The sequence below is a fragment of the Lontra canadensis genome, unplaced genomic scaffold (assembly GCF_010015895.1).
Source record: "Lontra canadensis isolate GAN:19392208 unplaced genomic scaffold, GSC_riverotter_1.0 scaffold110, whole genome shotgun sequence".
NCBI lineage: Eukaryota > Metazoa > Chordata > Mammalia > Carnivora > Mustelidae > Lontra > Lontra canadensis.
In genome coordinates this window covers 3293562-3354509 of record NW_022631104.1, presented here as the reverse complement: position 1 = coordinate 3354509, position 60948 = coordinate 3293562, and the positions used below count along the sequence as shown (strand labels likewise).

Sequence of the window (60948 nt, the reverse complement as noted above, 5' to 3'; positions counted from 1 at the left end):
ACTGATAAGGAGAGGGGGTTGCCCACTATGGCCACACTGACTGGGGCTGCTGCTGAGTGTCGGTCATGCGGGGGTGGAGTCCCTGGTCTTTATCCTGTCCTGGACTTACTGCCCTCATTCACTCCCCCATCCATCCATTTGTTGTATTTAATGAGCCAAACAGTCTCTTAAGAGTCTCTTGTCCTGGGACTGATAGGATAATGAGTAACACCTGAGTAAGATCTAGCCTCTGCCTCCCTGGGACTTACAGGGGAGGGTGGAGAGATGAGGCAGAACTCAAAGACGTAGAATATAATTCCAGTCATGTGAGGGGGTGCAGAAAATTACATATGGCAGGGAGACTGACCCGTGGAGCAAATGATTTAAAATTCTGGACTTTTTTTTTTTTTTTTTTTTTTTTTTTTTTTAATGCACTCTTCTGCAGAACCCATCCAAATCTTGGCGGAAAAAAGACCAGTCACTTCTTTTTTGCAAAGGAGAAACCCAAGTGACAGAAATCCGACTCAAACCGTTACTGAAAAAAGGCAAGAGAATGCAATGAATCACGTAGTCAAACAATTAGGAGTATATCCAGGCATTAGGGTTTTGGGCATGGCTGAATCCAGGCATTCAAACGGCACTGTCAACAGTCAGTCTCTCTCCAGAACCATTTACCATTAGGCCAGATCAGTTGAGAGCATAGTGTCTGTGAGCTTTCCAAAGGTCTAGAAGGGTGCTGAAGATTTCCCAAAATATTGCTTGGCTTCAAAGTGTGAGGGAAAAAAAAAAAAAAAAAAAAGAACGTGAGGAGCTAGCCAATGGGTCTATACCTTGGAGGTGGTCTGTTCCCTGGAACTGCTCTCTCCTAATTGCCAAGGTCAGCAGATGCTTTCATCGGCCTCCTTACCCGTGTCCTCTCTGCAGTCTTTGATGCCACTGACCGCCATGTCCTTGGCACCCTCCCCTCCCCCAGCTTGCACGGCACTCTGCTGTTCTCCAGGCTGACTTGTGTTTTTGTTCTTTTCTGCTGGAGCTGGGAAGACTGAAAGGGACCCCACAGCACATGCTCCAGCCTGGAGCTCAGGGGCCACCTGGACCACTATGGAGCTGCAGGTGTCCAAGATTCCTGGGACAGGTCACAGTGATGGGACCTGGGTTTGGGTTCAGGGAACAACCAGGTCGAGACAGGCCTTGGGAGTCTGGCCATTCTCCTAAAGGTAACAGGGAGCCATTGAAGGCTGTACTGGGGACGTAATGTGATCAGATTTGTATTTCAGCACCAGAGAAGGGCCTTTGGCTGGAAGGTGGAGGCAGGATCAGGCTTCTCTGGTCATTCAGGAGGAGGACAATGGTGGCCCAATGAAGGGGTGAGAGCCATGGGGTGGAAAAAGGGGACAATTTATGACACAGGACTTGGTTCCACTTAAATGGAACAGGTGAGGGAGAAGGAGGTGTTGAGGCTGACACCCAAGTTTCTGATTCTGAGATGAGGAGCAGAGAGGTGGGTTTGCAGGGGGTCTGGGAAGAGAGCCTGGTTTGTCCAGGTTGAGCTGGATATGCTGGATGACCCTCTGGCTGGCAGTGTCCGGGCAGGGACAGTGGGGTTGTGGTATCTGGAGCTTGGGAGAGAGGTCAGGGCTTCTCCTGGCATCACAGCCAGGTCAGCACTGGGGGGGGGGGGGGGGGGTGCTCTGTGGAGGTGCCCCCTTCTGCCTCTTCCAAAGAAAGAACCCCCAGGGCTCCGGGGTGACCACAGAGCTTCTGCAGAAATCAGCTTCAGTGCAGGATGTGTTCTGGGAGGAGCTTTGAAGGCCACGGGGAAGGGGAAGGAAGAGGAGGGGACAGAACCGGGCCTGGGTCACACGGGGCCTTTCTCTGCAGAGCGGAGGCTGCCGTGGAGACTAAAGTCATTGGGGTCTCCGGTGAGGGCAGCCTCCCTGAGCCGGACAGTGGGGAGCCCGTCAGCAGAAAGACTTAGGGGAACCGAGTTCCTCCCGAAACAAGGTAGGTGCTCGCGGGGGTGTAAGGTGTTCTGGGAGGAAGCCGGGGAGACGCAGATCGGAGAAGAGCGGATGGAGGGGCTGGGAGGAGGGATGTCGGCCGGGAGCCTCGAGGGGCTAAGACGCCCCTGGCTCTTCCGTAGCAAGCCTTCCAGAGAAGGGTTACCGAGATACGGAGGCCGCTAGCGGCACTGGGCCAAGTGACAATCATCTAATCCTTTTCACAAGAAGCAGGGACCCAGGACCCATGAGAGGACCTCTTTCTTTCCTCCCCGAATGCTGTAAGTGCCCATAATAGTGTAACATTTGACACACGCGGGGCGCGGCCGTGCATATTCACCGGCCAAGGCTTCTCCTGAGCACCCGCAGGTGGGCCGGGTGCGCGTTTGATGCCCGATTCGTAGCTCGGAGATGTGAGGCAAGGTGGCAAGGGCTGCAAAGCAGGCGAGCCAGGCGCCGGGTCAGGGTCAGCCTTCTGGTCCCGCCCGCACCCCTTCTGGGACATCCTCTGTCCGTCCTGCCCCCGGGGACGCAGGTGACCATCACGCTGGCCCGGCCGCTTCTCTCCGCGCGCACGATCGAGCATCTTCTCCCCGGGCCGCGCAAGGCCAGTCTCCGTGCTCCAGCCGCTGTGGCGTTGAGTGTGGCATGAATGACCCACAGAAAGTAAAGGGCGTGGGGGGCCTCGGTGAGGTGAGGCGGGTTCGCGCAGGCAACCTTGGGGTGGGGGGGTTCTGCGGAAGGCGACACGTGAGCTTGGAAGGGCAGGGAGCGTCTGTGTGCACAGGTGAGACGGCAGGTGTGCGAACTCACAGAGTCGGGGAGGGCGTGTGGTGGAGGGGATGGTGGGAATGCGGCGGAGGGAATTGTGGGAATGCGGCGAGGGGATTGTGGGAATGGGGCGAGGGGATTGTGGGAATGCGGCGGAGGGGGATTGTGGGAATGCGGCGGAGGGGGATTGTGGGAATGCGGCAGTAGGGATTGTGGGAATGCGGCGTGGGGATTGTGGGAATGCGGCGGAGGGGATTGTGGGAATGTGCAGCTCGCGACTCTGGCTGTGGAAGCTGGAACTCCTAGAGGGCTTGCAGGCGGGAGATGCTCTGCGCCTTTCCTCCGAGAGGTTGGTGAGCATCCTTTCATTTAGTCCTGGCAATACTCCTACGAGGTTGGTGCTATTATTAGCTATCCTTTAAAGATCGGGAAACTGAGGCACAGAGGTTCTAAGCAGTAGCCCAAGATGTCACTCACAGCAACAGAGAGCGTTGGAACCCAGGCAGCCCAGCCACTTGGCCACACAGCGCCTCCCCGGGCCCCTCCTGGGCCGGCTATGGTGGCTGTGAACCTGGTCCCGGGGAGATTCCTCCCAGGCTCCCTGCCCTCCCCACCCCCCGCCCCCGCAGAACAATGCTCTCCTTCCCTTACCCCCCACCGCCCAGACTGGCTCTCCCTCACATCCAGGTGTTTCCTCCCCGGCCAGAGGCAGACACGGCAGGGGAAACAGGCCTGCCCCATCCCCAGGGGACAGCTGGGAGCAGGGCCCCCATGTCCCCAGCGCCTCGGGAATCTAGAAAGTCCAAGTGGGCTTCACGGGCTGAGCTCTGCATTTCTGCTGTGGGTCCACTAATCACACGCTCTGAACCAAAGAACGGGGTGTGCTGTCGGCAAGAATGACTCTTCATGGAGCACAAAGGTCAGAACGCTGGAAATAGCATCTGTCCCCCAAACTCAGGGGGGTTGAGGCTGCACTGGTGGGAGGAGAAGGAAGTGGGTCAGTGGTGGGGAGGTCTCTTCTCCCTGTGCCAGAGTGAGGACAGGTGGGCAGCAGAGCTGCCATCTTGGGAAACTCGGTGTTTTCCTTCCCTGGTTGTAGACCTGGGGGGTTGGCTGCAGGGAGGGTGCGTGGGAGGTTCCATGTAAATAACAACCTGGCCCAGGGGCCAGCAATGGGGGGAGGTTGGGGTACTGGGGGTGGGCAGGGGATCATCAGAAGCTGGGGTCTTCATTGCTGGAACACGGGCCCTAAGCCAGGCCTCCCCAGATCCTCCTCTGGGATCCCAGAGCCTGCTTCCTTGAGCCCTTCCTGTAGCTAGAAGTCTTCCCCACCTTGTCCTGCACCAGCAGCGGGGAACCGGCTCTGGTTGGCTTCTTCCTGCCACCTTCCTCCAGCCACCTCTGTGGTTCTGTGGTGGGTCCCAGGTGTGTTTCACTCCAAGGCCATGACCAGCTGGCTTTGCACCTGCTCTGAGGACTGTTTATTGCGAATATTCTGTATTTAAGGAATGGTACCCTCTGAATCCCAGCCCAGTCATTCATCCTTTGTCTCTGATCTTGTCCCTACATAAAGAATTGTGAAGCGCCTCAAATCTCCCCCTCCTCCTAACTATTCAGTTAGCCAGCCACAATTTCGCCAGCGGAAAACATAAGACTCGAGAGTCCAAGATGGACGACTTGATGACTCATGGCGTGACAAGCACATGAGAATGCAGTCGGAACATCTCAGGCTGATACGGCCCCACTCATTCCCATGCCTCTCGCAGGTTTCCACCCAGAGCTCACCTCCTCCATGAGATCTCCCTGAGCAACCTTCTAGAAACCTCACCCCGAGCCCCGGAGCCCCACATTCCCCTCCCCGGCCTTGTCCTTACAGCACTGACTGTCAGCTAATATATGACTTAATTATCGAGTCTATCGTCCGTCCCCTGGATGCTCGCAACATAGCCAGTAAAGTCAAGTCTTTATGAGAGCAGCTGTTTTTGTCTCTTTTTTATTTAATGATTTAAATATTTATTTATAAATATTTAATATATAAATAATATAAATATTAATGATTTAAATATTTTAAATATTTAATGATTTAAATCATTTAAATGATTGCCCTATCCCCAGGACCTGGAACGGTGTCTCCCTGTATAGAAGGGGCTGAACAAAGTAATGAGTGAGTGAATCTATCTGTTTACTGGGTCCCCTGTGGAAGACCTGACTTTCCTACCTTTGTCTGCAGGATGGGATCGGGCACACACCAAGGCTCAGTAAAGGCAACATTGAAGGAACACCGGGGGGCGGGGCAGGGTTAGAGGCACCCTGCAACGACAGGGGTGCTTCTCCTGTGTGGTGGGGACCCACTCCGGGCTGCTTTCCCTGCTGCCGACACCAGCTGCTGGGAACCTCCCCGACTGGTAGCAGAGGCTGGTGTATTCCTTTCCTGTGCTGTCACGTTCTTGCGGTGACTTGGGGCAGTGGGGGAGGCACGTGAGCTGATCTCTGATGTGCCCTTTGCTCGGGCAGTGGCACAAAAGCCACAGTGGGACATTACAACCTGAGTTTGTCCAAGGTGGGACCTGAGCTGGACCCCCACACACAGGTGGCAGAGGGTGATGTCCTTCTCACCACCATGCCTGGGTTCCCTTCCCCGACACGGTCCTCTCCTTCGCCAGCATTCTGAGCACTAACACAGTCTTTGTTTCATGTGCCATTTGACCAACCAGCCGTACCCCCACAGACTTCTTTCTGCTCCCTGGCCTGAGAACGGTCAGGGACGGTGACCCTGTCCTGTCTCCCTGTGAGCGCCCAATACTCATTCATTCAAAGATATTTATCGGGGGCCTTCTACTGGTATAAGCAGCATCAGGTAATGGGGACCCAGCAGTGCATAAACAGAGTCCTGCCCTCAAGGAACATTCTAGCAGAGGCAACAAGTCCATTCACAAATGGGACTCCATGCATGGTGCCCGGGGAAGTGGAGAGGCACTCCGTAGGTGTTTGTTGACTGACTTACATGGGCACCATTGGCAACCCCAGTGCCCAGCTCACAAATACTATGCCTTTTTTTTTTTTTTTAAGATTTATTTATTTATTGGAGAGAGAGCACAAGGGCAGGAGAGGGACAGAGAGAGAGAAAAGAGCATCTTAAGCAGCCTCCCTGCTGATCGCAGAGCTGAACACGGGGCTGGGTCCCACGACCCATAAGATCAGATCATGACCCAGCGGAAACCAAGAGTCAAATGCTTAACGGACTGAGCCACCCAGGCACCCCTGAAAAGCCATTAGCTGCTCTTGGAACATTAGGACTGGAGACGCAGTGTAGCTCACAGATGGCTCACTGTCTGCCTTCAGGGGCCCCGCAGTGTCATGAATGATGCCCCAGCCAAGCTCCTGAGCACCAGGGAACACAGGTGTCTCTGCCTCTGCCCACAGGGTGGGCATGCCTGTGGGCTGTTGCCATGCAGGGAAGTGGACCCTGTCTTGCCAGATCTCCCTGTTAATTCCTTGTATGTAAAAGTTGGATTTTTATGTAAAATACGACTTCTTAAGAGTTGGCCGCAGATTCAGATCTTCTGAATCTCTGGCTTCTTCTGGGTAGGGGAGCCAGTGGCCCAGACAAGGGGTAAGGATGCTGGCTTTTCACTATAGAGTGGTTTGAATCTTCTCAATTTGCCATTGGCATGGTGGTTCATCAAAAAGTGAGTTTTATCGATCTATACTAGGCAGAGCGTGTCACTGGGGCCCCGGGCGAATCTGGGAAATGGGTTCGTTGTCTGGAACGTGTGGACACAGGTCCCTGAGAGTGTCAGTGTGCTGATCATGGGGCAGGCATGTGGCCGCTAGGGCCACAATGCTGTCCTTAGAAAATACTTAAAAAGTCAGGGCCCCAGTTCAAAGGGCGAGGACCGTGTCTCCCTCATTCATGTCTGAACGCCCACACCCTTGCCCAATTTCTGCTGCCTGGACTGGACCGTGTTCCATAGATCCTCTGATTTGCTTAGTATCATCAGTCATTCTGAACACTCCCAGGAACTAGGAAGAGAGCCATGGGGCCTCTGAGCCGCCCAACTGGAGGTTCCCTGTCTGGAACTTCCTGATCTTTTCCTGGATCTGTTTTCTCAGGCTTTGTTTCTGTATTTTACTTACAAGACAATCCCATGTGCTTATCTGGTTTCCCAGCCTTCTGGAAGAGCAGAGATGGCTGAGACACGGTTGCTGCCAACAGGGGGGAGCCCTTGTTGGAATTAGAACCGTCCCCTCTGAGCAGACACATTATAGCGAGTGCCTCTTCGCATGGATGAATTACAAAACCTCACCCTCCCCGGCAGGCTGGATTACCAAAAGGCCAAAAAAACGGTCCACCCGAAGGTAGCCCCCATTCACCCACTAAGTGCAAAGTGCACCCCCACTGCTGAGACGGGACTCATACCAAGGAGTCAGAAAGTACGAGCCATTCAGGGCAGGATGGAGGCTGCCGTCACCTGCAGGCAGCCCCTGAAGTTGTTGGCATGCAACAATGATGTGCCATGAGCCCCCATGAGATTCATCGAGAAGACCTTCAGAGACCTGTTCCGGTGCCAAAATGGGCAGGCTTCATTTCCTAAGAAATGCATGCCATCGTGAAGTGAAGAGAGGTAATGTTGATGCATTCTGAGAATGACTGGGTTCTGCTCCTTTCCATTTCCTGTCTGGGTGCAAGCTTGTCCCCTGGGGGCTCCCCCACCATCATATGGTCAACAGCCCCAAAGGACAGGAAATAGATCACAGAGGTCTGTGGAGGAGCAGGGGGGCCACAAAGCATCTCCAGCACCTGTGCCAATATTCATAAGCACCGAAGAAGCGTTTGCTGAATGAATGAGCGAGCAAATGAATGAAGAGAAAAACGGCTAAGGAGGCTTTCCGACATTGGTTGTTTACGCTTCTTACAATTTTTAATTTCCGTTAAAAATCAGCCCAGAATAGCCCCAGCTTTGCACTGTGAGTCCTGAGACACGCACATGTCTTTTAACCTATCTCTCTGTGATTTCTTTTCCTTCGAGGATGCTCAGTATTCCTTATCCATAGATTCCTGGACAGAAGCTTACCTGAGTGTTCATTTCTTTCTTTTTCACTAGCGGCAGAGGGTGCCCTGTGAGATTTGGTGGTGGGAGAAGTAGGGGTGCAGAGGGCAAGGGAGGTGGCCGTGACCTCATCCCCCCAGCTGAGATGGAGGTCTAGCCTGGTTTCGTCATTCATTAGCCATGTGATTTTGGGCAAGACACTTCACCTTTCTTCTACAGAATGTTAATTCATCATCTACTGGGTACCAGCACTGCCCAAGGAGTGGACATGCTGTGGTGAATAGACCCAGGAGGGCCCAGTGTTGGTGCAGCTCGTGTTCTAATGAATAGCCAAGATAATTAATCATGAAACAGGACAACTTCTGATACTGATAAATGCTATGAATAAAATACAAGTGTGGGCTAGAGGATCACCTGGGGTGGGTGGTGGGGTTTGTTTTAGGTAGATTGACCAGGAAAGGCCTCTCTGAGGAGGCAAAATTTTAAGTGAGTATTTAGAAGGAGCTTAGTGTGGAGAAAGGTGTTCCAGGCAGAGCCGTGTGAAGGTCCTGAGGCAGGTCTGGGAAGTGTGAGTAACACAGTGAGCCAAGAGGTGAGAGCCTCGTGAGCCAGGAGCGGGGGAGAGATGAACCTGGAGAGGTGCACTGGGGCCAAATGAGGCAAGATTTAGGCAGGGTGAGGAGTGGGGAGTTATTCTAAGATCCAAGAGAAGCCATTGGAGGGCTTTAATCAAGGACTGGGGTGTAGAGAAAAAGTGGATGCCGGGGGACGTATTGGGGGATGACCATGATCTGAGCAAGAAGTGATGATAGTTTGGTCCCCGTGCATTGGGCAGAGATTATCTTTTCATTCTTAATCACAGCTAATAGAGGGGGACCTGGAAATCCCACATCCTGGGTTGCACTTGGGAAGCTTCTCTTGGCCTCTCTGCATCACTGGGTCTGGAGTCAGGGTCTGCCCTGTCCCCACCGTGTGGTGGCTCAGATCACCCCATGTTGCCATTTCCAGCTCCTCCCCCCAGACTGGGGACATCCTGGGGTCAGCCACATGCTCTCATCCACAGTTGGATTTTCAGGTTTGCGTGTTCACAATTCCTTCAGTTTTGATGTCTACTCTCACCCACAAAAACACGCCACGAAGCCTTTTCAGAAAGAATGAGCAGCAATGAATGCTCAACACGTTCCTGTCTTTGGTGGACTTTTGGGTCCCTCATCTCCACACCAAGCCCCTTTTCAAAATTTTGTCATGAAACACCTTGACATTCTACCTGGCACTTTGGGACACCCATGTCACCCAGGGGGAGGCTGCAGCTCGAAGAGGCCAGGGATGAGCCCCACAGGTGCCCAGGAAGAGAGAGAAGGGCAATTATTTTAATAGTTTTATCATTTAAGTTACCCTGCTTTTAAGTTAACATATGCAGAGCAACGTGACAGCAGTCTTCCTAAGCTGGGTGGTGGGCTCACAGGTGTCCATTTTATTGGTAGGTTTCACGACGCTCTTGGGCACACTCTGTTCCACAATAAAAAATAAAGTCACATCATCTTGGTTGATAAAAATCTCAATTCCGAGGTACCTGGGTGGCTCAGTGGGTTAAGCCTCTGCTTTTGGCTTGGCTCATGATCTCAGGGTCCTGGGATCAAGCCCCACATCGGGCTCTCTGCTTAGTGGGGACCCTGATTCCCCCTCTCTCTGCCTACTTGTGATATCCCTCTGTGTTGAATAAATAAAGTCTTTTTTTTTTAAATCTCAATTTCTGTGAATTCCTAGCCACCCACCCCCCAGCACCATTCATTTTCACATATGTTCTCACCACCACCGCGTCTTCCTCTCAATTAATTTGTTAAAAGAGAACAGAGTATGTGTCCTTTAGAGGTTCTCAGAATCTGTATTTTCCATCCTGGTCGTATGTGTCCATGTACTCTATTTTCTGTAAATCAGCCATCCATGTAGAGGCTTGTTTGCTTTTAGAATATATAAAACATGCACAAGTTTTAAAAATTAAAATGGTCCTAAAAGGTGTCTATTGAAAGATCAGAGGCCTTCCCGGTCCCTTTCCTCAAGTGTGTTCCCAGAGGCAGTTAGTGTCACATGTGTAAATGACCTGGATCTGGTTTTATAAACCTGTGAAAACACCATCAAATGAGGAGTGCTTTTTGTTTCTTTGTTTAGTAAATTCTAGAGTTTGGTGTTAAGTATTTAAGCATATAACCACATGGTGCCAGTTACAAATTAGGGTGTGGGCTCCTCTCTTTAAAAAAAAAATAATGTACTTAAGTTTTATATACAGAGAAATCGACAGTTTTTACTATATCCTTCTATGAGTTTTTTTGTTTGGTTTTTTTTATTATTATTATTTTTTAAAGATTTTATTTATTTATTTGACAGAGACCAGAAGTGGGCAGAGAGACAGGCAGGGAGAGAGAGAGAGGGAAGCAGGCTCCTGCGAGCAGAGAGCCCGATGTGGGGCTCGATCCCAGGGCCCTGAGATCACGACCTGAGCCGAAGGCAGAGGCCTTAACCCACTGAGCCACCCAGGCGCCCCTATGAGTTTTTTTTTTTAAAGATTTTATTTATTCATTTGACAGACAGAGACCACAGGTAGGCAGAGGCAGGCAGACAGAGAGGAAGGGAAGCAGGCTCCCCGCTGAGCAGAGAGCCCGATGTGGGGCTCAATCCCAGGACCCTGAGATCATGACCTGAGCCAAAGGCAGACACTTTAACCCACTGAGCCACCCAGGCGCCCCTCCTTCTAGGAGTTTTAACACACTTGTAGACTGATGTTTCCCATCACCCTAATCAGGATACAGTCATCCCATCACCCCAGAGAGTTGCCTCTTGCCCCCTGATAGTCAACCCCTCTCCCTACCCTAACCCCTTACAACCACTGACCTATTTTCTGACCCTATAGTTTTTCCTTTTCTAGAATGCCCTATAAATGGAAACGTACAGCATGTAACCTTTTGAGTCTGGCTTCTTTTCCTCAGCATGAGATTCATACACTTTGTCGTATGTAACAATAGTTGATCTCTTTGTGTCACCGAGTATCCCACTGTATGAACTATCAGTTCGCTTGTCCATTCACCCTTGAAGGCATTAGGCGGTTTGCCGTTCAGGGCCCTTACAAACGGAGCTGGTACACATACCCATGAAGAGGTTTTCATGTGAAATTGTCATCCTTCTATACAGGATTATATATATATATATATATATATATATATATATTATACATATATATATATGTATAATATATCCTTCTATATAGTTAGGATTGAGATTTCAGGATCACATAGTAAGTGATGTTTAACTTTATGGGAGATTGCCAGACTCTTTTCCTAATGGCAGTGCTGTTTTGCGTTCCCGCCAGTAATGTGTGAGCATTTCTGTTTCTCCACATCCTCTCCACAAAGTTTTGTATTGTTGCCACTAAATTTTGGTCAATCCCAATGGTGTATGGTGGTATCTCCAGTTTTAATCTGCAATTCCCTGATGACTAATAACATGCATTTTTTTCTTGTGCTTATTTGCCATATATATATGTGTGTATATATATATATATATATATATATAATGAACTGTTTAAACAATTATTTTTCCTGCTTGGGGTTATTATTTGTTTTGTTATCATGGAGTTTTGTGAATTCTTTATATGTCCTGGATACAAGTTCTTTGTCAGATTTGTGATTTGAAAATATTTTCTCCAAGTCTGTACTTTGTCTTTTCATTTTCTTCTTCTTCTTTTTTTTTTTTAAGATTTCATTTATTTATTTGACAGATATCACAAGTAGGCAGAGAGGCAGGCAAAGAGAGAGGGAAGCAAGCTCCCCGCCGAGCAGAGATCCCAACGCAGGGCTCTTTCCCTGGATTGACCTGAGCCGAAGGCAGAGGCTTAACCCACTGAGCCACCCAGGCACCCCTGTCTTTTCATTGTCTTAAAGCTACTTTTGCAAAGCCAAAGTTTTTAATTTTGGTAAAGTCCAGCTCATCAGTTTTTCCCTTTATGATTCATGATTTTAGTATCATATCTAAGAATTCGCTCTAACCCAAGGTCATGAAGACTTACCTGTATTTTCTTCTAAACCTTTATAGTTTTACCTTTTACATTCAGACTGTGATGCATTTTAAGTTCACTTTGATTTGAGGTGTGGAATTTAAGTTGAGGTACTTTGTTGTCTTTGTGTGTGTGTGTGTGTGTGTGTGCGTGTTGATGGTTGATTGATTGTTCTAGACAACTTGTTGAAAAGACTTATCCTTCCCCTTTGACTTGTCTTTACAACTTTGTAAAAAATCAATTGGTTGGGGGCGCCTGCGTGGCTCAGTGGGTTAAGCCTCTGCCTTTGACTCGGGACATGGTCTTGGGGTCCTGGGATCGAGCCCCACGTTGGGCTCTCTGCTCAGCGGTGAGCCTGCTTCCCCCTCTCTCTCTGCCTGCCTCTCTGCCTACTTGTGATCTGTGTTAAATAAATAAATAAAATCTTTAAAAAAATCAATTGGTTGTTTCAATGTATGTCTATTTCTGGACCCCCTATTCTATTCCTTGGATTTGTGTCTAGTCCTTCACTAATAATTTTTTGGTTGTTTTTAAAATAGGGAGATGAGTCCTCAAATTTAAAAAAAAAATTTTTTTTTGGCTACTTCAGTTCTTAGAAATTTTAGAATCTGCTTATCTTCTATCTGCAACAGAAATCTGCTGATATTTTTATTGGAATTACATTAAATCTATAAATCAGTTGGAAAGAAGGGACATCTCAACTATATTGGGTCTTCCAGGTCATAAACAGTGTGTATCTCCATTTATTTCGGAGTTCTTTGATTTATTTCATCAGCATTTTGTGGTATTTGTTGTACAGATCCTACAAGTGTTTTGTTAGCTTTATTTCTCTTTTTAAGTATTTCTCACTTTTCCTTTTGGAGCTACTTTAAATGGCATTGCATTTTAAATTTTGGTTTCCAGTTGTTCCTTTCTTAGCATATAGAAATATGCCTGATGTTGTATGCTGACATTATATCCTGTGATCCTGGCAAACTCACTATTAGTTCTAGGAGATTTTTTTGGTAGATTCTTAGGGATTATATATGTACACTTATTACATGTGAATAGGGTTGTTTTATTTGCAAATACTTTTATTTCTTCCTTTCCAATATGTACACCTCTTTTCTTTTTCTACTTTTTTTTTTTCTGTCTTGTTACACTGGCTTCCAATAATATGTTGATTTGTTGAGTAGAAGTGGTGAGAGTGAATGTCCTTGCCTTTTCCTAATCTTTGAGGGGAACTATTCAGTTTTGTTTTGTTTTTTTTTTTTATTTTTATGTATGTTAGTTGAGAGGTTTTTTGGTGTAAGCCCTATATCAGATTAATGAAGTTCCCTTATAGTCCTAATGTATTCTAAGTTTTTATCATAAAATTAAAATTTGTCAAATGTTTTTACTGCCTCAACTAATAAGAACATATGGTTTTTCTTTTTTAGTCTTTAATATAACAGATTACCCTGGTTGACTTTCAGATATTGAACCAGTCTTGCATCCCTGGGATAAACCCCACCAAGTTGTTATGCATTATTCTTTTTATATATTCCTGGTCTTCGTTTGCTAATATTTTGCTCAGAATTTTTTTCATATATGTTTATAAAGGATATAGGAGTATTTTCTTTTCTTGTACTATTTTTGTCTGGTTTTGATATCAGGAGAGTGCTAGACTCCTAAAATGAGTTGGGAAGTGTTAACCCACTTATTTTATTTTGGGGGCATATGGATTACTTAGAAATGTGTTGTTCAATATTCTGGTATTTGGAGATATTCTAATTATTTTTATATTACTAATTTTATATTACTAATTTCAAATCATTGATTTAATTTCATTATGATCAGCAAACACTTTGTATAATTCAGTTATTTTAAAATTATTAAGGTTTGTTTTGTAACCAAGGGTATTGTCTATCTTGGTGAGTGTTTCATGTACACTTGAAAAGAATTCATATTCTGCTGTTGTTGTATGAGTGTTCCATGAATGCCAGTTAAATTCAGTTGGTTGATAATATTCAATTTTTCCATATATTCAGTTAGTTGATAGTATTCAGTTTTTCCATGTCCTTCTTGATTTTCTATCTGCTGGTTCTATCAGTCACTGAAAGAGTACTGTTAAAATTTCCAGCTATAATTGTGGATTTGCCCACTTGTAATTTAGTTTCATTAGTTTTGCCTTTGTGTATTTTGAAGCCCTGTTTTTAAGTGCATACATGTTTAGAATTGTTATAGCTTCTTCATAAATTGACTCTTTTATTATTATGAAATGTAATAAGAAGCTTATTCTGACAATTTTCCTTGCTCTGAAATTACTTTGTCTCGTAATAATACACCTACTTAGCATTCTTTTGATTAATATTCAAGTAGTATATATATTTTTTGTTCTTTTGCTTACCTATGATATTATATTTAAAGTAAATTTATTGTAAACAGCATAGAGTTGGTTCTGATTTTTTTTTAGTGCTGTCTATGTCTTTTAATTGGTGTGTTTAGACAGTTTACATTTAATATAACTATTAATATATTTTTATTCAGGTCTACCACTTTTATTATTCATCTTCTATTTGTTATTTCTTAGTTTTGTTGCTCTGTTAGAGGGAAGAAAGCATTAAGGATTCTTCCCATGCCCTTGGAACTATAGTTCCTCTAGTCAGAGGGAAGAATTTCCCTTTTTCAGAATTTTAGGCACCTGTTTGGCCGCCATGGCCAACCACTGTTGCTGCTATTGCTATTAAAAGATTGCCTGGGGGATATGGAAGGAGGAATTGCAAAAGAAAAAGTAAATCCCCCATCTCTTCAATCCTTTGGGGACCCTTTTTTTGATCCTCAGACCAGAAAGAGAGGCTTTTCTTCTAGCTCTTTCTGTCTGCCCTAAGTGTGGACTTGTGAGTTTCAGGCTATCTTTGTGGTCCAGACCAGGGGATAATGGGGAGGGGGGAAGTGAAGAAAACTCACTGCCAGATTGTTCATGAACTGGTTTTCTTCCCCATTCTGCCTGATACCACTTCTCAGCATCCTCAGATAGCCATGCCATGCATACCATCCAGAATTTTTAGTTTTTTTGAGTGGGAGAGTTACAACAGAGTGTACTTACTCCACGTTAACTAGAACCAGGGCCTTCAATATCACATTTTGATGTTTAGTGTTTTTTGTTTTGTTTTGTTTTTTAAGATTTTGTTTATTAGAGAGAGCGAGAGAGCAAGCATGAGAAGGTAGAAGGTCGAGGGAGAAGCAGACTCCCTGCAGAGCTGGGAGCCCAGTGCGGGACTTGATCCCAGGGCTCCAGAATCGTGACCTGAGCTGAAGGCAGTTGTTTAACCAACTGAGCCACCCAGGAGCCCTGATGTTTAGTTTTTACTGACTTTTTACAATACATCTGAGGAAATTTAGAAATACATTTTAAAAAATTAATGTGTTAGAAATGTGTTAACTGTTTTGTTACCTAGTGTTTGAGATGAATACTTCTGAAAATCTTTTTAATTCAGTAAATGTAAATATACGTCATCATTTTCATGTCTGCTTAATATTCCATTGCATGAGTAACTCTAATTTGCTTAATTGACACTCTGCCATTGGGCCTTTAAGTTTCTTCTGTTTTTCTCCTGTTATTAACAATGTTTTGACGGATATTGTTGTATACTTTCCTTATGCACTTATCCAATTATTTCCTTAGGATAAATTCCTAAGAGTGGAGTTGCTTGGACAAAAAGGATACACATTTTGAATTTTGATGTTTATTGCACTACCCTCCAGGAAAGCTATACCAATTTCTGCTCTCACCAACTGAGTACAGAGAAAATTTTCCCATATCTTCAGCAACGGTTGTTTTTATCTTTTCTAATAATTGCTAACGGTATATCACATTTTAACATCCTTCCAATGATTAGCAATCATCTAGAATTATTCCGAATACATTATATTTTTAATGCATTCAGTTCAATCAGTGATATTTTATACTTTTAATATTAATTTTTATTGTGGTAAAATATACATATCATAAAATTTTCCATTTTAACCATTTTAAAGTGTATGGATTTGGTGTCATTAAGTGCATTCACAACATTGTACAATCACCACAGTCCATTTCCAGAAATTTTTCATCATCTCTGTACCCACTGAATAATAATTCTCCTCTCCTCCTTCCCCACAAGCCCTGGTAACCTCTGTTACACTTTTCTGTCTCTGTGAATCTGCCTATTGTTAGTGCCTCATGTAAATAGAATCAAATATTTGTCCTTTTGGCCTGATGTATTTCACTTGCATGATGACTTCAAGGCTCATCTATGATGTAGCATGTGTCCAAAGTTAATTCCACTTTAAGGTTGAATAATTTTCCATCATATGGATATGCCACATTTTGTTTACCCATTCACCTGTTGATAGACCTTTGAAGTATTTCCAGTTTGGGGCATTTTGAATAATGCTGCCATGAATGCTGATATGCAAGTATCTGCTAGAGTCCCTATTTTCAGTTCTTTTGGGTATTTACCTAGGAGGGGAATTTCTGGGTCCTGTGGTAAATCTGTGTTTAAATTTATGAGGAATCACTATACTCTTTTTCCACCACAGCTGCACCATCTTGAATTCCAACCAGCAGCACACCAGGTCTAATGTTTCCATATCCTTGCCAACCCTTGCTGTCGCTTTCTTTTTTAAACAGCTGTCCCAGTGGGTGGGGAGTGATTCATCTATATTTTTAAACTATCTTTATTAGATTTTGCTATCAAGGCTAAGTTGGCTTTTTCAGAGAATCTCTCCTTCTTTATGCTTTTGAACAGTTGAAATAGCTTAACATTTTTCATTGCTGGTTTGAGAGAACTTATCAGAGGAACCATCTGAGACATATATCAACTGTTGTTTTTTTTTTTTAAGAGATTTATTTATTTATTTTAGAGCATGTGTACCAGTGGGGAAGAGGCAGAAGGAGAGAGAGAATCTCAAGCAGGCTCCACACCGAGCACAGAGCCTGATGCGGGACTCCATGTCTTGACCCTGAGATCATGACCTGAGCTGAAACCGGGAGTGGGACGCTTAACCAACTGAGCCTCCCAGGCGCCCTGACATATATTACTTTTTAAGAGCTAATTCTTTGATGGCTCTCTTTGTTTCTTCATTGGTCACTAAGAAAAGCAGTTTTCCTAATTCAATGGAGGCTTTTGTGTCATTTTTATTTCCCTAGAAAACCATGTGTGAGATACAGGGTTCATTTTTTTTTTTTTTTGCTACAAATAAACATATTACATATCATATATGTACATATGTGGCATGCATTGTGTTATCTTTTCTGATCATTGTCAATGGCATATCACATTTTAATGCTCAATTATATGATTTGTTTATATGATTATCAATAGGTTACAGTTACTCAGAGTACATTATATTTTATTCCATTAAGTATATATAACACTTATTATTCCTGATATTTTCTTATTTCTTTCTCTCTCTCTCTCTCTCTCTCTCCGAATTAGCTTTCTCAGGTGTATCTTTATTCACTTATTCTTGGATTTGGTCAGAGTTCCTCTGCTTTTCAGTTTTGAAGTTTGTTGCCCTGGGAGGCAGGCTTTGAGGAGGTTCCCCTGACTGGGGTCACGGTGGGTCAGCCAGGGGTCATGACATTCGAGAGCCGGATAGTCTGAGTTCGGTGCTCATTCCTTTACTTGCCATCTCTTTGACCTTGGGTCATTATTTAACCTCTCCGTGCTTCAATTTCCCCATCTGTAGAAGATAGTACCTACCTTATACAGTTAATATGAATGTTAAAAATTTGATTGTTTTAACATGTTTAGAAGAGTACCCAGCACACAGCCAGCACCATAGAAGAATTCCTCCAACGCTTTAGGAGCCTAGGTCCCCTAGGAGCCTCTCCGCTCCCCCAAATACACTTTCTGTACCTTCCCACCACTTAGCTAACTGCTTCTTATTTTGCAGAACCACCTCTCTGCGGAAAAACAACCACTTTACTTTCCATTCTGCTGCCTGAGACGACCACATCCTCCTCACTCACACCCCAGCCTCCCATGGAGAGCTCAGGTCAGTATGATTGGGGACAGCGGGGTCTCACAAGCCTGGTTTCATCGTGGGGAAGGCCTCCCTTGCAGGCGAGAAGGCCCCCAGGGCTGGCAGGACCACCTTCACCTTCACCCAGACCCCCAGCTCAGCTGCCCAAATGTGAGAACATCTTGAGGAGTGGACAGCCACACACCTGTATGAGACCCAGCTGCTTACAGGTCACTACGCTGGACACTGGGGATAATGTCAATGAGGGCCAAGATCTATCACCAAATGTTTGTATTTACTTAACAAAAACCTCTGTAGTGCTTATAATCTGTCAAGTAGTGATAAAGACACTTGACAAATAGTATCTCACTGAGTCTTCATAAAGACCCCATGAGATAGATGTTATCATCGACCCCATTTCGCAGAAGGAGAAAGTGAGACCCAGAGGGGAGAGGTACTGCTCCCAAGGCCACCCACAGACCGTATAGTCAAACCAGGGTTTGACCCCAGCAATCTGGGTCCAGCTCTGTGCCCTAAGTGATTTCACTGGGGGTGTCCTGTGCGTTCATCAGAAGGATCCGTGAGGTACAGTATCAATGTAATCTTCCTCGTTTCAATGAAGGGGAAACGGAGGCTCAAGTTAGGTAATTTGTGCAAAGCTACACAGCTGATAAGTGGCAGAACCACGATCAGAACCAAGGTCTGGCTCATTCCCAACCCCAGACTCTTCATGCCTTATCAGTCTGGGACACAAGGAGAGATGACCCTTCCCTCGAGATGTGTATCACCAACGGTCACCCGGGAAGTCCCACAGCACTCCTCGTGAGACGTAGACTCTGATGCCCTTAAAGACCCCCATCCAGGGAAGGAGAGGGCATGCCCAAGGCAGGTGCAGCTACTGGGTTGTTACCATCCCTCAGACATGTGTCCTTTACACACACACACACACACACACACACACACACACACACCACTGCATAGAGCCTCACACAGCCAGACGTTCCATCTGAATCAGACAAGTCCATGAATCCTGGCGCTGAGATATTTTGGGCTGTCCTTAACCAGCTGGGGTTTGCCCTGGGAGGATAGTGGTAGAGCCAGCCCCATAAAAATCTCAATATTTCAAAACCAACTTACTTTGTCCTGACTTTAATTATAACAGTAGACGCACTGTGTTTTAGGTGTTTTAGGAAGAGAGGTGCTGTGTTTTAGGAAGAGAGGTGCGCCAGTAAATTTTCTTTGGACACAAGCAGTAGAAACCCATAGGGCTAGTTTAACTACCAAAAATAAAGAATGGCCTAGCACTGAAGGACCAGCTGAAGACCCAGGCACCAGCGAGGGCGGGGAGCAGAGCGGACCCACCCCTAGGACGGGAAGAGGTAGACAGTGACCTCAGAGAACGCTCTGCGCCTTCTTTCCTGCTGGCCATCATCGGCACAAAGTTCGCCTAGAGGGAGAGAGAGTCCGTTGGCCAGCTCAGTCCTGTGCCCAAGTATGAGGAAGTAGAAAGGTATAAATTACCCTCCCAGCTTGGGCTCCGGGCTCAGACCTTTGGAGAACACTGTCCTGAGGAGTCCACCAGTGTTGAATAAACCTCCAGTCCTCCAAACTCTCCAAGTGCCCCTTGGTTCTTCCGTCAGGATCCAGTACAGGTTCCCTAACAGTGGGAATTCTCCCGAGTGGGGCATCCACACGAGGAAATGGTGCTGCTGATTACGTGTCTGGATTTTTCTTTCACTGAAACCACTGGCATTGGGTATTTGAGTCAGGACCCTGGGAACCTCAGCCCTATTCCCAACCCCGCCGATACTCTAGACCCGCACAGTCCTCCAGATTTAGAAAATGGGTCCTTTTCCTCTCCGGCAAAACTATGGGGTGGGGTCAGAAAAAAAAAAAAAAGAAAAAAGAAAAAAAAAGGTAATTTGGTAATTTGGCAGAGCAAGGCCAAAGGCCACAGCCTCACCAAGACCACAGTGAGCAGGGAGGATTGCTGGGCAGGGGAAACCACAGATACCCACCACCAAGGATATGACAGGTGACCCCCTCCCACATCAGATGGGCAGAAGGAAACATCCCAAAATTCCGAGGCTTGCTCTGGAAGCTCTGAAGGAGGGGGGTGGCGTTCATGATCAGAACTGCAGTTGTATGGGCTGTGTTCCCAAATTACAAATGTTTATAACCTTCCCCACTGTCCTAGAGCCCTAAAGGGTTCTGTCATTCTAGAGTCAAGAAGAGGGGCACCTGAAAAATTATTTATTTTAAGGGATACAAAAGAGCAGTGTGGCACAGGCACCAAAGCTGTGGTTATTTTGCCATCCCTGCAAATCTGAGCCTTTGTTCCACATGGGGGCAAGGAGGATCGGGTGTGGGATGGAAGAAAACTGTGAGCCCCATTACTCCGGCTGATGGTGTGTCTGGGTGCTGAGCCCAGATTTCAGTGACCAGCTGAGAGGCTGAGACCAGGGGATTCCCAGACGAGTCCTCGGCCCTGGTTGGAAGGGCAGTCCGTGAGGTCCAGATGGTCAATATGTCAAGGTCAGAGAAAGTTCACCCTCTGAAAACCAGGGAAACCAATGTACCCAGTGACATCCATCTGTACAGAGCTCGGGAGTCCCAAGTCTGAGTCAGAACACACACTCAAACCAACCGTGTTCCTCTCAGTTGTTTTATGGCTCACCTGACATGAGGAAAGGGACCCTGGGGTTAGTGATTTTATAGTGATTTTAGAAGAGAATGGTCCAGAAAGTGTTTGTTGGTATTTGCCATTTCCATCCCAGGGACGGGGAGCTGATTCCGATGGCTGCTATCTGGAAAGCAGAAAAGGACAATAACTTTCCAGTACTCCAGGTTGAGGGGAACATCCTTTGGAAATTACAAATTCAACCTCTTTGGTAGTAATTTTCTGGGTACCAAGTGACCCGAGTGTCCCTATAACCCTTGCATCTGGATGGACACATCTACCGCCTGCCCCGATTCCACTCCTTGGCTAAAGAAGGCTGAGGAAATACTTAGTTTGATTGTTCCACCAGCCCTCTCCATCCCAATGCCTTGGGCCTCTGTGGGTGTATTAGGAAGGGTGTCCTACTGTACAACCATGTGCAGAATGATTTGTCTTAAGGAATTTGCTCGCATTATTATGAAGGCTGACAAGTCCCAAGGCCTGCAGTTGGCAAGCTAGAGATCCAGGAGAGCCTATGGTATAGTTCCAGTCCAAAGGCAAGGAAAAAAACCAATGTCCTAGCTGGAAGGCAGTCAAGCAGGAAGAATTCCCTATTACTTGGAGGCGGGGCGGGTGTCAGCCTTTTGTTCTGTGCAGGCCTTCTCCTGATTAGATGAGGCCCACCCACGTTAGGGAGAACAGTCTGTCAATTCAGTCTAGTGCTTTAAAAACCTCATTCAAAAACACCCTCCCAGAGATACCCAGAAGAATGTTTGACCAAATATCTGGGTGTCCTGTGGCCCAGTCGAGGTGACACATAAAAAACCGTGACAAATAGGTATGGGGTGACTTCAAGACAACAAAGACAGGCCTGCTTAGAAAAGTCTTAGAAGATTTTATTCATGTCGTGGCTGGACCCCAAGAGAGTTAAAGCCATGGTGTCTGCTGCCCAGTTCCCAGGGTCACGTTTCTGAAGAAATGCATACATCTTGCAAAACAAGTGAAATACAGCAATAATAAAAATGAAACTTCTTCCCATTATGTTTTTTGAATCTCCTCCTGTCACCATGAAGCCAGGAAGGAGCCATTCTGACCCTGTGACCTTCATCCTTTATGCAGGGATGATCGGCCTCTGTGAGCATCTTGGCACCTGACTCCTTCCTTGACTAACAGCTCAATTGTCCAGAGCTCTCAGCTTAAGAGCTAAGACAGTAATTCCTACCCTAACTATCCATTAGAGTGTCCTGGGGAGCTATTAAAAAGGAAATTATTAGTCCCTACTCTCAGAGATCTGATTTAAGCTAGTTTGCTGGGGGCTGTATGTTAGTGTTTTTTTAAAGCTCTTGGGTGATTCTCCTGTGCAACCAAGATTGGGAAGGAGGGAAAAGGCAAACATCCTACAAGGACGTTTGGGAGAAATCTGATTCTGTCTGGGACCACAGGGCAACACAGAGCTGGAATGGCCTTGTGCTGCTATAGCTTCGAATGGCCTGAAATCGAAGACTGGACTTTGAACTACCTTGAGAGCTGCGACTCTGTCCAGGCACCTTTATCTGGGGCAATGGCTTTTGGTATTTGAAGCCCAGATACGCATAGATAGACATATGTTGTTCTCCCTTTTCCGGGTAAGCAGGTGACTATAAGGGGACATATAAGAGTGGAGCTTTAGGGGAAGAGCGTCCGCCAAAGGGACAGCTCTCTTCCAACAGCTCTGTGCCCTCACACAAATGCCAGCCTCATTTGTCCAGCTGTCAAATGGGACGAGAGCCTCCAAGGTCCTTCTGGGTCTGACCTCTGTGTTCGGAGAGACAATACGGCACAAGACTAAGAGCTCTTGACCTGGAACCTACGAAGCAGAACAGGGAGAACAGCATTGCCCTGCTGAGCTCCCAGGGCTCTGCTCAGAAGCCAGTGAGATGAGATTCCAGAAAATTATCTGCGCGTCCGAGGGTCTGTCAGAAAGGCTAGCTGGTACACCCGTGACCCCGATGTCAGTGGGTTAGCACAACCGACGCTTACGTCTCACATCACCATCCAGGCCGGGCTCCATCCTTCAGGGATGTGCCCTCTCATGGCACCGTCTCCTCCAACACGTCTTCCAAGGTCACCAAAGAATAGGAAGAGAGAGGTGGAGGATAATACAGAGTATTTTTTTAAAGGTTTTACGTATTTATTTGAGAGAGTGATCGAGAGCGAGCACAAGCAAGGGGAGCTGCAGACGGAGAGGGAGAAGCAGACTCCCCGCTGAGCGGGAAGCCCGAGGCGGGGCTCCATCCCTAGACCCTGAGGTCGTGACCCGAGCCGGAGGCAGATCCTTAACCCGTGGAGCCACCCAGGCGCCCCAGTGCAGAGGATTTTATGTCATACGTTGTGTCCACCGCATTCCACTAGACAGGCTCAATGCGTGACGTCCATCTAGCTGCAGGGGATTCTGGGAAATGTAGTCTTCCTGGCGACCCAGGACAAACATGAACTCGGTTTGATGAACACCTCACATTGTCTTACGACACCTCCGTAAGACTCTCTGTGTGTACGCCTTTTACGTGCTATTTAAATGTTAGATATTAATAGTAACATGATGCCTAATAGTAATCTCTCACATTCCTGGATGGAGGGGAAGGTAATAATTATGAATGGCCTTTATTTATTGGCTGTTCTGAGTCAAGAGTAATGTTAGACATGCATGTCATATACGAATAACCCTGAGATGCTTGAGGCACAAGAAATATCCCGTTTCTTTCGTTTGCTTAATCAGATCAAATCCAGCTTCAAGCTCTCATTTTCCAAGGTCAGTACAAATTCCAGGGTCATTTGCCTGGGCTGCCTGCCCCCTGTTTGTGATCTCATAAGCCCAGGGGTTACAAAGTCTTCACGATGGGAAGAGGCTGTGTCTTCAATCCACTGTAGCTGCCACAACCCCGTCCCCGAACAGGTTGGCCAGGTGTGCACAGTCCATAGGGAGAGAGAGGGTTCCTTCGGAGACATTCTTATGCGCTGGTAAAGGTGACCCAGGAGACCACAGCCGTGGCCCTCAAGCGCCAAGTATAGTGCTCACCTGCCTTCGTCTGAGCTCTCAGCCACCCCCCGAGGCTGTGTCCCAGCCAGCCCCAATCTTTCTCATTCTTTGGGTCCCCATAACCCTGTGCTCTCACAGCCCTGGGGCATCCAGCCTCCCACCTCAGGTTGCCACTGTCCTCAGTAGCTACAAGCAGCAGCCTTATCCCCATTCCTTTGAGACAATCCAGCTCAGTTGTCTCAGTCCCAGAGCCAGGGGTCTCAAACTCAAGGAGTCAGGTACAGGGTGTCGATGAGCCAGACAAGGAGAGGGGCCCGCTATGAAGAACCGGGGTAGCTGTGCCCTGTCGATTGCCACATGTGCGAAGAATGCATGCCTGGTGTCAACAGACTTTCCAGGGATGCCAGAAACCCAAACTTTCATGCAAAATCTCCTGATTTGTACATGTCAGCAGCTGATTTGATTTTTTTTTTTTTTTCCAAGACACTCTACAAGCCCAAACAAAACACGTCTGCAAGCCAGATGCGGACCAAAGCCTGAACGCTTGTTCCGGCCGCCCAGACTTTCGAAAACATATTTTATGTGGGGCTGTCTCCTGGGGCTATTGGCAACTTCTCTATTTTTCTCTGAAACATAAAAGCTTAACTCCCTGTGCAAGGCAGGGCTCAGAAGACAAAGGCTTGGCTGCCCTTCTAGGGAGGGGCAGGGAGGAGATGATGGCTATCATAGTTTGAAGTCTGTGCTGTCCCTGGAGAGGCAGCTGGGGACAGAGGGAGGCAGAAGGAAGGAAGGAGGAAAGGAGAAAGTAGACATAACAATGTTTTAAAAACTCTGCCTGCATTAACTCATTAAATCTCCATGTAAGGTTGGGACGCTTGGGTAGCTCAGTGGGTTAAAGCCTCTGCCTTCGGCTCAGGGCATGATCTCAGGGTCCTGGGATCGAGGCCCGCATCAGGCTCTCTGCTCAGCAGGGAGCCTGCTCCTCCCCCCACTCTCTCTGCCTGCCTCTCTGCCTACTTGTGATCTCTCTCTGTCAAAAAAAAAAAAAAAAAATCTCCATGTAAGGTGGACACAGGTAGGTAGAAAGGCAGCTTGTGACCAGCTTTCGTGCCAGGTTTCATGATTTCCTTGCCAGGGGGGCGAGGGGTGGGGAAGGGTGGAGGGTGATGCACAGCCCAGCAGAGGGGCGGCGGGGAGAAACTTGAGCTGTGAGAGCGGCTCACTCTCAGCCTCGGGGAGACTCAGAAACAGACTTTGATGAGGTCCAAGGGGACCAAGTGAGCGGCAGGAGAAAGGTGGGGGATTTTCGAGAAGCAGGGGAGCCCTGGCCAACTTAGCCGAGCTCATGCCAGAACCCCAGAGGGGTCGGTCCCTGAGCACCAGTGCTTTGGCTGAACACGTTCTGCCTGCTGATTCTTTAAAACGTGTGATCTCTACCTATATCCTTCCAAAGGAGTGCGAGGCAATTATGATACAGGTTTCGTAAAACATAAAGCAAGAGCCCCAAAGAGGAGCAGAGAGGAGACGTCCCTGTCCCTGGAGATGAGCTGGTTTTTGAGGCTGGGCCCCCACTTTGTCAGTTTCCTGACAGCCCAACAAAAGAGGAACCCCTGAGGCGTGTGGTTGGTATTCTCTGACAACCAAAGGCACACTTGCTCATGAAGGAAGACAGACGCTTGGTGAGAGCCAGTCAGAAAGAGGAATTTATGGTGTGGGAAGTGTCTCTCATGCTTCCTGTTTTTAGTCTGGAGTCTCCGAGAAGCAGACCTCACGATGGGGTGGCCATGCAGGGCTTGAGGTGGGGACACAGCCCAGGGGCAGGCTGCGGAGAGGGCGCTGATGGGTGTCCAGCTCCAAGGGAAGGAGAAAGAGTTGAGGTGCTCGTGGAAATGCATTCGACCCAGTTGTGACCAAGAAAGGCTCAGCAGTGTGGTTGGGGAGCCCTGAGCCCAAGTCAGGTGCCTCAAGGGTGCAAGTCTTGGAGGAGGAGTGTCACAGTGGCTGGGAGTGTGGCCCCGCACCAGGTGATGGGCTGCAGGTGCCCAGCCCTGAGCGCCCTCTCCCACCCTGACCAGCTAACCTCTTCCTGCAGTGGGAGATGGGCCAGGGGCCTCCCCACCACTCCCATGCTTCCCGGATGTCAGTGGCTCATTCTTGTACCACACTCACGCTTTGACATGCCAACGGACCACAGCTGAAGAACAATCTCATGACACTGGTTCCAGTGGCAAAAGAGACTTCATTCAAGACAGTCACACCAGGGGACAGAGATAGGGCTCAACCCCAAATGACACAAAGACATCGGGGGAGTTACAAGCCCATGGATTGCAAGGGGGTGGGGCAGGTGGGAAATCAGTCCGAGGAGACGTGGGGCGTCTAGATTTGGCTAACAGTGTTCTGCTCAAGCTGGGACAGGCCAGCGGGATGGGGTGAGGGACAGAACCGGGGCCAGGGCTGGGGTCTGGAGGGGAAGTTGGCTTAGCAAAGCCTGAGTTCAGTTTGATGAGGGGACAGTCTGTCCTTTCCTGTCCCATCCTTGATCTGACATGAAATTGACTTGAAATTTAGGAACACATATTTTTTTGAACACAAAAAGATAAGTGCCTAATTATTCAGGTTTTAGGACCGCATGAGTGTCCCCTAACACAGCCCTGTGAGCCACCAGTGGAATACCCACAGTGCTTTGGGGAACGTGGGTTTTACAGAGAAGAGGGAGGTGCTGATGGAAAGGCTTATTGGAGAGCTGTGTGCTGGCTGCCTGCTCTAAGTTGATCACTTTGGGGCACCTCTTGGGGCTTAAAGAAGGGGTGAAAGATGGTCTCAGGGAGAGCAGACATGGGGGTGAGGGTGAGGCCGGGGTCGCTGAGCTCCAAAGCTCCTGGCCCAGTGCTACCCCCACCCACCCCTACTGCCCAGATGCGGAGCTGGACCTCCAGCGGAGCGTGCAAGCAGTTCTCCGGGAACTCAGCCCCCAGGCCCCAGCTCTGCAGAGCAACCAAGGTAAGAGCCAGCAGGCAGCCTCTGTCCCACTCCTTCTCAGCCACCTCCCCAGCTCCCCGTGCGAGCAAAATTCCTCTTGGCCCTCTGGACCTGCACGACCTCCAGACACGTGGCCCCAGGTGCTGAGCTCCAAACATCGCCAGCCCATAGGCCACGCGCGCACTCTGGCCCACTCATGTCCCACATCCCTGTCTTTCCACCCGGAGAATGCACTGTCCTTGACAGGCAGTGGAGCAGAAATCCTCCACATGTGACAAGCCCTCCCCACCGTGTCGCCAGAGCCAGGTGCCCTGCTGAGGGGTCAGATCTGTAGCCAGTCAGAGTCACAGTGTGGGGCTCCAAGGGCTCAGGGTCCTGCTCAGGGGGATCCCCTCAAGAGCCCCCATGCCCCGCCTGCGTGTGCTGGGGTCCTCTCTGTCCTGGCCAGGCATGTGGAGATGGTCCCTGCACAAGAAGGTCGAGAGAGATCCTGGGAAAAGTCCAGTGCTGGTCCGTATTCTGCTCAGAGAGCTGGAAAAGGTGGGTTCTCGGGTTTCAGGGAGGCAGGTGGGTGGTGGGGAGGAAGGAGAGAGAGGCCAAGCCAGCTGGGGCCTCAGTCCCATCAGTGCTGCATCCACCCTCCCCCCAACTCTGGTCCTTTGTGGACCTCCTGCGTGATTTTCAGCAGCTCTGTCTCCCTCCTCTACTTCTCGAAGGAATATTTTCTTTACGCTGACTCCCACGGTTTCATGTGACTTAGCGTATTTCAGAAAGAAGCTCTGTGCCATGGCCACACATGGAAAACCCCCACTTGTGGGAACAGAAAATGTGGATAAACATAAATGCATACCTATTAAAAATGTTTCAAAATTGTTCTTGTAGGGGCGCCTGGGTGGCTCAGTGGGTTAAAGCCTCTGCCTTCAGCTCAGGTCATGATATCAGGGTCCTGGGATCGAGCCCCGCATCGGGCTCTCTGCTCCGCGGGGAGCCTGCTTTCTCCTCTCTCTCTGCCTGCCTCCCTGCCTACTTGTGATCTCTCTCCATCAAATAAATAAATAAAATCTTTTTTTAAAAAAAGTTGTTCTCGTACCTCCCCAAAATGATCCCCTCCTCCACGCTCTGTGTCGTATCCATTTGGGAGATGCTGCTCTCAGGGCATCTCCACGTCGGGGGGGCTGGCCTACTGCTCGGCACCAGCTCCTGCCCCGAGTGGATGCCCCCCACACCCCCAGGCTCTCCCAGCCCGCTCCACCCCCATGCTCCCTCCCCACCCCACCCCTTCCTTGCTGGGGCAGACTGTGCCCTTTTCCCTCCCCTTGGCATGGTGGGATGCTTGCCTTCTACCCCATCTCCTGCCCACACCTACCCCCACCCAACCTGTGCCCTGCTAGGAGGTGGTGAGCCCACCTCAAGCCCCAGCCCAGTAAATGCCCCGCGGTCTCCTGTTTTCTAGGCAGAAAGCGAAGACCTCCGGCATGTCATCATTCCCTTGCTGCATACTCTGCTGTACGTGCTCACTAAGGTGAGCTAGAGCGGAGGGTCGGGGGCATCGTGGAACCCCAAGAACACCAGGGCCAGACACTGTCTTCTCCCTCAGAGGATGCCTGTCTCTGCGTGGGCGAGCCTAGAACTCTTGGACTGCCCGCCCTAAACTGGCTTCTCCACTCTAGCTGTGCCCTCGCCCTAATACACGGAGGGGTGTCCTGGGACGGAAGTGAGGGAAGTGGGGGAGGCGGTGTGTAGAATGCTCGAGAGCCTCGAATGTCAGAAGAAAGTCCTCGGGATTGCTTCTCTGTGCGCTGGGGGCCATCGCTGACCCTGCACAGAGGAGAGACAAGCCGTGGAGAAAACGTCTTGAGAATGGGAACCAGGAGCTGTGTATAGTCGCGGGGGGTGGGAGTGGGCAGCGAGGGGGATGAGGGGCGTGACGAGCGGTTCAGAGGCTGCTGGAATCCAGGAGCAGAATGGGGCTGGGCTCCAGCAGGGTAGGAGCCTGGGGGGGGGGGGGGGGAAGGGGAGCCCCCGGGCACTGCGCTGTGAGCATCGTGGCCGCGGGACAGCCAAGCCTGGAGCTCTGCAGGAATGAGGAAAAGGGTGCTGAGGGGGGTGGATTTGCTAGCAGAACAGGGGGAGATGGGTTCCCACCACAGTGAATTGGAGCAGGGTGTCAGGAGGTGTGTCATGGGCGCTGGGAGAAGACACTGGGGATGTACGTTTGGGAGAGAGGTGTGAGCCCAGCTCTGGCTGTCAGACCCGTCCTTCCTCCTTTCCATCCCACTCTCCCGCCCCATCCAGAGCCTTCTGACCTAGGGCTCCAGGCATCTGACTCCTCCCTCCTACCCAGGCCACCGGCATCACAGAAGAGCTCTACCGGAGAACCTACAACTTTTGCACGAAGTTGCTAACCCTGCCCGCCCCCTACTGCACCGTAGCCTTGGATTGTGCCATAAGGCTGAAAACAGAAACTGCTGTCCCAGGTAAGAGCTGTCCCGGGTAAGTGCTGTCCCAGGTTAGAGCTGTCCCAGGTAAAATCTGTCCCAGGTGAGAGCTCTCCCAGGTGAGAGCTGTCCCAGGTAAGTGGCAGGTAATAGCTGTCCCAGGTAAGTGGCAGGTAATAGCTGTCCCAGGTTAAAGCTGTCCCAGGTTAAAGCTGTCTCAAGAGCTTTCCCCAATAAGTGCTGTCCCAGGTAATAGCTATCCCAGGTAAGAGCTGTCTCGGGTAAGAGGTATCCCAGGTAAAATCCTCAGGTAAGAGCTGTCCCAGGTTAGAGCTGTCCCCAGTAAGTGCTGTCCCAGGGAAAACCCGTCTCAGGTAAGAGCTGTCCCAGGTAAGAGCTGTCCCAGGTAAAGTCTGTCTCAGGTAAAAGCTGTCCCAGGTAAAATCTGTCCCAGGTAAGAGCTGTCCCAGGTAAAATCTGTCCCAGGTAAAATCTGTCCCAGGTAAGAGCTGTCCCAGGTAAAGTCTGTCTCAGGTAAAAGCTGTCCCAGGTAAAGTCTGTCCCAGGTAAGAGCTGTCCCAGGTAAAGGTTACCTCAGGAGAGTGCTGCCCCAGTTCAGACCCAGCAGTAGCGTGTCATGGTCTTGCTTTCTGTCTGAGGTCCCTGGAGCTCTGAAGTCCCAGCACCTCCTGTGGAAGTGAGGAAGGAGGGCCAGGGACCAGGGGCTTGCTGGCTGAGGTGGTCTGCTTTGCAGGGACGCTGTACCAAAGGCTGGTCATTGCCGAGCAGAACCTGACGCATGAGCTGTACCCCTACCAGGAGAGGTGAGTGGCCCCAGGAAGGGTGCTACCTTCTGTCCCCTCTAGATGTTGGGACTCCATGACTGCTCACTGAGGGGGACCGGGCAGGGTGGGGATGAACCCCAGCAGAGCTTCCCGTCCATGCCATGTGTCCAGCTGTGGGGCGTATTGTCAAGGGTGGGCAGGGCCTGGCTTCTCTGGGGACTCCCCGGAAGCAGGGTAGGTCTTTCTTCTTGGGCTGGCTTCTGAGCCATCCTGCTCCCATGCAGAAGGTGACATGGACACTGAGCCACTCTGGAGTTCTGTTGTCCCACCCTGCCCTTAGCCATGATGCAGCATCAACCAGCCAGGCAGCCAGAGGCAGCCCTGGGGTATTTACAGCTCAGGCCACAAGCACACCGTGGAATCTGGGGCTCTGGTCTGTGTGTGCCCGGCCCTTTATACAAGATTGAGCAAATGTCTGCTTGTTGTGTTGGGAAGAGGGGCTGATGGAGTGGGGGTGCCTTGCCTCCTGCCCTGCAGGTGCCACTGCTGAACTAGCTGCGGAAGGGGCAGATTGGGGTGCAGGGAGCTAGAGGGACCCAGAGGAGCTGGCAGCCGGGAAGGGGAGCAGGTGCGGGGGGCTGGTTTTTTGGGTGTGATCAGGCAATGGGAGGAGATGGGGTGCACTCAGGGTCCAGAGCGCCTTTGGGCAGGAAGGATTTAGGGTCTGTCCTGGAGGGTGATGTCATCAGTGGGCTACGGAGCTAGGGGAGGGAGCAGGATTTCGGTTGAGGCTTACCTGGACATGAGACTAACCTAGCCCTCTCCCCCGCCACCACCCCAGCAGGGGGTAGCTGCTCCTACCTGCTCTGATCTGCCCCAGTCCCCACCACTCCCTATTGCCATCCCCCGACCTCGACTTTCAAACTCCAGGCTCCTGTGTTTGGAGAAACAAAACACCTGGGGGCTGCGAGGCTCTGACGGTGCCCATCCGGGGGCTCTCCTCCTGGGGTGGGGGGTCACCCTCACTAGCGCCCCCTGCCATCTCTGCCCTCAGAGTGTTCCTCTTCGTGGATCCGGAGCTGGTATCTCCCTCCGTGTGCAGCGCCCTGCTGCTGGAGATCGAGGCAGCGCAGGTGCAGCAGACCCCGGAGGCCTGCATGCGGCACGTGGTCTCCCACGCCCTGCAGGCGGCACTCGGGGACGCCTGCCACGCCAGCGCCCTGCAGAGCAAGCTGAAGGTAATCGCCCCGCCCCAGCCCTCCTGGGCTGCCGCCCACACCAGCACTCCCACTCACCCTCCCGCTTCTCCTGTTTTCATACCACCTTCCCCTCAGTCAAAAAGGGGGACACACTCACGGAGGAAGATCTTGGGTGGGGGGAATGCACGTAAGACAGAAGAGGAAACAAACATCCCGCAGGCCTGTCTGCCCAGACATACTAGCAGTGAACACTGTGGTCTGTGTCCTGAACCAGACTGGCAGCACTCATCATCCTAGCTGCCGTGGAGTGAATGTCTGCTGTGTCCCAGGCACCGTGCTAAGCGCTTCACGTGTATCCCATCTTAACATTGTGAAATGGGCAGAATGATCCAAACCGGCACAGAGAGGTTACTGACCTGCCCGTGGTCACACAGATACAAATGGACTGAGTCAGGATTTGAACCCAGATCTCTGTGACATCAGACCTACGTTCTGCCGCTTCCCAGCCCTGCTCCCCCACCGCTCCTTTCTAACAAAAGGAGATCCCAAGCTCTGTATATGGTTTTTATATACCCCATGGGTGTGTGCGCTTACATAATACCGATATCCCCCATCCCACTGGAAATACGCCACATGGGAGTGTTTTCCCTTGAAAATATGCAGCCCTGATGGCTGCACCATATTCTCACCTCTGAGTGCGCTGTTAGTTATTTAACTCGCCCCCTGCTCCTGTCCGGGGCATTTTGTTCCTTTCTCACGCTCACCCGTCTGCATCCTAATTTCTCTGCCTGACTCAGCCTGGGCCACTGTGCACAGCCAAGGCTCCAATAGGTTAGAGATGCTCCGGCCACGGGCTGTAGCAGGTACAGGACATCTTTGAGGGGGACGGTGCCACCTGGGGCCGTGCGTCCCGCACTGTGGGGTCAGGGGAACAGGAACCAGGGAGGCTGCTTTGCAAAGGCAGGTGTCGGGGATTTCCGGAGCGATGTGCGGATGAGGCCAAGTAAGGGGCCTAGAGACACAGCTTTGGGGGCCAGATGTCACTGGATCAGCAGTGGGACTGGAGACCAGCCACATCTCCTCGGGGTCAGCTGTCTTTCTTGTCTTCAATCTCCTGAGCCCCAGAAGGAGTTTGCCCACAGCTGATTGCATAGGAATCGGAGTTGTCCTGAATTACTGTGAGGGACCAGACCTTTTTACTTCCTTCCACATCTGCTAGTTATTGGGAGTGGACTGTCCTCGGCAGCGGGGCGTGAGCGTGGAGGTGGCTTTCTTCAGCGGAGGCCGACTTTGGCAAGAGGTTCAGCTCACCGTGGACAGCTGTCATTGCTTCCAGCAGCAGGGCTCGGGTGTGTCTCAGTCCTGAAATTGGGGGATCTGGGTAGTCACGTGCATTTATCACATCACATGGTGTCAGAGCCATAGTCATTACAATGGCCCATAAGACCCTCTGAGCAAGTGCCCTCAATTATATCCTCTGGCTGTTTCCCTCAGTCCCCCCACCCCGCCCCGCCACTGAAGGAGCTCGTCTCCTGGCTTAGAGGATGTGGGGTTCTAACAAGGACACAGGCAGACCCACCTCCGTTCTGGGCTAGAGGTCTGCCAAGGAGGGTTGTGTCTTCCTGATTAAGGGAGAGCACGTCATTCTGACCAGCTGGACTCCAATAAATGTTTGCAGAACAAACAAATAATGCAATTAGAGGAACATATGAATCTGATTGGAAAAGCCCTCAGGGCCCGTTTCATCTTGGTGCTTAATTTATAAATACATTAAATATTTACTGAGCACTCATGACATGCCAGGCCGTGTTCCTTCTAGATGCTGGGATCCAGATAAAAATTCCTGTCCTTGGGGAGTTTATATTATAGTGTATCTCTTTCTTTTTCTGTGTGTGTGATAATAAGTAAAATGTACAGTATGATAAATAACAGCAAAAGGGGGAAATGTGCAAAGAAGGATGTGAAATTGGGAGGAGAGGCTGAAATTTTAGATCGTGTGATCACGGAAGGCTCCTTGTTAGGTGACTTTTGAGTCAACTCCTAAAGGAAGTGAAAGAGCGAGCCATGTGGATATCGGAGAGAACGTGCAAGCATTGGGAACAGCAAGTGCAAAGGCCCTGGGGTGTAAGCATGTCTGGTGCGTTTGAGGAACAATAAGGAGACCTGTGTAGCCAAAGCAGAGTGGAAGAGAGGGAGAGTATAGAAGATGGAATCAGAGAGCAAATGAGCTGGTAGGACAGATGCCGTGTATACTAAAGGAAGCAGGAAGCAACCATGCTTGAGAACTTGGAATGCACAGAGAGAGGCTTCCAAAACCTGGTTCCGTTAACTTCCATTAAGGAGAAGGGCTCAGCGTGGTGCTTTACCCCTAACTTCTTTAACACTAACTTCCCTCTTTTAAAGAGAGAAGGCAGCAGGGGTGCCTGGGTGGTGCAGTTGGTTAAGACCCAACTCTTGGTTTGGTTAACGTCTGATCCTTGGTTTTGGCTCAAGTCGCGAGCTCAGGGTTGTGAGATTAAACCCCACAATGCCCTAAAGTGAGCCCCTGGTGGGAGCCCCACGTCTGCTTACGGTTTTCACCCCCTCTCCCCGGTACTCATGCATGAACTCTCGCTCTAAAATAAATAATGAATCTTTTAGAAGGAGAGAGAAAGAAGGCAAGCTCTAAGCTCTAAAGCTCGGCAGGCCTCAGTACCTGGCTAGAATTTAATAATAGTGCCTTGTGATTGTTAATATTCATCTTAGTTATTACAAGATTCCCTGAGGCACTAGCCTTTTTATATAGATAGAGCAGCAACATAAATTGTCCCTCTGAAATCATTTTGAACCAAAAAGAGTGAGCTGATTGGAAGACAAATGGCAAGTAAATACCAGCACGGTAGGTCAAGATAGCGCAGGAATGACAGAAGTCCAGGGAATAATCAGCAACTGTTTTCTTGAGCAACTACTATGTGGTTGAAGATGTTCTAGGGGCCCCGGGTGCAGCTGTGACCAAAGGCCTGCCTGCCCGGAGTTTGCATCCAGGACGGCGATCCCTGCCCCTCTGGGGTCCAGACTGCAGGGAGCCTCGGTGTGAGGGACAGGAGGGACCCGCAGGTGTAAGCAGCTTCAGGCAACGTCAGAGTTGGGGTGGGTGGGTGGGTGCTGGGCGGGGACCCAGGCTCTGGCGACCCTCCCCGGCAGGCCTGCCCTCGCCGCGCCCTGGAGTGCTATTTCCACGCCGTGGTGGCCGCCGTGGAGCAGATGGCCAGCGAACCCAACCGGAGCCGGGAGGGACACCTGGAGAGGCTGGAGGAGATTTACTGCGGGCTGCTGGGGCCGGCGGCGGCCGCCAGGGGACGCTGCTGCGGTAAGCAGGCGGGGGCAGCGAGGGCCCGCAGGGGGGCGCCAGAGAGCAGCGCTGCACCTGCCACGCGGGGCTGACGCGGGTGGGAGCCTGGGGACTTGGAAGGTGGGGGCTGAGAAGGTGGGTGACTTGGTCACAGTGACAGCTAACCCTGCCGGGCACCTCCTGTACCCCAGCTGCTGTTCGAGGCACCTGGCATATATTTGAATATTGCATGGATTAATCCTCAGAGTAAACTTCTGAGATAGAAATTACTGTGCCCCTCGTTTTACAGACCAGAAGCCTGAGTTAGAAAGAGACTGAAGGATCTCGCCCAACATCACCCAGTTCCTAAGAATCAGACCCAGGCTGTGTTACAGAAACACAGCAGCGGGAAAGGCGTCCTGGCCTGGCTGTACTTCTGGCTTGGGGTTAGCAGGAAGGGACCCACCGTGGGAGGAGAGGTCCCAAAAGACACTGAGCTGGTCTGTGAAAGGTCCTAACGGTCGAGCCAGGAAGTTTGGAGGAAGCGGGGGGCCGCTCAACAGCCTCGGGCAGGGAGGGGACGGGTGTGCTCTTGGGCCCTGGGTGAGCTGATGGGACAGAGAGGAAGCCTGGGCTGGACCATGTGGGAGAGAGGGACTCTGCACCCCCTCTGGGCCTTACAGGAGCTGGAGCGGGGAGGGCAGAGGGGAATGCCACAGCCCTCCTCCTGCCTTCAGGTGACCCCCTGCAGGACCCACAGCCAAGAATCCCTCTGCCCAGCCCCCACATCTCCTTCCACCTGTGGACCGACGAAGAGCAGCTCTGTGAGTCCCGTGCCTCGCACCTGGCTGGCGGGGAGCTGGCTGGAAGGAGGGGTGTGTGTGTGCGTGTGTGTGTGTGTGTGCGCGCGCGCGCGCGTGAAACTGTCTTCACGGGTCTGTGTCCGTCTGTGACTGTGTGTACTGTGTCTCATTTCTGTATGTGTGTCCTCATTTTGTGTGTGTCCATGTGTGTGCTCCTTAGTGCCTGAGTTGTTCTGCATATGCAGAAGGACCCATTTTCTCCATGTCAGAATAGCTCAGTGCATCAGCCGCTGGCCTCCTGGGATTAGGAATTGCCTCATGCCATGCTGACCCCAACAATGAATGTCCCTAAGAAGGGACACAATGACAGTGACATGATGACAGTGACATGAAAGAAGTTACCATTCCCACAGCCGGAGGGGGGCCCTTCCAGAGAGACCCGCCTGCCTGACACTTCTGTCCACACTGGTGTTCCCATGCAGCTGTCCCCAGCCCTTCTCCAGCCAGGCAGGGGGTGGGGGCACAAGGGTGTGGATCATGGCGGGAAGTGCTGGGCTAGTGAACTGGGTCCAAGACCTGGCACTTCCTTTCATGTGCTGGGTCACGCTAGACTGACTCAGTTTTCTCATGGATAATAAAATGGAAGTAGATTAGAAAAGCCTAGAAGTCTTTCCTGGAGCAGGTCTGGTCTGTTCTCTATGTCCCAGGGGAAGCTACAGACCGGGGGAGGATGGGAGGAAGCCAGGGAGTGGATATGATAAAGAAGACTCCAGGGTCAGCTAAATGGGAGTTACTGAGTGAAGATGACTTCTTTACTGCAGGACTTCTCAGAGCCTTTAACATGTTTACTAATGGAACTCAACTACAGGTGGCAGGAATATTCAGGGTTCTCCGTCTTTGTTGGCCGCAGAACCTTTGTTCCTTCATGGGGCTTCTGTTGGGCTGAATGGTGTTTGAGAAACCTGGAACCACAGGCCTTCCTGGGGTGAGGCCCTGCCAGCCTCCCGTAACTTCTCTCCCCTGATGGTCCCCTTGTTCTCTGCATCCCAGGGAAGGAGCTGGTCCTCTTCCTGCGCCCGCAATCCCAGTTGCGCCTCAGTGCCGACTTGGAGGCCTTGGATCTGCAGGGCCTCTGGCCAGACCGGGAGCTGGCCCGGGCGTCCATGCTGTCCACTGACAGTGGCATCGAGCGGGACCTGCCCATGGGGGCTGATGAGCTGCCTGTCCCCGGCAGCCCTGAGATGGAGCGTGCCGGGCTGCAGCGCAAAGGAGGCATCAAGAAGCGGGTGTGGCCTGCCGACATCTTGATGCCTGCGTGCTGGGACGGGCCCCAGGGACTGCACCGCAGGACAGGCCTGCCCAGCGGAGATGGGGGGATGCTGCCGGGGGTCTCCCGGCTTCACACGGCCAGGGTGCTGGTCCTGGGGGATGACAGGATGCTGGGGCGCCTGGCCCAGGCCTACCACTGCCTCAGGTAGGGCCCTGTGGCGGGCGGCTGGTGGGGGGACAGCTGGGGACAGGGTGGGAGGGCCTGGCCAGGATGCAGCAGGGGCACGGTCAGACCCCGCCATCACCCAGCACCATGCTCACCAGCTCAGCTCTTTCCCGTGAGCTCCGTAATCCTTGCCACCGCCCCCCGCCCCTGAGACAGACTTTACTGTACGTATTCTATAGCTGAGAACACCGGCTCAGGGAGATTGGGGGCATCGCCACCCCCCCCCACCCCCAGACCGCCTAGAGTAACGATCAGAACTGGGATGTGGAATTGTCTGAAGCCGCAGCACCTGCCCTTACCCCTGTGCTCTGCTACCCCTTGCCAGGAAACGGGAGACCCAGAAGTTCTGCTTGACCCCCAGACTCAGCCTGCAGCTCTACTACATCCCCGTGCTGGCGCCTGAGGTGGCAAGGCAGGGCAGGGCGGGGCAGGGGAGTGGGGACGTGGGGGAGGACCAAGGGGCTGTCCGCAGTAGGGGTCTGGCTTAGGGGCCAAGCAACCACATCCCTGACTCCAGGGGCTAGGACCGTCCTTCCTTAGGATGCGGGGCCAGGAGAGCCCTTCCAGGGCAGGTCTGTGTCCCAGGACCCCCAGACCCGGGCCCTGGAGGCTGAATGTCCCCTCCTGGGGGCAGCCTGCCCATTGCTGAATTTTGTTTGGCTTTTCTAATGGAATTCATTGGAAGCGTCAGTTCAAACAGGGGCCACCTCTCTCTCTCTCTCTCTCTCTCTCTCTCTCTCTCTCACACACACACACACACACACACACACACGCAGGCACGCACACACCACACTTCCTGGGGTCACATAAAAGGAAATTTCAGGCGGTGGGAGCCCCCTGATTTATTGGGGGATGGGGGACAAGCTTACCCTTGCAGCTTTGCATTTCTGCTGTCCCACTCTGTTTGCTTTTCGGGGAGCATTAAATTCAAAGCAGTCCTTATCTCTCCACTTCCAAGGCTCATGGTCATTTTTCGATGTCCCTGGCAAGTGGCCCTCCTTCCTGGGTATCCCAGCTTCACTGGGAGAGTAAAACCCAATCGTCTTCACATGGCAGAGAAACAGAGAGAACCAAGAGGTTCAGTGATTGGCCAGTTTGCCTAGGGGACCCTCTGGCCGGGAAGAAAGTCCCAAGAGACTGGGCTGATGGGTCTGCCCCGTCCCCCTGTCCCCAGGAGCCGGTGACAAGCAGACATTCGGAGCTCCAAGAGCTGGCGGCGTTCCTGGGCCGCGCAGACCCATGGTACCAGAACACAGTCAACACACTCTGCCCGGCCATCCACAAGCTGGCAGAGATGGTAGGGGAGATGCAAGGGTAGGGGGGAGGTGGGAGGGGCCCATTTTCAGATACCACCCTTGGCTCTCAGCCTCAAGAGTCAGCCCCAGGGTCCCCCAGGGTGGGATGAGGCTGGAAGGGAGCACAAGAGAGGAGCCCTAAGCAGCTCATGCTGGAGCTCTTAGCAGGTACCTGCTTGGGGGTGGGGGGACACTGGGGAAAATATGAAGCAGAACATTCTCCCGTAAGTGTATAGGCGATTTGTTCCTTCTCTTCTGAGGTTCCTGGGACGGTCTCTGTGATTGTAAGAGCCCGTGCTTCCTGAGAGCTCCCACGGGCTTGACACTCAGCAGCCCTACCAAGTACAGGCACTCTTACGGGTGGGTGCTAACGTTGCCATGTCCCCATTGTACAGATCAAGCCGCCGGGGTGCAAAGAAATTAGGTAACTTTGTCCGAAGTGGCGAGATGAGAGGTAGAGTCCTGCTTGGAACCAGAGCATATCCTCATGACCACAAAACCAGGCTGTACCCCCAACCTTCCTGGGCAGGGCGGTAGGGAGGGAGCTCCCATCTTTTACTGACTTGAAAAGGCCTTCACCTATTAGGAGAATCTTTTTTATATCTTTCCAGTAAACTCTACCTCCATGTGGGGCTCAAACTCGCAACCCTGAGATTAAGTCTTTTAGTTCCACCGACTGAGCCAGCCGGGCAGGCACCACTCCTATTAAGAGACTTTTAGCCTTTTTGGGGTTACAGACATTTTTTTCCACTTTTGTTTACTTGCTTGTCAAGTTCGTCAGTAGCAGTTTTTTGACTTACAGAAGTTTAATATTTCTATGCAGTTACACACAGGACTTTTTATTCTTTGTGATACCGGAGTCCTGCTTCAAGAGGTCTTCTCCACAGACTGAATTATATCCAAGATTAAATTAATATTCACTCATCATTTCCCGGAACTTTTCAGGTCTCGGTTTTTCCATTTAAATAACCTGCCTGAGATCGATTTCAGGGCTGAGTGTGAGGCATGCAAATTGCTTTTTTCCAAATGCTCAGCCCGTTGTCCTAAAGCTATTTATTGCATGAGCCATCTTGCCCCATCAGTCTGAAATGCCAGTTTTATCATCTGCTAAGTTTTTACAGATGCTTGAGTTTATTCTGTGACACTTACTCTTTCTTGTCAATCCATTCATTTCCGGCCACGTTAGCATTTTTTAATTTAAGAGCTGGCAGGGCAAGCCTATCCCCTTACTCTTCTTCTTGGAAACCTTTCAGACTGTGTTTGTTTCTGTTTGTTTCCAGATAAATATTAGAAATGTGGTCAAGTTTGTTTTTTTTTTAATCCCCCCCTCAGGATTTCGATTGGAATTTGGAGGCGAGTCAGCCTCTTTTAGGGTGTTATGCACCTTGATTTTAGGTACCTGATTTCTGACTTGACAGTCTACTTGATTGGGGTGTTTTTCTTGTACCTTCTCATGGAGGTGTCGGGGGAGGCCTCCTCCCTGAGTTACCGCTTACCAAAAAATGTCTTTGTGTATGCACAGGAGACTGTTTAGCTGGGTATTGAAATACTTTTTCCTCAAAACTTGGAGGCTGTTAGAGGAGGAAGATCTTACTTGTGCTCTCTCTCTTTTTTTTTTTTTTTGAAGATTTTATGTATTTGACAGAGAGAGAGAGCACAAGTAGGCAGAGAGGCAGGCGGTAGGGAGGGGAAGCAGGCTCCCCACTGAGCAGAGATCCCAATGCGGGGCTCGATCCCAGGACCCTGAGATCATGACCTGAGCCAAAGGCGGAGGCTTTAACCCACTGAGCCACCCAGGTACCCCTTACTTACGCTCTTTCGTCAGTAGTTTTTATTTTCATGCTGGGACACACGTGGGACTTGGGCCCTCCCTCCTCTGCTTGCCCTCAGAATTAACGATTTGTATAGCCCCAGTGTTTCCTCCCAAAGCGGTTTCCATGTGAAGAGATTGGAAACGGTGTAGGTGAGGACAGCCTTGTTGGAGTACATTCTCTGTTCCTCCATGTGGCCTTTCTGAAGGGAGCAGTGTTTCTATAGACCAGACGGGAGAGTCTGGTCTATAGAGAGTTATAGGATCAGATGGGGGTTGGATGAGATAAACTCTAGCTGCTTTCCAATTCTGGTACTATGTAAGCATTCTGTTTATCTAAAAGGAAAAAAAAATCTGATGGTTCTGCTTTATAACCATAGGAGGAAGGTGTGTAGGACATGACACTAGTGTTTTTCTGATAGCCCACACATGTAAATTAATCTGTTGATATATGGAGATACCCCAAGAGTGAAGGAAACAGCAGATCCCCTCAATTCTCAAGCCGCAGGTCGCTTGACCAGTGAGTGGCTGGAACCCAGCCCAGACTCGGTGATCGTTGGCTGTAATCTCAGGCATCTTGTCTACCCCAAGCACCCTACTCAGTGCCTTCGACCTAGAGGCACCCCAAGTGTCTTTGTGCAAGTGGAATGAATCGAGGATGGACTTGCCTGGGTTAGGAGTGGAAATCAGGGGGAAGGAAAGTGCTGGAGTATGTTTGAGTGCCCAGCTGGATTAGTGCCCAACAGAGGATACGTGGGACCATTAGAGTTTCTCTGTTACCAGAATAGCAGCCCCCCACAACTGCATGGAGCCCCCATAACTGAAGACCTTCTCTGCCCCCTCACAGCCCCCTTCCCTGGACACATCCCGGACTGTGGACCCCTTCATCCTGGATGTCATCACCTACTATGTTCGCATGGGCACCCAACCCATCTACTTCCAAATCTACACTGTCAAGGTCAGTATCCCCAACCCTGGGACTCCATGGGTAGCGCACCAGCAGGACCCTGGGATGCCACCACCAAACACCCTGGCTCTGGGGAAACGCAGGGTACCAGGGCACGAATCACAGACTCACTGGTCTTGGTTGTTAACTGTAGCTTCCCAATCTTTGAATACATCAGATAATTCCCAGCCTCAAAGACCTCCAGTGCAAGCAGAAGAACTTGCTCTCGAGGAGGGATGCCTTAGGCCCTGACCCTGTGGTGGACTGGGGACAGGCAACTGGGAAAGTAATTACCAGGAATTGCTTTACCTCGGAAATCCTAGATGCTCACTTTCCAGTCTCTGATCACATATTCTCGTCCTGGCAAGACCCTCACATCTTCTCCCCCAGAACCTGCCTCCTTAGCCTGCAAGGTTTCTATTCTTTTCCGTGCTAAGTGTGTGGCCCAGTGACAGGGCCTGGGAGGGAGAGCTGGAGAATCTGACTCTTCCCAGACTTTGTCTTGACCTTATCTCCCAGCTTGTCTTCAAGCTCCCAAGCTCAAATGGCAGCAGGGAAGTCGAAATTTTAAACCCTCTGGTTCCCAAGGCTGTCTAGCTCTTGTAGGCTGATCCAGCCAGAAAGGGGCCCTCTTGAGGGCAGAAACACTCTGTGCCAAGTTCGACCAGCGTCTGCTGACAGTTGTGGCTTTCTTAGTGTCCCTCCCTGACACACCCCTGCATCTCCACTCCCTGATGCTTCCGCCTCCGTAGACACGGGGTCTGAGCACGGGGCTCCAGCAGGGAGGCCTCCCAGTCCCCACGGGGTGGAAGGATGCTCACTGCCCTCCACTCCTCCTGGCACCTGTTTTGTGTTGGGGAAGACCCGCAGTTGCAAGTAACAGACATAAAAACCAGCATCGGGAGAAGAGCTGTATCAGCTCACCTCGCCGGCAAGGGCAGAGTTGACCGGCTTTGGCAAAGCTGGGTATGATGGGTACCTCACCTGTCTCCTTTTGTCTCCCTTCCTGGCGACCAGATGACCCGCAGCCGTCCTGGGCCAGCATTTTTTTCAAACTCAGCAACCCCAGTGGGGAGAGGGTGTCCCTTTTCCAGTGGGATCAAGGCTAGTGCCTATCTGTATGCCTGTCACTGTGGCCCAGGAGGTGAGTCACACATCCGTCCCTCCTGAAGCCAGCGCTGTGGGGCTAGATGGCCTGACCACCATCTCCGTATTTTCTGTCTCACTGTGTCCTCCAACCAGGCATTCTGGCTCTTCTGACACTGTTCTTGCCAGTGACCTCCAGGCGCCAGGCCCGAAGGACGCTCTCCTGTCCTCTCTTTTGGACCCTTTTCTGCATTTGGCACCGTGGGCCACGATACTTTTTTCCTTTACTATACAATTACATGTATGATATCCGTGTGTGCATCACAATTGCAAAATGAAGGCACACATCTCCCCCTTCATGAAGCCCACCCCTCGCCTGACTTCTGGAACCTTCTCTCCTGCTTCTCCTCCTCTGCGACCTACAGGGAGGCTTCCTTGCCCAGCAGCCCCTTCTTTCTGTCTTTGCTTTCCATACACGCCCCGATGCTCCTGCCTCCATGGCTTTGCCCACGCCATGCCCTACCCTGGACTGCCCTTCTCAACCCTACCTCGTCCCCCCACACATCCTCGCCAGTCCTCACCTCTGCTCCTCTTGCCCCCCAAGCGGGCTCAGGTGCTTCTCCTGTGTCCACAGCGCTGTGGGGACAGCCCTTGCTTTTCCCTCCGGCTCTGTCACATGCCTGCTCTGTGCATTGATCCCCACGAAAACTGTGCGTCCTTGGAAAGATGGGTCCGCATTTTGTGTGAATCTCATTTTTTAAAAGTTTTATCTTTAAATAATCTCTGCACCCAGCATGGGGCTTGAACCCATAATCCTGAGATCGAGAGCTGTACACTCTACCCAGAGAGCCAGCCAGGGGCCCCTTGAATCTGAGTGTTGAGTCTCCTACCACTAACACAATAAATGGTGTATGTGTGGGCGTGCGTGTGTGTGTGCGCATGTGCGTGACGACGGTGGATCCGTGTGGCACTGGCGGGCCGGCGGGGGGCCCAGGTGTGGGGTCAGAGGCCCGGTGGGGTGGCAGAGAGTCCACAGCCTTGCTGGTCCCTCCACTTGCTTGCTCTGTGGTCATGGGCACCTCAACTTCTCTAAAATTCATTCTGTCCGCCTATCAAGGAGGTACGATGAATTTCACCAGCCTTAGGGGTGTTGCGAGGCTTCAAATATGGTAAACATGGTGGGGAGGGGCAGGGCAAGGAGGAGGGCACGTGGAGGATTCCAGAGCAGCGGCTGAGATGTTGAATGACAGCCCAGCTTTGCCGCCTGTGACGTCGGGCCAGTCAGCGCACATCTCTGAGCCTCAGTATCCGGGGTCCTAAAAGGGGGTCAATGAGACCTACCCCCTGGGGCTGCTGGGGGTTAAAGGAGGTCACATAGGTCAAGGGCCTTTCTCAGGGTGTCCAGTGCAGAGTAAGGTTGCAACAAAAGGGACTCTTGAGACCCCTCCCCCACCAGATGTTGGTCCCTTATGTCCCGTTCACCCAAAGACCCGGCCTGCGTTCCCCCGGCAAATATCTGTGGCAGAGCTGATGTCCGCAGGCACGTGTCCTGGGCTTCTGCTGGGGCCCCCCTGCTAGTGCAAGTCCATTGTCTGTTTCCGTGAGTCCCCACTCCCATGTTCTGGGGGAAGCCCCACACCGCCCCGTTCCATCCCCCGGAGGTTTCTGGGGGCCAGCCTCTGCCATTCCTGTCTCCTTCTGGATTCTCCTTCCTTGGGCATCCCACGGTGGGTCTTTCCCCTCTTTTTGACCTCAGTGAGGGATGTAGGCCCTTTCTTGGGTTTCCAAAAGACAATACAACACAAAGTGGAATGAATGGGAGAAACCTCTCACAGCGCAGGTAAAGGGAGTAAACATCTTGGTACCACAAAGGAAAGGTTAGGCCCCCGTCCACGGTCAACGCCTTCAGCCAGAGGCCCCAGGAGTGCACCTGCCCCCCTCACGGATCTGGGTTTATGGGCGCGGGCAGCCACGGGCAGAGACCGCTAGAAGGAACTTAATCATGTGGCTTGGGGCTCGAGTTAGGTGATTTGGGGGAGGTGCCCCCAAAGCGGGACTGTGCCCCAGCCCCCCTCCCGTGGCCACTCTTTCCCACTGCACTACCCAGCTCCCCTCAGAGGCCCCTCCTGCCCCAGATTTCTGCCCCCCACTGCACATAGTGGCTCAGCTCCCTCTAGCCCTTCTTTCCCAGCCTGCCTTGCAATGCAAGTCAGGAATGTGGTTCCCCTCTCTGGCCCTCACCGGACACAGCCCCACCCTGCGTGAATTCCGAGCCCCCCTCCCCCCCACCCATTAGATGGTAGTGGGTACAGGGGGTTTTGAGACCAGCTTCTTCCCCAATTTATCAAGTCATTACGTGGCTGGAGACATGTGGACCACAGGTGCAGGAAGTCACTGAATGTGGCTCATAATCTAGCATTAGTAGGATGGTGGAGCACCCAGGCTCTGGGGGAGCAGCTCACGGCAAAGCTGGCCTCCTTGCAACCTCCTCCCGCCCCCCTACTTCCCTCCAGATCTTCAGGGACCTGAGCCAAGGCCCCGCAGAGGACATTTTCCTCACCGAGCTGAAGGTGGACGTCCAAGACTCCAGACTCCCCAAAGGTGAGCGTCCATCCCCCCTCCCACGGGGGTGGCCTCAGCTCCCCCTCAAGCCCGTTTCCAGAAAGTCCTCCCGCCTCTCACCTCCGCTGAATACCAGATGCCCTTGGCTCAGCCAAGCCTGCCTGGACTGGTGCTTCCTTCCATGCAGGGGGAGAGGCTGTCGAGATTCAGGAGCACAGCTCGCCCCCAGTGAGGTGGACAGCGGGGCGGGAGGGGCGGGAGGGGCGGGAACCCCCCACCCTCAGCCTCTTCTCCCCTGTCCCTCAGATGGCTTTTCCCCCAGGAGGAAGGGCACGGCTGAAGGCCCGGGGGCCGAGCTGTCCATCTGCTACCAGAAGGTGCGTGGCCGTGGGCGTGCTCAGAGGAAGGGGGGCGGGAGGGGGTACGGCAGGGTGGAAGCCGGTGTCAGATGTGCAAATGGGAGCAGACAGAGCCAGAAGAACTTTCAGCCCCTTTTCTTGAAGCTTCCCCCAGGCTTATCCCAGCCTTTGGAGAGTTTTGCTGGGACGGGCAGATTGCAGTTGGCCTTGCATGCAGCCCAGGAGGCCATCTGATTTCAGGAACGGGGGGCTGCATCGCTCAAAAATCCCTTCCTCCCTGGCCAACCAGACGCTTGAACTGATGTCAACAGAGACATATTCCCTTGGGTCTGGGAGGCTGAATGTGCTGTCCGTGGCCAAGAGTGCTCTAAGCCTTTCTCTGCTAGCCCCTTGTTGGACACGAGTGACACAGACAAGAATCTCAGTCAGGGCCGGGGCGGGAAGCAGGACTGTCGACACGAGGATGCCCAGGGATAGGGCTGTTCTGAGGACCCCGTCTGTTTCTGCCTCCCCCCTCCCCAGGCCCTGCTCAGCCACCGCGCCCAAGTGGTCACCGGTTCCCTGCGGGCCACTGGGCTGGTCCTGAAGGCCCTTCCAACCAGTGACACTGATGGTGAGAAGCGGGGACAGCAGAGAGAGGCAGAGAAGGCATGACAAGTGGGGTGGATGGGGGAGAAGGAGACAATGACAGTCGAGTGACAGTAGACGGGGAGAGCCAGGAGAGTTGGGCCTCCCACCTGTTCCTGAGATCCTAGAGTGAGGTTGAGTCACTCCGGTGCTGGGCCCAGGGCTGCCCAGCAGGTACCTGGGCGAGGCTTGGGAGCCACCATCAGGCTCATCACCAGCGGGTAACATACCGTAGCTGTGGCTTCTGGCTACGCCCTGTAGCCTGATGAGACACCCGCTGGAGGTTGGAGAGACCACGGGGAGGCAGGTGCATTTATCCACCTTCCTCTGCGCTGGGCCCCAGATCTAGCTGTGCTGGGTCTGGAGATGTTGTATTGCAAATGTCGTTCCATGGGACAGGAACCCTCCAGTTCACAGAAGGCACCGCTGGTCCCAGTTATGTAATTCTGGCCAATGACCTGATTAGAGCTCTACAGTGGATAATCAGAGAGTCGGTCTAATTACCTAATTACCTAAATCTAAAATGGGGACGATAAAAGATTCTGATTTAGGTGCATATCGTAAATTAACATATGAGCTCTCTTGTTAGCTCCCCAGTCTTCTGGAATGATGAAAAGTTTTGTAAGGTGGATTGACGTCACCAAACACCTTCATTGGAGGCCAGACCAGGTTCAAAGCCAACACCTCAACTCTTTGAGTCCTAGGAGTTAGGCATCATTGGTGTTAGCAGCTTTTTACTGGAGAGGTAATGAAGCCAGAAAAATGATCCCCGTCAAGGTCACATCCCACCTCATTCCTCCCAGGTTCGGGGCCCCCCCAGACCCCACATTCTGCTGCTCCCATCACAGACCACACGTGCCTGAATGTCAGCGTGACGGAGGTGGTCAAGTCCTCCAACTTGGCGGGCAGGTCCTTCTCTGTAAGTACGGGGCCCATTGAGGTACTCAGGGACTGTGGCTGGGAGCCTGGGGTGTTCTGAGAAGGGGAAGTCACTTCTGAGCCTTGCCCATCGAAGCACATCTTCCTATCAGAAAGAATCTGCCTTTCCCCAACCTGAGAAGTCCTGAGCGTGAGTAAGGCAGAGTTAGGGTCTTGCTTTCCACCTGCTGGGCCTCCAAGGACCTAGAACATGCCCGAAAAATAGAAACTCCAGGCACGTCTGGCTGCCCCCGCACGACCAGCATTCAGACTCCTGTGCAACAAACCTCGGACCACATTGAACCAATTCTAACCTCGCTGCCCTTGGCCCTTATTGATACTTACTGATTGCAATTCCCTTACTGGTACAGACCTAGGACCTGCCCATATGCTCTGTATCTGTTGGCCACTCTGGACTTCACTTCCCTACTCGGCTGGGGTGTGAGTCCCATGATTACACCTGAACCCTGTTCCAGACTCCCACCCCTCCCCCCACACCACCTACCAGGGAGACACTTGGGATCAAACTCCCTACTCAGTCTGTATGCTCTGAGTGCTTCTAGAATAAATCCCACATCCACGGAGCAAACACCTGACCTCCCACCTCAGCGGGACCCTTGGCATCGCTCGAGCCTCTCGCATCTCTTCCGGTTCCTTTTCTCCAGCGTGGACCCTCTCTGCCGCTCCTCCCTCATAACCTGGAAATGTGCTCGGGTCTTCTCCATCCTGGAAGGAAAATCTCTACCATGACCCACTTACCTCTCTAGCAACTAGTATACTCCTTCCCTTCCCTTTAACCTATAAAAAAAAAGTTTAGTGATATGCGGGAAGTGCAAAACAAAACAAAACGCAAGTAAAACCTCTTCGAGTCCTATTTTCTAGAGAAGATGCGTGTTACTTTTCCAAGAGCAAACATCCAACCTCCTTTTGTGTATCTGTGCATGATGGATAGCTGCAGACACACGGGTGCTTCCTTCCTTGTAGGTCTCCTCAGCTGGGAGCTCCTGCCTGTTGGGGTTTTATCTGTGGGAAACCAGGGTCGAAAACTTGACCCTCTAGAGAAATTCTGCTTCTGGGCTATTATCAGCCCAGGACCATATTTCGAGTGAATTTCTAGCTCAGAAATTCCCAGACCAGGCAGACAGTGAACACATATAGCTCAGACCCACCGAAGGGTAGACTGTGGCTTGGAATTCCCAGGGGAGACTCATCATCCTCACCCCATAACACAGGTGCTGGTTTTCTTTAGATGATAGCATAGACTTTAAGAGTCATTGAAGGGGATCTCAGTTTCCAGTCCCTTGGACCTGTCCCCAGGTCCCCATGACTGTTGAAACCCAAGCCTCTTGATTCCAGTCCTCACCAAATGCCCTTGGGACAACCAGAGCATCTGACCCATGTGACCTCAACTTGAGAACTTATATGGCTTTTTCTCCACTGCCTCATATAGGATTGATTTTTCAATAGCCTGCAGTAACTAAGGAGGACATGTGTGTTTTCTGTCTACAGAATACAAAGTAAGATACTTAATTACTAGGTGAAACACATCATTACTCTAATCTGCAGCGTAGAAGTGTTGGTCTGCATCATCTTTCCAAACTAAGAAAGCTTTGTCCATATTCCCAGTATGGCTTCGATTTTATCAATTTGATCTCAGTTGGTTCAAACACAATGTTCTAGTTTCTGACACTGCTGCTGGGATACAGGATGCCTTCTTCTGCCCAGTCTTTGTAGAAGATTGTTCCTTTCTCTCCCTTTCTAGAAGCTTCTGACGTTTCACCTCATAGAAGGCTCTGGAATAGCCTTGGAGGAATCTTTCTCATTCATTATCATAGATCTTTAAAGGACATCATCAGTCTGGAGACTCCCATCTTTTGTTTCTAACATGTTTTCTAGTGTTTTAAAAATTATTTCCTTCCTCTTTTCTCTTTTTCTCAAAGTTCTACATAATGGATACAGTGGAGACATAATGGATACAATTCATTGTGACTTTTTGGCCCCTTTCCCTGGACTCTTTCCTAAACGGGTTCCTTAAATAGCTACTGTTCTCAACTTCTGTCCATGGCTCACTTCTTCTCTCATTTCCTGGACTCCAGAACCCACATACGTGGTTTGAGTCCGATGCGTTCAGGACACCCAAATCTCTATCCCCTGCTTGGACAGTCGTCCCCCTGAGTTTCTGACTCTGCATTCAACTCCGCATGAACCAGACGCCCCACAACACCCCAAACTCAAGACCTACGAAACCAAAGCCCGGCGACGGCCTGGGTTCAGAGCTTGGCTCTGCCATTTACCAGCTATGTGACTTCAGGCGAGTTAATCAACCTGCCTGTGCCTCAGTCTCACCACCTGTAAATGGGGATGATAGTAATAGCTCTGACTTTACCCAGTTGTTGTGGGGAGCGAAACGATGGGCCCATGCAAAGCTCTCAGAAGAGTGCGTGGCCAAGTATGTGCTAAAAGTATGTGCTAACAATGATCTTTAATTCATCTCCCCCCCCACCCCCCGCTGCCCACCACTGTGGCTGACCTCTCCATGGTACCATCAGTACCCAGTCATCTCTGCCAAAGTTCTGGGAGGCCCCTCAGAGACCTCCTCTTCCTCCCTTCCCTGTTTTCTGCTGGTTTTCTCTCTCAGCACTTCTCGAACCTCTCCCTTCCCCCAGCCCCCTCCTGAGCCACCTAGGTTGTCAAACCACCCTTTTGCCCAGGACTGAGGACTGCTTCCTGGGGTGTGTGACATTCTGTGCTAAAGCCCGGACAGTCCCAGGCAAATCAGGACAGGTTGGTCACCCTAGGTCCAGACCTACACCGTCCCCTTTTCCTGGACACACACCATGGCCTCCTAGCTGTTCCCCTGATGTCACTGCAGTGCCCCTTAGGTCCCCCCTCCACATCTCTGCCTGAGTGCTCTTTCTAAAATAAAACTCGGATGTACCTGTCCGTGCTTAAAACCCCTCTGTCACTTCCCAAGGCATAGAAACTTCACTGTGGCATGGTGTCGCTTTTCTTCCACTCCATCCACAACCCCAGCCGGCATCTGCAGGCCCTTTACCCCTAGCATGTGGAAGTGTTCTCAAAGACACACGTCTGTGCCTTTGCTCAGGTGTACGTGGCCTGAAACCCGGTCCCAACTTCCTCTTCCCCATCTTCTTTTCGTAGCTCCTTCAAATTGCAACTCGGGTGTTGTCTCCCCCAGGAGGCCCTCCTAGATGCTCTTCCCCCTTCCCTCCACACCCTGCCCCGCCCCCCACCGCACTGCTGGGTAAGCTAGGGCTACAGCCCTGGGGACCCAGCCAGGGGAGCAGGCGAAACACCATTAATTGGCACGATCCCTCTACGGCAATGGACTGCGAGTGCCTTGGACTCGGCCCTCGTCCTCCTGGTCCTCCCCATTCTCCCCAGCACTCGGAGCACTCAGCGTGTTGTCTTGCCCACAGCTGGTGCTCCCAGATGTTTGCTGAAGCCTCTAGCCTGTCCCCGCCCCCGCCCCCTCTGGGACTTCAGCCCTGACCCAAGTGCTTCTGAGACAGCCCCCTCTGCTGCAGGGGAGCTCCGATTGGCTGGAGCTGAAACCTGCCTTCCTCCTGCACAGCCTCAGACTCCAAGGTGGACCCCTTTACTCTCCTGCATTTCCTCTTTGCAGGTCAGTTCCCTGCGACAGTTTGTTTCGAATGACCTCTCTAAACTCTAAACTACTCGCCCTATCGAGTTCCCTTTGACCCTGCACCGCCTTCCTGGGGGAAATTCCAGGAGCCCTTCTTCACTCTTGGATCCCAGGCCGGATCTGCACCGATGGGTGGTTGATGAACGCCCAGCGGCAGCGGAGGCTCCTGGTGAGCTAGAGCGAAGGGCATTCTCTGCTAGGAGACCAGCAGCGCAAGGGCGCTCACTGTGGCTGGCTTGCTGAGCCTAAGAGGCAGCGACGATATTGGCCAGACTGTGATGTTGGTGTCGGAAAATAGTGGGAGATGAGGCAGGAACGGTGGGATTGGAGCTCTGGGGGCCTGGGAGGTGGGCCCACACCATTCACCAGTAGGCCCACTATTCACCAGTAGTGAACTGGGAGCTGAGATGGAGACCCCTTGCACATTTGGCTGGCCTGGACTTTCCAACTGACCTCCAGGGCTGCATCTATAGAGTGAAATCCGAGTCCTGGGGTCCCCCACCGGCCAAAGCCAGGCAGGTCTGCATGTGTCCAAGCAGGCAGGCCACAAAGGGGAAATGAAGGCATCTGTCCGCACGGCACACAGGTGGAAGGAGGCCTGTGGACTGCCTCTGGCTACCTGGAGGGCTGGGTCATGGGAGCCAAGATCCTGCTGGGAGTTACCTAGAGCGGCCTGACCCAGAGAAGGAGCACTGCGTTGGGAGTCTGGGAGCTGTGTCCCACACCTACTACTGAAAGCTTTAGAAGATGACAGTCAGTCTCTCCAGACCTCAGTCTTGTCCCTGTGGGAACCCAGAGTGTCCCTCACCAGTGGGGCTCAGTTCAGGTCCCCCAAGCTATCGTAATGCATCTGGCTTCCCCATCCCTCAGCCCGCACAGGACCCCAGCCTCCCTGCAGTCCCTCCAGGTACTTCTGGAAGGTCTTGGACGACATCCCCGGGCTCACAGTCATCCAGCAGGCAGTCGGGTCAGTGTCCACTAGGTTCCGCTGCCCGCCACAGGGCCGCAGCTGCCCCACCATAGCTGAGGGCCCCAAAGCTGCCATTGGTCCTGATGAACAGCAGGGGAGAAGTCCTCTCTCCTTTTGTGTCACCTTCTGTCTAGCAAGGCTTGGGTCCTTCTGCCTTTGCTCCCAACCCACCTGTTCCAGCTCATAAACGAGTCTTTAGACAGAGTGATGGCAGGAGGGGGCTTGGGCTAGGAGAACAGAGAAAGAATCCACAGCGGGGACCCCATCCCCTTCGATGACTAAAGCTGCTACTCATGCTTGGCTCCTTGCACACCTGCAGTTAAGAAGGAGAGTAACACCAGGCCAACAAATACAGGTTTACCGTGTCCTGGCCACTTGGTGTATTTCCTCCCCTTTAATGTTCACAAAATAATCCTACAAGGTAATTGCTATTACTACTGTGTTTTTGTTTTTGTTTTTTTCAATAGGTGGGAAATAAAAGCACAGAGATTAAGAAACATGCCCAAAGTCACACAGCTAGTAAGTGGCAGAGTTGAGATCGCAACCCAGGCAGGCTATCTGTAGGGCATCTGGGTGGCTCAGTCGGTTAAGCGTCCGACTCTTGATTTCAGCTCCTCACTCAGCGGCAGAGGGTGGGGGTCTGCCTGAGATTCTCTCTCTCTGCCCCTCCCCCTGTTCTCTCTCTCTCTCAAATAAATAAATCTTTCTTAAAAAAAAAAAAAAAAAGAAAAGAAAAGTCCTTGCCTGGGCTCCACTCCAGACCCCTTAAATCAGGATCTCTAACTTTATATTTTGGAAAGGTGATTCTTAGGAGGAGCCAGGGTTTGAGAATTCTTCAACAAGAATGAACCCTAAAGGCTCAGAATGTTGTGGGAATGAACCACCCAGAACCGCTGTCTGCATGTCGGGGGGCAAAACCGCTGAATGCCCCACCTGTGTCTGGCTCCTAGATGATTCCATGATACAGGGAGCTACAGGTCTGGTCTGCGTCATGAGGGCAGGTGGCCGCTTCCCAGGGAAATAATTTTGTGTGTACTCCCACTTTGAGAACGGCAGTCAGGACTCAGAGAACCCCCAAAATCCTGCCCCCAACACTGAACATGCAACACATATGCTGGGATATGGGGGCGCTGGGGCCCCTGGATCACCTGGCAAGCACCGGCCCCAGCATTCCCGGTCGTTTGAGATCTAGGACAACAGATTGGGAGAACAATTGCTGAAACGAGAGACCCAAGGTCCAAGGGGGAGCCCAGAGGCTCCAGGTCACTTGCAGGAAGAGAGCTGGGGACCCCATGGGCTGGACTGCGGAAATACACTGAGAGAGCAGGAGGAGTTGGCAAGGCTGTCTGTCGCAAAGGTGACACTCACATGAGCTCTTGGTTGTAGACGGTGACAAACACCTTCCGGACGGCCACCATCCAGATCCAGAGCCAGGACCAGAGGCTCCTGACGCTGCTGCTGGACAAGGACGGTCGGCGAATGTACAGGGATGTGGTCAGGTGAGGCCGGGCCTCGCCCCCACTCTGTGTCCCATGGAGCCAGCTCCTACCACCCGCTGCCTCTAGCCCAGGACGCAGGCAGACCTTGGGGCGGGGCAGGTGTGGTCCACCTGGTGGTGTGGACTGAGGCCACTGCCCCACGACTTCCTGGAAGTCCAGGGAGAAAAGCAAATGAATGGGGCAGCCGATGGTATTAATGTTCTGGAGATTTCCTCGATGAATGTTAGCAGCAATAGGTTTAAACCCCTGCGTGGGCGCTGACCCCCTCACACAGGCTGACCTTCTGTGGCAGCTGTGCCCCAGTTAACGCGACCCTTAGTGGTCCCCCCTCCTTGGGGTGCAGTATTTGGGTAAGATGGGGTACACAGAGGGGCCCACGCAGGCACGCCTCCTCTCCCGGTGTTTACTCCTGGCCTGGGTGCTCTTCTCTTGTCCTATCTCCCCTTTCTCTCTCTGCAAGGCCTCCTCCCGTCTACCCTGTAATGGAGGGGCTGTCTTCACTGTGCCCCAGCAGATCTGACCCCAGAGATGGGTCTCCTGAGCTCGCCTCTCTCCACCCGCAGAATCGAGGTTGCTCCCTGCCCAGAGCCGTGTTCCGGGACTCACAAGTCCAGGGCGTCGTGGGTTGGTTCACACCAGCCGGAGGCAGAAGGGACCAGAGCCAAGCCCAAGCCCCTTCTCATGCCCATCAACACGTTCTCTGGCATCGTCCAGTGAGCCTGAAAGGGCGGCAGAAGGGCTGAGTCCAAGAGCCCCAGACCAAGAGGAAGGATACACTACCCCATCAGCCTCCAAACACTCATACTAGCAGCCGGGGCGAGGCCAGGCTGCGCTGGGTGGCTTCTGGCTGTGCCCGGAGTTCAGGGAGCTGGGCCCACACCCAGGCCCGAGGACAGCTCCAGCAAAACTGCGCACACGCAAGACCCAGCTCCGTGCACAAATGTCCACACGCCTTCATCTATTTTTAGCCCCACCCCTCCCACTCAAGCTCCCCCATTGCCCCTGAAAACCCAAGTGAGAGCTGCTGTGTCGTCCAGGGCCCAGGCCTGGGGGAAAGTGGGAAGCAGGGCAAAGGCACCTCCTCTCTCCTGAGTCTGTTCCTTTCCCTCCCTCCAGCCAATGTCCACGCGTGCATGGGCAGGCAGGTGTCCCTCCTGGAGGAGAGGAAATGTCAGATTCAATAAAGGCACACTAAAGTGATTTTGCTTTGACCTAATACCTGGCCGGATAGTAAAGACGTGAAAATTCCTGGCTTCTGAGTTCCAAAACGTATATCCAGATGTAAAACAGGGAAGACCAGGGACACAGGACCACTATCCTCACCCTTAGGACTAGGTGGGGGGCAGGAGGGAAGGCAGCAGAGGAGAGGGCAGGGTCGCAGGGGGGAGGGGGGAGGGTGTGGAGGAACCTTTCTCAGGTTCCCGGGTCCAAGAGCACAGATGTAGCTGCTTTACTTTCAAACTCATTGCCTGGTGAGTGGGGGCAAGTCTGGAAGACTCCCTGTAAGAGGGGGTGCCTGGGGGGGCCATCTAGGCAGAGGGGTCCAAGGAGCACCAGTACAGAATCGTGCCCGCCCCTCCGTAGACAGCAGCTCTGGACAGAGTGAAGACCGAGGAGTGGATGGACATGAGATCCTCCACTGAAGCCCTGCCCCCCACCCCCAACAGAACCCAGGGAGAGAGGGATTGGGGACGGTCCCCAGTCAGTCAGAGTGGTTTTAAACCGGAAATGATTGATATCACCGTATCTGGTGACTTTACCTGGAGGTGGCTCATGGAGGGTGTAGCCCGTTACTGGACCGCTGGGCACCCTCAGGTGTAGACGCAAACTATCCAATACATACATAGGGTTACAGGGACTGGGACGCCGCCTTCCTGGGGTTGGGATCCTGGCGGAGACAGGCAAGAAACAAGATAAACCCGCGAAACAGAAACGTGTGGAGCGCTGGGTGGCGATGCGTGCAGGGGAGGGGGTGAGATCTGTCAGTGAGGGTGGACAGGCGGGTCCCTGAAGGTTACAGGGCTGTCCTTGACGGAGGACGAGCGCCAAGACCTGAGGAAGACAGGGAGGGAGCCCCCATCATGAATTCCCCTCCAGCTCCCCGCGCCGCCCCGCAGTTTTCGTTGCCCGAGGCAGCTCAGGAGCTCACGCAGGTTAGCTGGGAGCGCGCCCTGCTGGCCACAGGCCCCACCCTCGCGCCGCGACCGGCAGGTGCGGCCCGCAGGTGCGCCGGCCCCGCCCCGCAGGTGCGGCGTCCCGGGGGCGGGGCCACTTCCGGGACGGCCGCCGGACGTGGCGGGGCGTGGAGTGGGGGGTCGGCCGTTGACCCGGTGACCGCGGCGCTGCCGAGGCCGGAGGCGACTCCCCGCGCCCCGCGCCCTCTCCCGGGCCATGGCCCCGCGGCCGCCCCGCGCCCAGCTCGGTCCCCCGCCCGCCCGGGACTGACGGAGCCCGGCCGCCATGAGTGCCAACCCGCAGTGGGACATCAGCAGGGCGCTAGGAGTGGCCAAGCTCTTCCACCTGGTGTGCGGGGTCCGGGACGCCTGCGTGACTCCGTTCCTGACCCTCTACCTGAGGCAGCTGGGCTTGGCCGCGCCCTGGGTGGGCATCCTGATGGGGACCAAGCACCTGATCGCCGCCTTCTGGGGTCCCTTCTGTGCCTTCCTGGCCAAAAGCTACCAGAAGAGGAGGGTGCTTCTGATGGGCTCGCTGCTCGGCTCGGTGGGGGCCAGCATGGTGATGGTCCTCGTGCCGCCGCTGCACGAAGTTCTGGGGTACCGCTCCTGTAACGCCAGCGACGGGGCCACCCCCACCGCTCCGCGGCCTGGGGCCGCAGGAACTGTGACTGTCACCTCGGCCCCACAGCCCCAGCCCGCCTCCAGCCATGCGGCAGGGTCGCCCAGCCCCTCAGGCGAGAGCCGCACCGGGACAGTGGACCCCGCTGGCTTCAGAAAGGCACCTGTGGGAAACGTCCACGAATCGGCCGGAGGGCCACCTGGCTACGCCAGGACCACGTCCCCAGCTCTCCATCCTGTCACTGCAGGGGTGAAGGCTACTCCTGGGGAAGGGGCTTTTAACGCGGGCAGGACAGTCCTCCCTTTGCTGGCTGGTGGTCCAGCCAACTTGTCAGCAGCTCAGGGGAGTGCCCGGGGCCTTGACCTCTCCTTGGAAGGCTTGCGCTGGACTTTCCTCCTCTCCCTGGTCTCCCTGGTGTTCTGGGAGCTGCTGACAGCCCCTCTGGAGCAGGTGGCCGACGACAGCCTTTATGAATACTTGGATTTTGTGGACGCCACTGACCACTACAGAAGCCTCTGGATCTGGAGGCCGCTGGGCATGTCGGCCGGTGTGTGCGGCGTCACAGCCTTGGTGGGGCAGCTGGAATGTGTCCTGATGACAAATGGCCCCCGGGGTGTGTTGCATTTCTATGGCTACTCGCTGGTCAGCACCCTGGCTTTACTGGTGAGCATCTCCTTTCCCGTCCCCATCTGCAGGCGGCGGGAGCCCAGCTACAAGACCGTCAAAGCGCTGTCCCTCGTGGGCGGCGCCCCGCGGCTCATTGTCCTAGCCCTCACCGTGTTTCTGGTAGGCGCGGCCACCAGCGCGGTGCAGAACTTTCTATTCTGGCACATGGAAGACCACGGGAGCGGCGAGCTGGTGATGGGTTTCTCGGTGGCCCTGGGCTCGCTGGGAGAGATTCTACTCCATCCGTTCAAAGCGACACTGCTTAGGAAGCTGTCAAGGGTGGGCACGGTGGGGCTGGGGCTGGGCTGTCTGGCAGCCCAGCTCCTCTACTACTCCTTCCTCTGGAGCTGGTGGTCGGTCCTCCCTGCGCAGATCTTGAACGCCGTCAGCAGCGGGGCCCTGTGGTGGGCCGTGAAGGCCTCCGTCGAGGACCTGGCCACTCCCGGGACGGCGAGACCTCTGGGTGCGATGTTCCAAGGCCACATTTCCGGGGGAGGGTCCAGCCTGGGCAGCGTTGTGGGGGGCTTCGTGGTGATGTCCTTCAGCCTGGCCGTGCTCTATCAGGCCTGCTGCGTGGTCCTATTACTCTGGCTGGCCCTGTTCCTGTCCATTCAGCCCCGACTGCCCCAGGAGCAGACAATCAACTACTCGAAACTGCTGGTCATGGAGGCCAGCGACACGAGTGACTCTGAGCAGGGGACGGAGCGGGACTGGCTGGTGAATGCCATGAGGGAGGAGGACTCAGAATAGAAGGGCGGAGACAAGGTCAAGCTGAACCAACCTGGGAAGTCACCCAAGGGTCTGGACAAGAGCTCATCCGCTGAGGGACAAGCCCTGCATCCCGCCGGGGGGCTGTGGGGGAGTCTGGAGAGAGAGAGTGCAAGTCTGTGCAGAACCCCACCCCCCACCCCGGGGATCATCTCGTTTCATGATTTTCTTTACTTTTAAGGTAAAAGGAGATTTAACTTTTTGCTGTTTAATCTTTTTTAAAGAATGGAAGAAAAATACATTTGCTTAAAAAAAAAAAAAAGCGCCCTTTGTACACCCCATGTTGTGGTGTGTGAGGTTTGCAAGAGCTTCACGGTACTGACTCTTGGTGCTGTTGATTTGAGCCACAGTGGGAGTGCGTGAACTGTGGGGACCCCCAGGATTCTCTTTGGCAGAGGGGGCAGTGGGCTTTGTTTGGTGAGTCACGTGCATTGCCGTGGTTCTAAGAGCACGAGCCGGGTCCTACAGAGGCCCTGCTGTGGGCAGGTAAGAATGGGAATGAAAGCCAAGCGGATGCCCACACTCACCCCCAGGGACCTGGGTTTCCAACCAGAGCAAATGCTGGGTGATGTACTCTGCGTTGGGGGCACAGGGATTCAAGTTAATACATTTTCATTCTTACTGTCAAATGTGTGTGTGTCACCAGGAGGTCCGATCGCTAGAATTGTCTCCCATACTTGGGTCCAAGCAAGAGCAGTTTCATGTCTTGGGGCCCATACCATGCACGCTGTACCCCACACAAGTTCACGGGGATTGTTCACAACTGCTTGGTTGGGGTGCAGCAGCCTCTGTAGAGTTGGGGATGCCGCAGGTGGTCCACATTTGTGCCGGTGCTTAGCCAGTCGGTGGGGTGACCGCTCAAGCCCTCCCACCCTCCCACCCACTGCAGGAAAGGGCCCTTTATTCCGGAAGCCGGCGCCAGAGACTAAGTCTTCTTCCTTATAATCAGGTAAGTATAGGATACTGGATTTCTGAGGGTCTCATTTTACGAATGCGAAAACGTCTTGTACTGGGAGAAAGGAGACAAATGCGTGAATGTCCCCTGGGTCAGACGTGGTTCTAGGAAATTTATACTTTTTCAGTTTTCCCTGAGAAGCCTTAGGGTATAAACCACAGCCACCACCAACAACAAAATTAGCCTCTGCCTTAAATAACTAAGGATTCGTTTGTCTCACATAAGAAGTCTAGGGATAGGCAGTCCAGAGCTGGCATAGCGGCCCAGCAATCCACAGAGAGAGTCTTTTCATCCCTCTGCTCCCATCACCTTCAGCTCATAGATCCCGTATTTGTCCACTCATAATAACAGAATGGCTGCCGCAATGCCAGCCCTCTCATCTCATATTCCAGGCAAGAAGAAGAGGGCAAAGGGAGAAATAGGAATGAGCCCCTGTATCAGGAAAACAAAAGCTTTTCCAGAAATCAGCAGATTTCTGCCACCCAGAGCTGCAAAGGAGTCTGGGAGATAGAGTATTTTCCACCCAGCACGTTTACATTCTGAGTAGAATCAGGGTTGTGTGAGGAAGAAGAGGGGGCTGAATGTCGGATGGTCAACTAGCAATGTCTAGCACAGTTATGAGAAGTGGAATTCACACCCAGGCCTGTCTCACTGCAAAGTCTGTGTCCCTCCCTGCATGGCAAGCAGGCTTCCCAGGCATAAATGGCTTTAGCAATTCCACTCCCCTGACAACAGCCCTGTGAATCAACCAAATTTGTTATCTGTGTGTTACAAAGAAGACAGAGTCTCAGAGAAGTCACACATTGGGTCGCTGGCAAGAAACACCACCAGAACCCTAATCTCCTTACCCCGAATTTTGATCCTTTTCTGCTATGCCACAGTTTCCAAAGCCCGGCTGTCCACCCGAGTCATCTGGGGAGCAGATCCAAAAAGACAGGCTCCTAGGAACCTCCTGGCCAGTGCCCAGAAATCTGTATTTTTTTAAAGATTTTATTTATTTGACAGACGGAGATCACAAGCAGGCAGAGAGGCAGGCAGAGAGAGAGAGGGGAAGCCGGCTCCCTGCTGAGCAGAGAGCCCGATGCAGAGCCTGATCCCAGGACCCTGAGATCATGACCTGAGCCAAAGGCAGAGGCTTTAACCCACTGAGCCACCCAGGCGCCCCAGGAATCTGTATTTTTAATGCGCTCTCTGAGTGATAGTCCGCTCAGTTACCCTTTCCAGCCCCATCTGTCTCACCCCTCCTTCCAGGAATGCTTCTAGCGTGCAGGGAAATGCACAGTAGCTACTGAGCGGTGACCGTGTGCTAGACACCTTTCGAATACTTGACATGCGCTGGCTCGCTTAGTCCTCCAAGCGATCTTAGGACACAGCCGATGTACCCACCTCCAATTTACAGATGTCAGAGTGACAGCTCAGGACCTGGCTGAAGGTCAACAGCCAGCATGTGGCAGAGCTGGGACTCCCATTCAGCCTGGTGGCCCCAGAGCCCAAGGCTTTAATCACCATGTTCTGTGGCCAAGGGAAGAGGAGAAAAGGAGGGAAATTCAGTATTAAGATTGAAGGCAGGTGCACTTGAAATTTACTGGACAGGAGGCAGAACTTGCTACGTAGACGGAACCTACAATAATATCAAAATGCAAACACGGGTGTGTTCCTCTAATGTAGACAAAAGGATGGGGAACAGGACTTGGTTTGGGGAAGGATTGAAGTTAGTAAACGTGGTTTACTAGGAAGGAAGGAGGAGAAAAAGGAGCAGGAGGTGGGAGAGAAGGAGGAGGTAAGGGACCTGACATTTTAAGGATCTCAAAGATTTGAGGGGGAGGATACCGAGAAATCTGTGTTTGGGCTATTTAGTTAATGTGACCGTCCTCTGTGAAGAATCATACTCCCTATCCTGGGGAACTCAAGAATGAAGAAAATGCATAGTCCCTCCGCCACCCCAAGAAGCCAATGATCTAATGGGGAGATTTGTTTTGTACAAAAACACACGCATACCTAAAAGTCCCCGCAAACAGCATCCCTGGAGTGAGGAAAGGGACAGATGGTTCCTGACTCAGGAATTCGAGGAAGGTTTCGTGGGGATGACATTTAAGCCAAGCTAACAGGTGGGGAGAGAGTGGTCACTCGGGGCAGCAGGAACAGATGAACAGAGTTACCGAGGGGGGAAAAGCATGGAGTCTGCTTGGGGAATGGCAAGAAATACAGTTCGGGGCGGGGGCGTGGGGTTTGCGTGGTGTGGTGCTGACAGACAAGCCTGGGGAGAGAGCTTAGGGCCAGGTCACAGAAGACCTTGATTCTGTAAGCTTTGGAAGGTTCTTGAAAGGGTCGTGGCAGGTGAGAACGACAATCAGCTTTTTTTTTTTTTTTAAGATTTTATTTGTTTATTTGAGAGAGAGAGGGAGAGAGCACAAACAGAGGGAGCAGCAGGCAGAGGGAGAAGCAGGCTCCCTGCTGAGCAGGGAGCCCAGTGCAGGACTCGATCCTAGGACCCCGCAGTCATGACCTGAGCTTAAGGCAGATGCTTAATTGACTGAGCCACCCAGATGCCCCGACCTTGAGCTTTAAAAAAAAAAAAAAAAAAAAAAAAAAAGCTTTATTGAGGTATTATTTATATATAATAAGATACACATATTTAAATGGTACAAGTTGACATATACACAAATCCACACCCTTGAAACCATCACCACAATCAGGACAGTGAGCTTATCCATCACCCCCCAGATTTCCTCCTGCCCCTTGGGAATCTCTCCTCCACACTGGTCCTAAAGAGCCACTGACCGGTTGGTTCTCTGTCACTACGTAGTGGTTTGTAAAACATACCAAAGACTATGGTATCTACGATTTTACGTCTAACTTCTCTCATTGCATAATTGCAAGGACTTCTGACACCAGGCACCCTGGGTTAGGCCAAATTCCACTAGCTAAGGGCACACAACTGCCCCCAACTCCCTTCGGACCCCCAAGGCCACCCTCACTCTGACCAACCAGCTACACATGTGGGGGTTCCCCCCCCCAGGTTCCAGAAGTCACCAGAATGATTCCTAGAACAAAGAAAAGTGTTAACAACCCAGAATCAGCCAGAAGAGGGGAGCCTGGCTGGCCCGGTTGGGGAGCATGTGACTTTTGATCTCAGGGTCATGAGTTCGAGCCCTGTGTTGGGCATAGAGATTACTTAATTACAAAAACAACAATAATAAAAGAATCAGCCAAAAGAAAAGATACATGCATGGGGCAAGTTCTGGGAGGATCCTGACATGAAGAGCCATGTGTCCCCCCCCTCCCCGACCATGTGTCAGAAAATGGTATAAACTACTGTCACCTCTTAGAAGGTTACAACACCTCTTAGCTAGTAAAGGTTCCGTAAAGCCCTAACAAACTCGTTTGGCTCTGTCGGACCTGTAATTCCCCGTAGCCATGTGGTAACATGACCTCCTTCGCGGTAACACCCATCACTATCTTGCAGAACTAGTATTTCCTGGACGATCCTTTGGAAAATTCCGATGTTGGTGGTTCACTGT

The 60948-nt window shown here is 51.9% G+C and overlaps 2 protein-coding genes across 4 annotated transcripts; both read left to right on the top strand.

Moving 5' to 3' along the window:
- Positions 1–1821: 1821 nt before the first annotated feature.
- Positions 1822–53490, top strand: PIK3R6 (phosphoinositide-3-kinase regulatory subunit 6). 3 transcript variants are annotated; one of them, XM_032839827.1, is made up of 20 exons: positions 1822–1983; positions 17751–17852; positions 26411–26494; positions 26922–27013; positions 27927–27995; positions 28818–28950; positions 29666–29735; positions 30751–30934; positions 34079–34244; positions 34943–35029; positions 36059–36482; positions 36829–36907; positions 37678–37800; positions 40456–40566; positions 44154–44241; positions 44509–44579; positions 45084–45174; positions 45992–46107; positions 52130–52242; positions 52703–53490. In XM_032839827.1, exons 2-20 carry the CDS (start codon positions 17840–17842, stop codon positions 52983–52985), a joined length of 2397 nt encoding a protein of 798 aa, XP_032695718.1. In that variant the 5' UTR covers positions 1822–1983; positions 17751–17839; the 3' UTR covers positions 52986–53490. The 3 variants fall into 3 exon arrangements, with proteins under 3 accessions (XP_032695718.1, XP_032695716.1, XP_032695717.1); XM_032839825.1 differs by lacking the exon at positions 1822–1983 and adding an exon at positions 3419–3669; XM_032839826.1 differs by lacking the exon at positions 1822–1983 and adding an exon at positions 6872–7375 and having other exon boundaries at positions 52806–53059.
- A 158-nt stretch (positions 53491–53648) lies between these two features.
- Positions 53649–56516, top strand: MFSD6L (major facilitator superfamily domain containing 6 like). The gene has a single exon (XM_032839987.1). It carries the CDS (start codon positions 54703–54705, stop codon positions 56452–56454), a length of 1752 nt encoding a protein of 583 aa, XP_032695878.1. The 5' UTR covers positions 53649–54702; the 3' UTR covers positions 56455–56516.
- The last annotated feature ends 4432 nt before the right edge of the window (positions 56517–60948 follow it).

What these genes read in the sequence shown, in the direction of transcription:
- PIK3R6 (XM_032839825.1), top strand. An exon ending in CTGTACCCCTACCAGGAGAG is followed by an intron (nt 29,736 to 30,750) that starts GTGAGTGGCCCC and finishes CTCTGCCCTCAG; the next exon opens with AGTGTTCCTCTTCGTGGATC. An exon ending in TGGCGGGCAGGTCCTTCTCT is followed by an intron (nt 46,108 to 52,129) that starts GTAAGTACGGGG and finishes TCTTGGTTGTAG; the next exon opens with ACGGTGACAAACACCTTCCG.
- MFSD6L (XM_032839987.1), top strand. Translation starts at nt 54,703, where the DNA reads ATGAGTGCCAACCCGCAGTGGGACATCAGCAGGGCGCTAGGAGTGGCC.